The sequence below is a fragment of the Ylistrum balloti genome, unplaced genomic scaffold (assembly GCF_031769215.1).
Source record: "Ylistrum balloti isolate Yb309-2 unplaced genomic scaffold, AGI_CSIRO_Ybal_v1 Utg371394, whole genome shotgun sequence".
Classification (NCBI taxonomy): Eukaryota; Metazoa; Mollusca; class Bivalvia; order Pectinida; family Pectinidae; genus Ylistrum; species Ylistrum balloti.
Genome location: NW_026782734.1, coordinates 308,777 through 380,865, shown reverse-complemented (window position 1 = coordinate 380,865; position 72,089 = coordinate 308,777). Strand labels below are relative to the sequence as shown.

The 72,089-nt window shown below is 33.3% G+C and overlaps 1 protein-coding gene across 1 annotated transcript; it reads right to left on the bottom strand.

The window, feature by feature from the left end:
- Positions 1 to 38,410: 38,410 nt before the first annotated feature.
- Positions 38,411 to 48,588, bottom strand: LOC132562345 (homeobox protein goosecoid-like). The gene is made up of 3 exons (XM_060227083.1): positions 48,393 to 48,588; positions 41,116 to 41,321; positions 38,411 to 38,737 (listed from the first exon to the last, which is right to left on the bottom strand). Exons 1-3 carry the CDS (start codon positions 48,586 to 48,588, stop codon positions 38,411 to 38,413), a joined length of 729 nt encoding a protein of 242 aa, XP_060083066.1.
- Between the last annotated feature and the right edge of the window lie 23,501 nt (positions 48,589 to 72,089).

Genomic DNA, 72,089 nt, shown 5'->3' with positions numbered 1-72,089 from the left:
TATTTAGCCACATCTGCCTAGTGCCTTTACGTGCATTTTCGCAGATTTTATTTAACTCAATGGTGTATTCATCCGCGTGTAGACGTAGGTGGCACATGCACGCGTGTATTTCAACAAAAAACATCCGCTATGTCGTGGTAAAAATTCCAACGATAATCTATTTGATTGATGTTGTAAATAAAATAAGAAATCCACTGTAAAATGTATTGTATTTTTTGTGAGTGCAGCCTACATTGATCCAAATGTTGTTTAAAAGTGATGAGACTGTATGGGTAGTTTGAGGCTCCAACGGGATACGCCAAACTCTTATGAAATATTGAATAATTTTCAGAGTAGTAGGCGCGAGAAAAAAAATCATGGTACATGATCTTAGCCCGAGACCGAGATACCCCGATCTCGCTCAGTTACAGGAAAGAGATTTTATTAGTCCATATCCAAATGCATTCTGAGTCTCTCAGCATCCCTGTCATACTAAACCCATTCGTATCCAAGTGCATTCTGAGTCTCTCAACACCAAAGTCATACTTAGCTTGTCTATATCTTAGTGGGTTCTGAGTCTTTCAACACCCAAGTCCTACTTAACCTGTCTATATCTTAGTGCATTCTGAGTCTCTCAACACCCAAGTCCTACTTAACTTGTCTATATGTTAGTGCATTTTGAGTCTCTCAACACCCCAGCCAAACTAAGCCGTTTCATATCTTAGTGCATTCTGAGTCTCTCAACACCACAATCATACTAAACCTGAAGATATCTTAGTGCATTCTGAGTCTCTCAACACCCCAGCCATACTAAGCCGTTTCATATCTTAGTGCATTCTCAACATCCATGTCATAAGTAAACCCGTTCGTATCCAAATGCATTGAGTCTCTCAATGCTCTCCCATCCACATTTTATTTATTTTGTAAATCTGTCCATATATCTATATTCTGAGTATATAATTTTCACGCGTTACATACTGACATGAGGGTACATCTACTTTATTGAATCAACGTTATTAAAGACAAAACGGCTCCTAAACACATACATACCACCGGATGTTGTATAGTGTACCAGACAACGTGCCTGGCTGTCCAGTGTAATGCTTACCTGTACTGCCAGGTGCGAGAGATGGCCCCGATAGACAGCCTCTCGTTAATTAGTCATGTCGAGCCTTGATTACCAGTGCATATTTACAACTTATTCACAATATTAAGTTCTATTGCAAACTAATAACATGACTTGGGGGACTGGAAAGCAAGCCTGGCAACACAAGTTTTTTTGAAATCCATTTGTAATACTGTATTCCCAGTTCATCTAAGTTTAATGATGACACAGAAACAATTATTTGATATCAGGAAAGTGTCATGCATCTGTGTTGGTTCCGCTGGCACGAAATTGAACGTTTGTTTGGATACGTACTTACAGCGAAATGATCGGCGGTAATTACGTTTCCATGCACGGCGATCCCTATTGTATTATTGATCAGTCTTGGAAAAATAAACCTAAAGATGTCTGATATACAAATAGACAGATCTCTGTGTTATTCATGATTTTGTATTTGAACTAATTTATTTAAAAAAAGAAATCAAACAGAATTATGTGAATTGTTAAACGAGTGTATCCATGCAGTACATGTGTATGTATCTATATATATAGAACGCTCTAATAAAATCATTAATATGCATATGCAAAATCATGCGGCACGGAAAAGATGCGTAACGAATGCTTCCTTGTTTGTTTGTTTGTTACTCTGTTTCTTCACGACAAGTGACACGAACATGTTAACTTATGGAGGGGAACCACTCAATGGCTACTTTAAAATATGATGTAAATTATCCAAGACGGACACGGTAGTTCACATTTAACTAGCAAAACATTGACCCAAGGGAAAATTTAATAGAGTTAAGGGAAAAAGGGGAAAAAATGGCACGGGTTTATAAAAGAAATATTACTTGAATGATAGTGAAGGCTGGCTTAGATTCAACTTAAAAGCGACAACTTTGAAAACAATGAAAATACTGACATGTCAGCGGATTCTAAATTCAAATTCAAATTCCAAATAAAGCATAGTCGATTAAAAAATCAATTAAAAGAAACAGATAAACAGGAATTATACTCAGTGAACATAGGGTTTGATGTGATAGATTTTCAGGGGTAAGAGAAAGCAGTAGAAATTAAGATAGAGATAAAAAGGTCAGAAGTCCACAAACAAAATTAAAACATCCATTTTTGCGAACGTTTTGTTAAGTTTGTTGCCTATTTGGTGAATTAGAGGTGTTATGGAGTTAAGAATTAAGAGTTAGGGAATTCAAAAGCTGAATTTTGGGCAAGTCCAATAGGAATTAAATGAGTCGATGTTTTGTGAATTTGAATTGAGTGAGTTAATTTTTTGGTGAATTGGAATTCAATGAGTCGATTAAAAATGGAATTGAATAAGCCGATAACAGATGATTTAGCTTCGGATATGTCGATGTTTGGTAAATTGGATTTGGATGAGCCGATTTTTGGCGAATTGAAATTTGGTGAGTCGATGTTCAGCGAGTTGATTTAGGCGAGTCAAAGGTTGGCCAGTTTGATGTTTTAGGTGTAAATTATCTACGTATGACAATGTAAAATGATATTAGCAATTCAATTGTTTCTAGCCAAGAATGGCATAACTCTATCGTTTTCGTTCTGATATAAAAAAAAGTTTATTCTTTCAAATATTTTTCCTGCTTAAGCTTTAAAGGGTTTTGCTGCAAATCAGCGTACACTCTCCTTAACAATTACAAGCTATTATAGCGTGAGGTGATTGTAAGATACCAGCCATATCTCCACTGTAGTGTTCATCTGGCATGTATGGGTGGTCGGATGATGCAGTGGTAACGTTTTCGCCTTTCACCTAACCGTCCGTGGTTCGATTTTCGGAACGGACATGAAAAGTTATCTGACCGGCCACGTGGGTTTTTTACCCTGTACTCCGGTTTCCTCGAACGGTAAGAACCCCGCGCACCTCCATTCCGGTCAACTAGAGTGATGAATATAAGCTGATAGCTTGTTACGCAATTCTTGTAAAAATAATCATATGTTTTACCTTATAATATTTCAGGAAACTAAATGGAAGATGAGTTTTAAACAAACGCTGCAGCAGTACCTACCGAAAGGTATAGACACAATGCTGTGATCACAAACAACCTTTGCGTGAGTTGCTGTTTGGGTGAAATTGACTTTTTGGCAGACTAGCTTTGTTGAACAAAGGTGTTATTCGAGTGGGAGAAATTTTTTGTCCGTTTTGCCCTAAACAAAATTCTCCTTATTATATCAATGTTCCCGCGCATGTCCTAGCTTTGTTGAACAAAGGTGTTATTCAAGTGGGAGAAATTTTTGTCCGTTTTGCCATAGACAAAATTCTCCTTATTATACCAATGTTGCTGCGCATGTCCGAATAAGTTGCAATGGCTCTCTAGTAAAACCTTATCATTCTAGCGAGTTGATATTTTGGAGAATATTTTGTATTTATAATAATTGGTCAATACATGAGTTATTGGTTCGGTTAGTTATCAGATAATTAAACCACTTTCTATATGTTTGACTCTCCTGAAAATATCCGGTCTGGAGTATAATAACGCATTGCCGTAATGATGACAGACTCTTCACACACCAGATGTCAACAGTCTTTTGTGTGTTATCTTCTCAATCCCTGTTTTCATACCCCCAGACAAAATAATGTTTTGATTTATGAATATTTCATCCAGTATTTGTAAGGTAACTCACCTGACACCGAGTTCTGTATAAGCTCTCATAAATACTTATCAGATAAGCACACAATTCTTTTATCACTGGTTCATGTCACATCCGTATGAATTTTTCATTCATTTTTATCGAATGTATGACACAGCGATATTTAATTCTCTCCACGTTTTGTGAGTTCTCACACTACATCATTTACGCGTAATAAAACCGCTACACCCTTTCCCCTAAAATCACAACAAAACCAATCACTTAATTCTGAGAAGAAACATTGATTTTTGTTTTGATTTGAAGTGGAGAGGGAGATATGTGAAGTAGAAAATTAAATATGATTTACAACAACATTATATAGGGAAACAAATAAATAATGTAATAAATAAATAAATAAATAAATAAATAAATAAATAAATAATTTTAATAAAAATATCAACGTTATCCATTTAAAATATACTTTATTTATGTCGTAATTTCATCAACAGGTAAGTGATATGTTGAAGTGAAATTACTTAATTTCGTTGTCAACGTTTTTTTTATTAGTAGAATTATTACACGTGTGTAATGATTTCTGTAATACACCTTGTTATTATTGATATAATTACAGGGTCTGTCTGTTTTAACCATTGGTCTTCATAGGGAAACAATCTTATCCAATCATTATTCCATATAATGATCCATGCTTTTATTTCATCTTTTGTTAGTGTCGTTGGTCTTCTTGTTCCACATAAAGGTTGGAAGTTGTTAGTGTCGTTGCTCATCTTGTTCCACATAAAGGTTGAAAGATGTTCTTGTCGTTGCTAATCTTGTTCCACATAAAGGTTGAAAGTTGGTTTTTATACGTGTTTCTATTTTGTGAACCAATATCGTAGGGGATATAATATATATATATATATATATATATATACAATAAAAATAAGTGGCATTATTTGACAATTAGATAATTATTCAACATGTGAAGTTGCAACAATAAAATTCTACTCATAGTAATGTTGTCATTTCCCTTAAGGTATATTTGGAGTTTTATCACAATTGTGTAATTGTTCGCCCGTAAAAAAGCTCGAGAAGGCTCTTACTGTGACATTTTGCCGTTTCACGTCCGCTCGGGGAATCGAACATCGGTCCTGTGTGTGAATGGTTATTGGGTTACTCCTCTATCTCCTCCTCCTCCACTATTCATAAAATTTGCATATAAACATCAATTGAAGTTTCGTACGTGAAAATCAGACCTAAATAAAGTTTTTTTTGAAGGATAATATTGATGAACACAAGTATACTATACTATGTACTTTTTACAAGGTACAATAAACGCGTCGAGAAGGAAATAAATATTTTTTTCTTTTATCCTGAATGCGAAGACATTTTATCTAATAATACACAAACCCATTGTAGAGATTTCCTTTTACAATGAGAATTTAAGATGTTTCAATAAAAAACATGTGAGATTAATGTACTTGCTTGTTACATCATCTCACGAGTACCGATGCCATGCTTACCATAGCAAATAGCCACAATAATGTATACCGTAAAAAAAGACATACAGATATTAGATAAATAAATAATAATAAACTACTGACAACATATCACATGATGGTAAGACCCAGTTATATTCTAAGACGTGTATACACGTTTTTTTTTCATTCCTTGACAACGATATGGTGTTACGCGACCGAGTTTCCTCCTTATTCATTAGCGTGTATATCTTTCTATAACACGTTGGTTCTGTCACGTCTGCATAGGTTTCTTGTTGGCTAATTTTTCTATGCTTCTATTTCTGTTTAAAAATGACAGCTATGTAGTTATAATCATAAAAAAACTTTGCAAAAATTCCAAATATTTTGTCGAAGAGTACTTTTCACGAATATAACCGTATTATTAAAAGAGTTATAATTAGGTGACAGACGGTATTAACATGGTAATGAACTAAGCCGAATAGAAAGTGGAATTAGTGGCGCGCAAGGCTTATAAAGTATTACTCGCCACAGTCAGCATCCCCTTCATGCTTCTAATCCGGAAAGCAAATATACACAGGTGAGCCTTTCTGCTGTTATATCAGTAGGAGTTGTTCCCTTTATCAGGACAATCACGTCTAACAACAGAGCGGATTTCAGGTATTGCTTTAATTGGTTAAACTAACAAAACGGTTTAAGATGAAGACTTATCCTATTATCCGCAGACAATCTGTTTACACAAAACAATCAGTCATATAAATATTTCGGCATATTATCATCTACAAAGGAGCATGTCTTTATCGTATACTTAAAGTATAACTCAAGCCTATCCTTGGACTGATTAAATTAGCACGATTTTGTTCATATAATTGAAAATAGAATTTGGACTGTTGGAGTTTCTATAGAAAAAATCATGATATTATTACCCAATCACGTGCATTTCTAAATATACTTTATACATACTCGTTTCCCATTCAATAGTCCTTGACTTACATTGCAAAAATAAAAAGATGTAATTTTTGAAACCATTGGTAATGAATCTAAGATATTCATAAAAATATTTTACAAAAGAGTTAGGGTTAACGACAAACACTTCTTGAAAATCAGTCGCAGTTGATTAACGATGTTGACAAAGTATTTTACACCTTTTCAAATTCACAAACAACATCTAGAAATCACTCATAGAGATGGAAATGTACGTTAGGCAATCGGTCATATAACGTCTTTATCACATAAGGATATTTGAGAGTTTCTATAGCCATGCTAAATAGATGTCAAAGGGTGCCATGTACTAAAACATTTATCGCATGTTTAAGACTGTGATAACATAAAACATTTTTACTACAATGCCACATGTGTGTGTGTCATTTCCGTGCTTCATTGCGGGTTCATTGCTACAATAAAGTTTTTCTGAAATTCTGCAACATGTTTAGGGTGCATGTACAAAAATAGAACGGTCTTAACGTTTAACATAATGCACACACATTGATCTGCTGATAAAATCGTCTAATCAAGTTAGGTGTCTCGTTTTAATACAATAATATCAACATTTTAGACTGCTAGACACGTGTAACTTTCAGTTTTCCAATTAATTTTATTACAAGTCCTTTGTGATTGCTTTCTGAGGGGGAGAACCTCTGCGGGTAGTGCAATCCCGGTATCTCCCACATCGAATGGACACTGAATCGGTCGACTCGTCTGTTCCTCGACACCGAATCGTTTTACCGTCGTTTATTCCACACAATTCAACTTAAACCACGTGGTACCTAACGTCTGATTCACCTTAAAATAGCGCGATGTGATATTAAGTGTCACATAGAGGTAATAAAATAAATCGACATTTGCAAATCAAAAATATTTTATGCGAAGTTGAATAACTTTCACAATGCATTAACCTATTATATGTGTCTAATTACGAACGATAAATGAAAACGTCACTTGAACTCTGCATTGATGAAAATAAGGCGAAACGCTTCGTCATCTTAAATAGCCAACTTGACAAAACTATATGGGAAATACGATAACTTGTTCAAGAAGGGCAAGCATTTTCTGCTTCAACGACAACGTTACCGGACAAATCCAGGTCAGATAAAATGACATGCTTTTTAATTGAACCATGAGATGCTGGCATTGACATCAGACAAGCAGGAGGGTTTTGTCATATTAATGTTCTGTTATATGTTGAACGAATTTTGTGTATTAATTTATATTTAAAAAAGTGTAGGATAATTTCAGCGCCGTGTTAAATGGTTAAAGTAGTTTTTAATGTCATTTATATGAATTGTATTCTCCTTCAAACAGACCGTTTTTTCCTGGCATTTTCCCATGTTTTTATAGTTTCTAAATAAGCTGAAATTGACTTCATTACTGGATAACATACCTTGATATCAATACAGAATAAAATCAGACGTTTTCGTCTTTAATCAGTACAATCACATCGAAATGTCTTGGCGGTACCTCTCTTTTCATATCTATGACGAGATAATTCAAAATTACCCTTAATATTTGTTATTTTTCACTTTGAAATCTTAAACCAAGCAAATTAAATGCTCAGCATCCAGTCTAATTGAAAGTAAGAAATCACATTGGCATCAACTTAATTCATGACCATATATTTAAACATTTATTTTGGCGGTGTTTTTATAGCTGTAGATTTTTATCGATTTCCGTTGTGTGAAGCAGGGAAGCGGGGTATTGAACAATGCAGTAGGTTGTTGGTCACATAACAATAATTATGAAAACACAATGTTCTCGTGTGTAGTCTGATCGTGTTACATCGAATTCATATTGGAAGTCTATCACATTTTCCTATCAATGATTGAGAAGATTACATCATAATAGCAATATCCGTGAGTAAGCTCTCTAAAATAATACATGTTGCACTCTCTAGGGCTTGGAAAATTGCAATGTTTTAATCTAGTAAAATTCCCCCTAGTTTCTGTAGCGTGGTGAGCTAGCATGTCTGGCGACAATTTGTATTTTCGGCATGAGAGATCAGAAAAAAGTTGCCGTTACCGAGCCGTATGTCTTAGGCATTGAGTTGAAGCCCTCCGTCAGCTTCCATTAGCCGACGTGAAACGTTGAAGAGACACACATTGTCTAGTAAAAATCAAATCAACTAATAAGTAACAATGCTCCGAGACAAAATGATAAAATATGGACATAGTATGTTGTTGGTGCTGCCATTATGAAAACAATTCCATCTCCATAGCTAGTTTTGTTTAATTTGGCGATAGCTGAAGCCGACATCAGTAGCTGGCCTCTACGTATAAGGATCACTGCCTTTGGTCGCAGTTTCACGCTATATGCCGGTCCTGATGTGTTTAACTACGGGTTTGGCCTGGGTTATGTAGTCTGATAGGAACGTATCTGGTTGGAAACCTGGTCTTAGAGATCTGAGGCAGTAAAATGTCGGGGGCTGACACCAAACCCCTCGGGACATGTCATCGCCAGACCGGGGTGGGTAGTTGGAATAGATAATGTGTCTCTTGGAGCTCTACACGACGAATTTATTATTAAAGAAATAGGTTTGTATGTAACATGTAAAGGCGCGATAAGCATTAAAGCATCGCCGTTTTAAGTGATACCGAATATCCAAAAGTGAACACGCACACAGGGTACCATGTGTATCAATTTCTGTGTAGCTAAGCTATAAAATGTAATGTTGAATCCTTTCAAGCATTTCTTTACTGGGATTTTTTATATTGAATTTGCTAGTTATAAAAAAAAACCTTATGGTTCTCCCGATTCCGACGTCTTAGTCAAGGTCGGCCATTAAATTCCAATGTCTTTTATCTTTGTCTAAGATAGTATGTTTTCCCTCCAATTGTGAATTTTTAAGCGTCACTAAGAAAAGCAATCTCTATACTGAAACTAATATAATCTTCGTAGTATGTTTTTGTGGTCAGCTTTTAACATTTAACATGACACACACTTCTGTTTGGGATCTGAATATTTCATGATGCATTTCAGTTGTTCTGTGGCCATTTTTTTGACATGTCAATGATCACATTCAAACTTGCTTAGTTAATGACGGTTGGGTGTTACAGCCCTTGCCTTTACAGAGAGGACCGCAGTTCGATTACCTGATTAGGTCTAAAATGGTATTCAGACACCAGCTGATCGCTCAGATTTTCTCTGGGTAATCCGGTCATTCATGGAAAGGAAAAGCTTATACTTTTAGTTCTCCGTGTAAAAATCTTTTATTAAGATTTACCTCGATCTTTGGTCAAAGTTGCGGTTTGTTTACACTTCTGAGCTTTAATTTAGATTTTTTATATTCATACACCGTAGAAATCGTGAATGGAGACAAGTCGCGAAAATACGTTTTCCTAAAAATATATTAACTTGCAGTATTTCATTGGTCATGTTCCGGTCGCCAGTTATAGTCAATGATATCAGTTACGCATTAATGGCAATATATTGTGATAAAGCGTATCAGAACAGGGGAAATATTGTGACGATACGAGATCGCGTTTCTGATTTAGATGTAGCCGACGGGTACTGTTTAACAACAGTTCTATACATTGAAGCAATACTGAACCGCATTAACACTTATTGTAGCCAGGTCAGCAGAGATCGACTACAGAATTACTCTATTTGCATCTCAATCATTATGATACACTCGGAATTTTTGTTGAATGTAATCTGCAAATAGATCAAATAAACGAACAGTAAGGGAACCAATATGAATACATAAGAACGAATACATGCATGAGATACTGTACACAATAGGTTTTGATGTTTGGATGTATGTAAAAGTGAATATTAATTAGTCCGATTGTTCAATAACTGTAATTAAAAAACAAACGTATCTACACAGAGTACTGAACGGTTGAATAAGAAACGTTAAAATCGAAATCAATCACAAACGAATAATGTATATGACCAAATAAAATTTTTGTCAAAATTCTTTATTCTTATTTCAAAAGATTAATTCTAACCTTCTGTCATGGATTTTCCTTGGTACGGACAACACTATAATCTTATTCCAGCTAAAACATGGTTATTTAGATATGCACATGTGAACCATTGTATGCAGTGTGCACGATGCAAACGAGATTTCCATATAATTCCCATTTTGAGAGATGTCCCGCCCCGTTGCCCGTGATGGGACCTTTGTCGTGCCTGCATTCTGCTGCAGAGCGGATCAGATAAAATTTAACTGTATTAAAATTATCTGGTACAAGTTTTATCACTTCTCTATCACATGTTTTCCATAACAATCGTATTTTTACTGGCTAAATCGACCCAGAACAGGAAATACAAGATGCTGATTCTAGTGTCTGAGAGGTTTCTGTAGTCCAATTGTCCACAAGGGTACTGCCGATAAACGGTACACTCATGCCAGATAAACATAATTTCAATAAGGCTTATGCAATGACATAGAAACGAATCACTCTAAAGCATTCCTCGGAAAAAAAGAAAATAAAAAAATCTTGACTTATTTTACGATACTTATCAAATCATATTCTCTCCGTTTTATTATGTTATGGAATCATTTATTGGCAATTAAATGCACACTAAACTGATATCTTAACTAGAAATGACAGACTAATATCTGAATTTGTAGATAAACTCTAAAGCTATAGAAGATTCACAAGTAATTGGAATAAAATTTTATACAGCATGGACGATATTTGTGTTTTGTTGTTGTTGAACGCAATTATTTAGTTCCGGAACTTTTCTGTTATTTCGTTCCGGAAAAATCTGTTCTTTACTTAAACAGGAGAATGTTGATCACGGGTGACAGGTTCCGAGGAGAGCAGCTAACACAAGACATACTGGAGGATGATAAGACAATCCTACATTAGAACTAATGGGTTTAAACACAATCGTACAAGACTTTTTATGTGAAAAGTCCAATAAAGCCAGTTAGTGTATATAAACTTATTTTATTTCCTTTGTATTTCTAGCGTAATGAAATTCCCAGAGAAACATTTCTATTCATTACATACATTTGACTGGTCATTTATTACTCCACTCATTATGTTGTTTGTCTTATCGCAAGAAGGTCATGAGCATGTTTTATTATACTCTTCCCCGTCCCTCGTTATGGCCAGAAAATATGGAACCAGATCAGTTTGTCAAAATGTGTCTCTACCAACTCCGATGCGGTGTTCGGTTGAATCAGGATTCGAATGGAGTATGAAATCATTTGAAAGCCGTTGTTTGTTTTGGTATTGATAGAAGTTAAGAAGCTATTCACCGAATTTTTAAGTGCACACGAACTGCTGATGATTGATGCAGAGTTAGCGTAATGAAACCAATACAAAATTTACGAAAAATACTGGTTTAGGTTATGATAACTCGTGTTATTTCAAATAGCAATAAAAATAGTAAAGACTTGCTTAGGATTAATCTATTTTAACAGTGTGTAGTAACACCCACACTTTAAATTACGTTTACAGATGCTCGTGTATGCTGGTGCTTCTGCACTGCTGCGAATTAATGTTATAGCTTGATGTGCAAGCGTTGTCAAGTATTTCAAACAGTAATACAAGAATCTATAGATGGATTGGAATCACCGACTCATCAAGCAGTAAAACGATACCATTTCTGATGGATTTTCAAAATTCACATCCAGTAGAATATGGAAAATTCTACAGCGATAGTATAATGTGAGCGATATATCAAATTCTATTGACGTTAAACACACGAAGGCGTATAGCCATGATCAGATAGGTGTCCGCCAATCCTCACGGAGGTGGCATCAGATGGCTTAAAATATCATAAACTCAGCCTACAGCTCTTACGGGCATAGGAATATTAACAAGGTTTAAACACCATTATGACACTAGCAATATGATTCTAGCCATTTCTAAGAGGTTACAAACAATTGTAATCCTAGTTGCACCATATCGTTTACTTAAAACAATATTTGTTTATTAAACACCGGATCACCGCCATCAAAGAGAAAACATTGAGTATGAAATTAAGACATAACTTCGTAAAGCTGTTCGAGAATCAGAATACATTGATGAAAGCTTGTAAGCAGAAGTTAGTAGCATCCCGTGGGGACAAGGAAGAACGCGGTTCTGTGATCTCACCACCAGGGATTTCCTCAACACTAACCCCGCCTCGTGCTTCCGAAATAACGACACGGAGCGGATCGCATTCCTGATTCTCGGTACCGGATACATGCGCCAGGACTGGAATTAAACCGATGCTATCCACTATGTAACACAAACATGGCCTTATCTCAACGTCATTGATCAGGCACGACGTAACAGATTTGATGGTTTTTGGGATCACATGTGCAAATTCGTCACGCCATGCTTTTTTAAATACAATAAAGTGCATTGATTTGATTTCATGAGTCTGAAATATAAAAAATACATTTGAAGAGATAGTGAATAGGACCCTAAAACAAATGGCTATAGATTTGATACAAACCGCAATTGAAGTTAAGACAACACATGTGGTTTATGCTGCTGATTATATTTCATTATTATTTCCTTAAATTCAACGGACACGATAAGCACAATTAATGGTTTCAAGCAGTCGTATTCAAATAAAAGGAAAGATATAAAAGATTTATTTCTGTATGATGGAACCTATAAAAATAATCCACGAACGAGCTATGGTAAGATAACAAAACATTATGTAAATGAATTCAGAAGACTATTTAAGAAATCACTTTCCATTAATCTGTACCATCGCATTTTAAAATCCGGCTACCTCCCGATGAATGCAACACATAAAGAAGCGAGTGATGTAGACAAAGAGTGTAACGATATTAACCTTTAACTTGACAAGATGACGTCAGAACCAATCACAATATTACATAAGCATGACATCATTCCACAGTATGACATACGAAATGTCTATCAAAGTCATTCACAATTTCAAACATTTATGAGTTTCACTTATATATACGTCGTTAATTTCTGTCACTTTCATCGTAAATTCCATAACACGTTTTAATATATTGAAATGATCGTATCGGTTGCTTAAATGCACAAGTAGTTTGCCTATGTCTGGCGATTTTTGCAGGAATACTTCTGATCTGAATTCACTCCTTAATTGGCGTTGACGTTACAATGTGTTCGTGTACGTTGTTCTTGGTTTGCCTGTGTCAATAGAGGCTATAGTTTATATGTGTTTGTTGTCGCCGTTGTATAAATTATCCTTTTACATACGCTTTTTGTGCTGTCGGAGAGTTTTGTTTTTCTCCATAGTTATGGGTGCCGTGGTATACTTTATGTCTGTATGTGAGGATTCTTTACTATTCCTTAATAACTCGCCTTGAAGATGTTATTATTTCTTGACACAGATATTTTTTGTCTAAATGGGTTAATGTTATTTCATATTTTGTCTTGGTGATGTAGTTATACGTTTGTCCCGATGTGATAACACTGTGTTGTGTTTTGTCCTAGTGTAGTGACGCAGTAGTATGTTCTGTCCTGGTGTACTGATGCTGTGGTATGTTTTGTCCTGAGGTGCTGATGCTGTGGTATATTTTGTCCCGGTGTGGTTAGGCAGTGGTATGTTTTGTCCTGGCGAGTTGGCACAATGAAATGTTGTATCCTGGTGTGTTGACGATGTGGCGTATTTTGTCCTGTTGTGGTGACGCTGTGGTATGTTTTGACCCGGTGTGTTGACGATGTGGCGTGTTTTGTCCTGTTGTGGTGACGGTGTAGTATGTTTTGTCCTTGTCCTGGTAAGTTGACGCTGTGGTATGTTTTGTCCTGGTGTGTTGACGCTGTGGTATGTTTTGACCCGGTGTGTTGACTCTGTGGCGTGTTTTGTCCTGTTGTGGTGACGATGTAGTGTGTTTTGTCCTTGTCCTGGTAAGTTGACGCTGTGGTATGTTTTGTCCTGGTGTGTTGACTCTGTAGTATGTTTTGACCCGGTGTGTTGACGATGTGGCGTGTTTTGTCCTGGTAAGTTGACGCTGTGGTATGTTTTGTCCTGGTGTGTTGACGCTGTGGTATGTTTTGTCCTGGTGTGCTGACTCTGTGGTATGTTTTGTCCTAGTGTGTTGACGCTGTGGTATGTTTTGTCCTAATGTGTTGTCGCTGTGGTATGTTTTTTCCTAATGTGTTGACGCTATGGTATGTTTTGACCTGGTAAGTTGACGCTGTGACGTGTTTGATCTTGGCGTCCTCATTATGGCTTGTTTTGTCCTGGTGTATTGACGTTGAGGTTTGTTCTCCCTGTGTGTAGAACGATGTAGAATGTTTTATCTAGGCATGTTAACTCGCTGGTATTTTTGTCTAAGTACGATTACGGTGAAACTGTTATCCTCCCAATTTTACTTTGCTGAAATCAACTTTTAAAAATCACGGATGGTTTTTGTCACGGAGAGGAATTATCCCTGCAAAACGATACACTCTGGCTTTAAGGTAGTTAGTGTTGGATAGAGTGTGTATTTCTCATTTTTCACAAATAACACATTATATTTTGGAAACACGATTAATAATTGATTTAACAAAGTAGAAACCCCCCCCCCCCCCCCCCCAAAAAAAAAAAAAAAAAACAAAACAAAAAAACAAAAAAACAAAACAAAACAAAACAAAAAAGAAAAAAAGATACGATTACTATGTGATATCGAATAAATAAACCAGATTTCTTTATTGTTAAACATACAGAATGTCAGTATAGAATGTTGCTATATCGGTACTACGAGCCATCGTCAACACATACACTGTCAGACAGAAAGAGTTAGTAAATGGAGGATATCTAAGTGGCGATTCTTTAACAACATCAGGTGTCGGAATTATTTCAATTACATGGGTCAAGAACGTCAAACACACGCCTCGGTTACCTAATAGTACACTTCAAACCAATTTCTTATTCATGTAAGCTGTAATGACAGATCCCACAGGTAATATTTACATATACTGAAAAAGTTCTTAAGTAAAGTTTGCCAATAGTGTTCTGCTCGCCTGTAACTAGAAAGAAAAAAAATACAAAAATTAGCTTATTGTTGTAACGGAGGATACCCGTCTCGTGTTTGCATAAATTTGCATAAAGAACGCTGTCACAACTTAAATCTAAAATATTACGTAATATCGCTCTTGAATGAAACTGAATAAAAAAGAAACAGATAAAAAATGCGGTATCTAAAGGCAGTTTTTTAAATGTCGAAGTTGCGATGCCGAAGTGGCAGGAGAATGTCAACAGAGTAATGTTTGTTTAAAGGAGCATCTTTATTCTGAACCAAGAAAATGTTTTTCTATCCCTGGTGTTGGAAACATCACCAAAATAGTAACAATAAATATATAGGAAAAAATCTGATTTTTCAACATAGCCAACCATTCGCATTCAAAGAAAATGAAAATATCTGAAGATAAAATAAGATCAAATAAAAAAAAAAAAACACATTCAGAGTTAGGGATGGTGTACTATGTTAGAATTTCAATAATGAAGAATTAGCTTTCCAAATCGTGCAATATCGTTTAAATGAAATACAAATATGAAATTAAATATAATTGTTCTACCTTGTATTCAACAAAATACAATGAAATTTATAATCATTATTATTCATATAAATGTCGAAAGAAATCCAATTCACGAAATTCACAAACAAATTCACCTCCAAATATTTTACACTCTTGAGTGATGATAATCCAGGAAAACGTTCAGAAAAATAATTCCAGAAGATAAATTCCATGGGAAAAAGACCACAGTCACTGACTATCACACCCAAGTAAATTCTCTATACCAGTATTGCTGTTTTCAGTTCCAGGTTTGTTGCTCACTGAATCTCTCCTCCGGCAGATTAGACCCATTTATACAATAGGATTACAGGCTAAAGGTCCCCTATCAAAGCTCTCGGGACAGTCATATCCATGGTAACGAGTTTCAGCCAATGGCTGTTGTTTTCTCTTTCCATAAACCGATATGCCAAATCGCCTAATCCTCGATGTTATAGGCTTATGGGGATAATTCAATAAGTTGATATATGATCCCTGCCAGTTGCTGGAGCAATACACAATCTATTCGACGTTAACATGGTTGATAAAGAGTCTCAGAGTTAGTCAGATGAAATAAATGTACAAATCTAGATACGAATGTATATAGTAAATCTTTCTTATCATCAGATACAAACTATAAAGCACAGACACATACTCTTTCTTAAGATATCATGTCAGTTCAGATTATAAGATTTTATTTTCTAATAGCATACGATCAAAGCATTCAAACGAAAGAAAAACATATTGTTAAAAGGCCTATACTTAGTTATTCTGGATGAATTTAAATGGATGTTTGGGGAATTTTGAAAATGCAGAATTCTTGACAAGATGATTCATTATATTTAATATTTTCATTGAAGGTTCCCTGTGTCATGTGTCCATATGCTATCCATGTGTCCATATGATATATCTGGTATCTGTCTGTCCCTTTGTATCAGTAGTAGGGTTCGTGAGCTAATTATTTCCTTAAAATAAAGGATGCTGCTTGAAAGATCGTATTATATAAATCAAACAATTAAACGTGATATGCAATGCATAAAGTGTATTATCTATAATGGTGACATCGTTGAAGGCTTGGTGCTATCCTACTAATCAAGGAAAATGTACAAGTGTCACAATTTGAAATTGGACAGGTCAAGAAACATACCCGCTCACAGAGAACGTGGATAAGGTTATCAGATATATCCTTATATTACACTAATTGATATTTCACTCTGGCAGAAATTGTATAATTCTATAATGCAGTTACAATATACTTAGCTAGAAAATCTCCTTGTTTGAAATAGCGTCATTGGGTAATGTACGAATGAAGAATTTATAAGAAAGTAATAATACAAGAAATATTTAATGTCTTAGTTTAAATGATTTTATAATGAGAAAATGCATCAATGTAGTTTGGTAATATAAACAGCTGACAGATGGCCTTCCATAGAACATTATGTAACAAACACAAACACGATACTCGCAATAACTATCGTTATTCATAACTGATACCAAACCTTCCTATTAAATGTAATTACTTACAGGGCAACACGAATAAAATAAATATTATTGGTGCCATAAAACGAATTCAAAACGTCACACTATGTAGAATATGAACAGAAGTGTACCTTTTTGTATCCTTTATCGATCTCGGTTCAATTTGATCATTATTTTAGAGAATGGTATAAAGACACAGAGGTGAATAGCCTTCCGATACAATTGTAATAACAGGATATTTATAGACCACGTCCATTGTATATACACTCCAGAAATTTTAAATCAAGGAGCCGTCAGACTCTTCAACATCAGCCACTTGTCTCGATATTTTACTACAACGAAACCCAAATGTACGACTTTCCATCAAGTTGTATGATAAGCGTGATGATTTCAAATTCCCGAATGTGAATTTTCACTTCTGGATAGGAACATCCCTGTATTCCCAACCTATGGCGTTTACATGTCACAGCTGATTAGACATTCGCTTCCCATTATCATGATTTTTGTGTAAGACGTCGTCATCTGAAGGAAACTAGTAAAACAGGGCTTCAAAAGATGCAGGATGATGAAAATTATGACAGAGTTTCACTGTCGTCGTAGTCATCTCTATGGGAAATATTCAATTTCTTTGTGCGACTGGACTTTTTAATGCTTGCTAGTTTGCCTGTTGGTTGTGTACCTTGTTCTCATTTGAGAACGTGACATTACTTATCTGGATTGACCAATATTTACAATTTGTCTTTTGTAAATTTTTTGTTTGGCCTTGTCTTATTGAATTTGTGTTTGGATTATGAATAAATGACATGTTAGCATTTTCCCGTTGTTCTAATAACAACAGAAATATAGTATATCCCTTGCCATTTTCATAAAAATATATGCATTGACGCCAGGATGAGTCGAAATCCAAAAGAGGAAGTAGGGAAACCAAAACCATTCTAAGTATTTTAATTTATCTGCTTATTTACTTTGAATGGAAGTTAATGTATTTTTCAAGAAAGGATATGAAATTTATATCTATATTTATTACTTAGTTGTCTACCTTTACTCTCTTCCTTGACATTAATTTATGAATAATATTTTTACATGCGTTGTATACCTGTAACCTACTGAATCAGTAGATCCTTCAAAATTATTAATTCAGTGACGACAACTTTGATATACATGGAAGTAAACTAAATCTTTCTATGTTATAATTTCATACCTGATAAATATTTTTGTAACCTTACACAGCCTCCTCATAATAAATTACAGATGTAAGATTCATGTTCTGTCATATTTAGTGTACATATGGTAACTTTGTTTCTTGGGTACGATTTATTAGAATATCTCTTGTTTTACCAGAAGCACAACGATATGAGTCAATAGTCTGTAATTAGTTATAATGAACAATAATAACTTCCAATAAACTTTTATTGAACAGGATTCCATATATCACTGAGAGAATAAGATACATATGCTTACTGAAAAGTTCAAATTTACGCGGTTCTTAACAGAAACTTGCAGCAAAAAGGAATCGATATTTCACAAATTTTAGAAGAGAAATACAGTTTTCTTGATAAAATCATTTTTCAAAAAATATATATTTTTTATTTATTTCAATCCTCGAAATAATCCCTATCCCCCCCCCCTCCAAAAAAAAAAAAAAACTGCATTTAGAAGTCCTTATTTAATCAAAAGTAAAAAGGAATTGTATTTTTTTTTCAAAAAGTTTCTTTGCATTGATATGTGACACTAATTTAGAGCTGATTGATTTGAATCGAGGAAACTGGCGACTTTATCCGCCATCAGGTCGTAAATACTATGATTTTTCGCTGGATATGCTGTCCGTTTGTCAGACACTAAATCATTGTCTCTGTCTAATATCACAGGGTAAGATGCACTAATGTTCTGATGTGTTATGAGCATTCATATCTGATCTCTTTATAATATGTATTTTACGGATTGGTTTAGATAACACAAAAAAACAAATGAAACAGTTGACTGAAAGAAAAAAAATGTAATTAAGAGATTGTACGGAAATTATCTATAATGAACTTTTTCCTTTCGTTTTATTGTTCCCTCTAATGTAAAATTCATACGTACTAATTCCGTTTTATTTATTTCATCTTTCGATAACAGAATATTTTATGTGCTTAGCGGGATTAGTAAACACGGAAACGCCTAGCCTGTCTCCGCCATTGATGCGTCAATTGGAGATTAGACTCCTCTACTGATACAGTACTCCCCTGATTCTCACGTGCGCGCAGACATTAATTATCCTCCTATCAATCGTCGCATTATTGGATTTGTACAGAAACAATGGAAAGAAAACTATTCAAATACAGCTCTGATGACTATTTTTATTTCACTATGTTATCAAGGGACAGTGTTTTAGTACATCATGTTAGCTTTGATCAGCTCCAGGCCTAGTTTGAAATCGTTTTAGTCAGATTAAGGGATTACTACTAATCATCTTATGCACATACGCAATGATAGTCAAAGAACCATTAAGAGGAATTGGAAAGGTCCAATCGGTAATATAAACAATTGGTAATATCTGGCTTTCGTGATGCAAACTGTGCGATGCTGATGAAACTACAGGTAGATAGTATCTATTGTTTCAGCAGGTACATTAAGCCGCCATTAGTCGGTGTGGGTCTTGCTATCGTGCAAGCTTACACCAGATTATCACATTATCCTACAGTAATGCGCCTACCCACTGTGGAAAGCAGAACCAATTCAATTTGTATAATGGCGTTCTCGAGTCTTTGAAGTCTTAATTAAAGATTTCTTAATCGCGTTAATCTTCGCTGGCGTTTACATAATCAGAGACGGCGGTGATTTAAGCAGGTACCAGCATTTCCGTTGGGAATAAAATGCCCCCCAATGACATCCGGTGTCGTGTTGGTTTCCTGCAAGAATTTACATTATCTTTTAATTGTTTTTGATAAATAATTAAACAATTGAAAAAGGATTGTCTAGAATTGTTTCATCGCCATTGTTTAAGCATAACACTATATTGACTAAAAATATCCTTTAATCATAATTTGGCATGCGTGATTTGAGCAATATAGCCTGTGGTCATCCCGATCTTGTATGGAGGCCTAGATCTAAGCGGTTTCGGTGTTAATAATTAAATTTCTCTAGTTCGTGTCTTGTTTTACTATGTAAAGCCAATTTAGTACCATAAAGCTTAAGTCGGGCTGGTCTGTATGCAGATAAAGACGAACAGGACTAGACCCATTTAATAGTGAACAGCTCTCATGTCAGATAAAATTCATAACTTTCTGTAACGGATAAATGTCTACTTTTGGGGGAATTCGATAGATAAGTAGCAGTCCAGAACGAAGGTTAGTTGTACTTATAACCACGGCTGGTTTAGTGTATAACTGTTCGTGTCGTATTGGCGAGATTCGTACCAGTATTGTGGTGTTTTGTGAGACTGTACCCAAACTTAGGGTTGAGAATCTGGTATCTAAAACAACAATAAAAACATGAATATGATATATTTGGCTTATTTTTCAAATCCCCTACTAATGTTCCATAATAAGCCAACACAGACTATAACATAAGTGATTAAATAAAAATTTTCAGAATAACATTTTGTGTCATATTCTACATTCCACTTTGCCATAAACACGATCATCACCTATCGAAATGTGGACAGGCTCCTACTTTGTCTTTTTTATCAACAATTTTAAAATGAAGCAAAATCATTGAATTGTTGCGATGTGAAAAAGCATAAATGTCTTACAAAACGCACATTTATTTGCTTCTGATGAGAATTAAACAGGTACAAAAATGCTAAGAAAACGTTATATCCTTCTCTACTTCTCACATATATGCAAGTGCAATGCTTAACATTGATTATTTCATTTTTGAAGAGGAAAACAAACGTCCTTGAAATTTAAATGATACCATTTATCCCGCACCAAAACCATTTAAGAAAAGACGAATATTTACAACATGTATCTTACTTGGAGACTTTACTGAGGCCTCTTTAAAACCAGGTTGTGAATTGACTGTGTATAAATCTGCGATTGCAAACAGAATATCTTACTTTAGACGTTTTCTTAATTAAGTGAACAATTAATGTGTGTCTTTAACACTTTATTTGATACTGTATTTATGCGTATTTTGTATAAAACACGGATGTGAGATGTAAGATAGAATCAATCAGTCGAAGATGGATTTTCCTAGCAGGTTAAAACGTTTTTGTTGATGCGATTACAGAAGGTTTTGTTTGGGTTTTACGAAAACTTAGTGTGTACACAGATAAAGATAAGTTTATGTTGGTGCGGCTATATATGTTTTATGTTGAAGCCACTACAGGAAAGTTTGATGTTGACACGGCTATAGATAATTTTGATGTTGACGCTGCTAAAGATAAGTTTGATGTTGACGCTGCTGAAGATAAGTTTGATGTTGACGCTGCTAAAGATAAGTTTGATGTTGACATGGCTATAGATAAGTTTGATGTTGACACGGCTATAGATAAGTTTGATGTTGACGCTGCTAAAGATAAGTTTGATGTTGAAATGGCTATAGATAAGTTTGATGTTGACACGGCTATAGATAAGTTTGATGTTGACGCTGCTAAAGATAAGTTTGATGTTGACGCTGCTAAAGATAAGTTTGATGTTGACGCTGCTATAGATAAGCTTTATGTTGACGCTGCTAAAGATATGTTTTATGATGACGCTGCTAAAGATAAGTTTGATGTTGACGCTGCTAAAGATAAGTTTGATGTTGACACGGCTATAGATAAGCTTTATGTTGATACGGCTATAGATAAGTTTGATGTTGACACAGCTATAGATAAGTTTGATGTTGACGCTGCTAAAGATATGTTTTATGATGACACGGCTATAGATAAGCTTTAGGTTGACATGGCTATAGATAAGCTTTAGGTTGACACAGCTATAGATAAGCTTTATGTTGACACGGCTATAGATAAGCTTCATGTTGACACAGCTATAGATAAGCTTTAGGGTGACGCGGCTATAGATAAGTTTGATGTTGACACGGCTATAGATAAGTTTATGACATGGCTATAGATAAGCTTTAGGTTGACACAGCTATAGATAAGCTTTATGTTGACACGGCTATAGATAAGCTTCATGTTGACACAGCTATAGATAAGCTTTAGGGTGATGCGGCTATAGATAAGTTTGCTGTTGACACGGCTATAGATAAGCTTTAGGTTGACACAGCTATAGATAAGCTTTAGGGTGACGCGGCTATAGATAAGTTTGCTGTTGACACGGCTATAGATAAGTTTGCTGTTGACACGGCTATAGATAAGCTTTAGGTTGACACAGCTATAGATAAGCCTTAGGTTGACACGGCTATAGATAAGTTTGCTGTTGACACGGCTATAGATAAGTTTATGACACTGCTAAAGATAAGCTTTAGGTTGACATAAAAGAAAAATGATAAGCAAGATCTGAAGTAGTTTGAAAGAGTTTTCCAAATCCATATTAAATATTCAGATATGTGAAATACATCCAAAGATATCTTCTCAAAAATCTGAACCCGAAGAAATCATTACATACATTGTACAATATGTATAAAAAAAACTACCCCTTTCAAAATGTTAACTGAATGAAACAAGAAGTAACAATTAAGTCACTATATACTTGTCCTTTTTTTTATGTTAATGACTGTGGCATCTGTTCACTAACTGATGTGAGTTACGTCATGGCTAAAATTAGATGATCTGACAAAAACACCGGAGGAAACAGTCGATCAGTTCATGGCGCCGTAGCTGTATAGTTTTAAACAAGAAATCATGGTTCACAACTTGAAAACACCAGAACCTTATCGACTATTTGTTTCAGAAGAAGCAAGTATGCACCCGCATTACTTATAGGCTAACTGCTTATGTGAACTGTAGAGCGAGCAGACCATGGAATAACGTGTCGTATCTGAATAGTTTACAACAAGGAACAGTCCTCTCAATCTTGTCTATTCTGTTATGAAATTAGTAATATGATGAAATATATAGAATCTAAAACTGAAAGCAAATAATTACTGCAACACTACAAAAGAAACCGGTTCATCTGAACGTAGTTACTAACCGATATAAGCGGAATTTGTGTTTGGCAGTGTATAAAAAATGGTATTTTATCTGAATCCTGATGTTACGTAGAAGGCTTCAGCTAGCGCTTTAGTTTTATCTAATTAAGAATTCAATCAATAGACATTAAATTGATATCAATATATAAAAACTATTTACCGGTTTCTTTGTAATAATGAAAATGCCTGAAAAAAATCCAAACTAATGTGGAAACCACTGGTATAAACATTAAATATCAATTCAGCACTTAACATGGTCAAATAGTGTGGCTAAATGGAAATGAGACAATTTATATAAGTTGTAGACTTTTCCACGTGAAATCTACTTTGATGTGAAGCATTTTGGTAGTTTTCCATGCAGCACTTTTTCCTGATTCAGAGGGAAATGATTGATGACCGGTGATTATTCCAGACCTGGGATGACCTTTAAAATCATTAAATGACGTCGTAGTCTTTCATTTCCACTCTTTTTTTCACAAGTAATCACATTGGTTCCATCCAAATAGTCAAGTATGATCAAAATACTCATCTCCTTATTCAATGTCGCGCTCTTCCGAGTTTAACAGAGAGACGAAGCGAAGCGTGCAGAAGGATACAGACAACAATTGAAGCACGTGAGCACAAGAGACGATAATGCGACCTACGGACGTCAACTCGTAGGGTGCCGATGATGAAGCAGATAGCCACAGATGACAATCCGAAACTGATAATCACATGGAATCACCGAGATCTTTACAACAACTGAGAATTCGAGTTATTTTTTCACGATAAACTGACCGCTTCGTCATGCATACAACCGCTATCACAACATTCATATTAAGATCAATGACTGTATCTTGCGAATTAATCGGTACCTACCGGCTAAATAGGAGACTGGTAGTGTTTTGTTGCTGCTATTTGTGTAACTTTTACACTTAGATATGTGCATACGAACTCGGAAAATTCACAAAGATTCTGTGGAGATAGATCAGACGAGTGTGATTTCCTGACATGTTTGAAATTTTACCAACATGTTTGTCTCATGCCCTTTGCTAACCATATGCTATGTAAAGTTTGCAGTTACTTTACATTGCAATCAGTTTTGCTATTAATGCTTAAAACCTTTATTTGCAAAATCTAAAAAAAAAGCTTTATGGATTCCTATGTATTTTGCAAAGATGTAAGGCGCCTCGCCAGGACCACAGATCATCGTGTGTTTCTTAATTTGTATGCTTTTCAATGGAATAAAACTTACATTTATCTTGCAGTATCAAAAATGTATCATTCATAATACAATCAAAGATCAAGTCAGTCTCGTGTTTAATCACAAAAAGATGCAAATGCCTGTTTTACGAGTTATTGAATCCGGCACTTATTTCCACTAATGCGTTCTTCACTATAATGATACTTAGGGGCTTTAAACAACGCAAAAATAGTGGGTGATACCAGAAACGAATTGATAAAGTACATGATAAAAGGTATTCTACTTTAAAAGGGCAGGATTCAGAATGTGTGCAAATGAATATGTTTTGAGCGTTTTAATGCTTGTTAATATGAGTCACTGTTTAAAATGTAGCATACATATGATACGTTTGTGATGTTATTATATAGGCCATTCAGTTGAGATATAAATAAAAACAAGTTTTAAAAAAATCGGTTAGGACGATTTTTTAAAATAAATTTTAAGCTACAATTTACACGAGAATAATATATAGAAATAATAATTAAAATAACCTTTCTACGATTTGAGAAAATAATGCTCTAAAGGTCAACAACGTATAAACATGCATTAATGCATTCAGATATTTAAAAATCATGAATTTAGCGAATTCATTTTGTAGATGGCGTGACTATAACTTGTTACAATAGTATATATATATATGTATATACGATAATAATGATAAAATCTCTCCTGACCCGGAATATATGATTGAAAATCTATTATGATCCGATTTGATCCACAGTATTGATAGAACGTTTATTGATTTTTTTATCCGATATCATTGTACCGTTTCAATATTTCAAGTTTAGTAAACTAATTTCAAATTTCAACAATTATGAAAAAAGAGAATTTGATTAACTTCTAGTTTTCATTCTTGTTCGAAAAATCAACCAACAGTAGATGCAAGGAATGAGAAGGAGGTAGGAAGTATGCCGTCCCACATAAGTAGATGTACTATAAAATTTTGTTTCCTTTCTAGGATTATTGCTTTGCACGTTGCATTCTAAATTTACCATGCATTTTCATATTTCATGATCGGATCGACCTGAAAATAAGGATTTCTTAACTTTAGAATGATCTATTGAGGAAAAAGTTATACATGTGATTTTTGCTTATTTTAATCAATATGTCACTTGATGACACAATATTTTCATAAATTATTAAGTGTTTGAGCATGCTATATATGAATATTCTCATACATTGTTCATGTACTCGTACTCTAAAGAAGATTAAAGTCTATATCGATAAATAAAATATAAGTATATAAAAGTAATTTTTTACATAAAATGCTGAAGTGAAACAAAATCTTACCATTTTCGTTGGTAGCTTTGAGCATTAAATCATTTCAGAATATGATAATATTATATATCCTTTTTATCTTCAAATTCAAATATACTGCAATATTGTCATAATGCAAAGTGAAAGTGTTTATATCACATGACGCTGCATACTGTTTCCATAGTTATCCTCTTGATAACTTTTTTGTTTGAAATGTTTATCTATTTGAAATATAAGAAGAGATCGTATTTCAAATTAAGTATTTTTTCTATGAAGATAGGTAATTTAAATCAGGACGGTACTCTGATGAACTTTTATGAAACTTAGAAAAAAATTAAATATTATAATTATATTATCGTTTTATTATGTTTGATTAAAATTTATACTTTAACTTTGGTCATTGAAAGATGAGAAAAATGTACTTTAATATCGAAATATACATCTACCAACATTAACCACAAAAGCTGATGAATCGGATTTGACATAGATGAGCCTCATAAATGACAGGAATGATACTTCTGCCCTTTGAAGTTTCTTTCAGCCAATTTCCAGTTTTTGATTACAATATAATCGCTGGGTTATTTTAAATAAAAACCATTGGTAAAATTCAAATAATTCTTATACAAAATATTTTTTCTGAGTAGTTGTAAATATATAATGTGTATACTTATGATAATGATAGCAACAGTTTGATAAAAAAAAACCAAAACATCTATCATACATTAAGCATAATGACGATATTGAAAGTCATTTTTCAAACAGAAATCCTTTGAACGTTCGAACATAAAGACTTAACACCGAAAAGTCATTATTCGGTTTGGGTAAAATATCAACACGATCACAAACTAACAATACATCAGAAATGACTAGTCATATACTTACATAAATGTCAGCATTCTATATTTATAATTACACTACTTTCCTCAATTTATTTTATTTTTTTTTTCCTTTCTCATTGTGAAAGATTTCCTTTTTAGCATTTAAATGATGTAATTTGGCAGTATTAGTGTTTATAGAGACAAGGTGTAGATTTATACGAGATAGTTCACTCGTTATTGCTCTAAAAATATGTGTTTTACAGCTTTAGTCCTTTAAGCCAATATCAAATGTATTAATACTCCCAGAGTGATATTCACACGAAGCTGCATTTTAAACAAACTACCTGTGTGTGCTGTTCGTGATGTGTTCTGCAAATATGGCAGCTTGGGTGTGTCTCGTGCAATCACACTTTCATTCAAATGAATATAATAAATCTTTAAATATCATAGTTGTTGATATTATTTTTATACATGTCTTTTTCATCTAAATTTTTAATACCATAATTTGCTTAAGTGACTGCTTTATGCATGTTAATAGGCTAGTTTAAAACATCAAAGACACACATACCCCCACTTATCAGATTCCCAAGATTAGATACTCCGTATTTCCACTGATTTTCTTTATCAGATAGCCTGATTTGCTTGTTGGCAAGAAAGAAAAATGGATGTATTTTCATCAATTTTTCGTGATGAGCAAAGCCTTATGACAGTTTTACGATTTCTGAAAACAATTCTGTTATATTCGTTTGAGATTAAATCTAGAATAATTTACATATATACAAAGTACTGCAAGAATGTGATAAAGATATCATTAATAAAGAAGAATGATAGTTCTGAACTGAAGAATTGTTGTGAATACATGCATGGATTTTATATCTCTAAACGATCAAATCCGAAAATTCGCACTCTAACGAGTTTATAGTTTTAATAAACAATAGGAAATTAAATTTATTCTGCTTCAAAAGAAAACATGAGCATGCATGATACCACATTTGATAAACCTTTATGAATTTCTGCCTCCGGATACAAATTCAATTTCTGTTCAAAACACCTTAAGCTATAGTATGTAAATTGGCCAATATTTTAATTTCGTTGCTGTTAAAATCGTTTTATTTGCAATGAAATATTTTCTTTATTGAAATAAATTGTTGATTTGTTTCATAAAAAGTGACATCATCCTGATGTATTCAAACGTTCAGATTTGTTAATTGAAATAAAGTTTTTTTTTTCAATATTTTGACGTGAAAAGACTACCTTATGAGTTGATAACCAGGGTTCTGTAGTTTGTGGTTATCGGCAATGAATGTTATTTGAATATGATCTCATGGAAATCTTTGTAATTGATTTCATATCTATTTGAATATCGGTAATACTAAAATGTCTTTTGTTACTTTAGAAAACAGCGTGTACAATTTGAATAAATTTGATATCAGTCAATCATCAGAGGTATGACAAATATTCAATTAGCTACTTGGTGATAATCACTTCTGATTTGCATAATAAAATTTCTTTTCTTAAATTTACTAAACACGTGTTTATATTAAATGTCATAAAAACGTCCGATTTCCTGTCTAATTTTTGAAGATGTTGCTTGCCGATACACACAATTCTCCAGACAATTCTCCCTTTTTACTTATTTAAACGTTATTCCCTCATTGGTGTTTCTCTCTCTACTAACCAAGTATGAATCTCTCTGAACATTACCCAATCCCGACTCCTTGCTCATTTGATTCGTTTAGAATTTGATCCCTTCTTATCCAAAGTTGGCATGGCCTCAACCTATTTCATTCTGTTGCTTCCAATATGAACTCACCTTTGCAACTGCCTGTGTAAGCTCACCAAAATACACCACCTTCTACTCCTCATCTTTGCTATCCTCCATTCTTCTCTATTTTTATGCATTCCGTCTTTCTCTGCCATTGCCACAGTGGGGAAGTCCAAAACAACTGGAACAAAATGTGAATATAAATCCTACTTCAAGAAGTAATATAAGGTTTTTCTCACATTCTTTCTTTGTCGTATAAGTAGGATTTTCTGTGGCCAAGAAACATTTTGATAAATGTATATAACATGTTTCAATCATCTTTCCAAATGCTAATTGCGAGAATAAATACATTTAGGGAATGCGTCCAAAGCAGTGGTAGATTTACAACGGAGGTACCAAAAAATATTTTCAAAAGTTTGAAACGGTTTCTCAATGACCTTCAAAGAGTAGATGATTTAAAGGAATTTAGACTTAGTCCACTCCAGGGATGATCCCCTACCCTGGGATATTTTTCCCAAAACACTTTTTTCCATTATTCCTTACAGATATTTCCTATGTGTGGTGAAACGATTTTGAGTATACATGTAGTTCTGAAGTCAATTTATGTTCTGTGCTGTTGTCGCATTTACGTAATTTCGGCTTTATCGAAGCTTTCATGTAAAGCCTGTATTGACGATTGTGTGATTTACAGTGTAAGAGTTTGTATAAGAAACCTAATTCTTAATGTAATGCCAATACAGTTTTTATTTGATCATATCTGTTTGTTATAATTTGTGACGCTATTCAAGATTTCGTTATCTTGTATTTTGTAGATAATCATATCTTTTATCTTATTATAGCAAACTATTTTAACGAAAAATATCTTTATTACTTAATAACCTGCTGCTCTGCTATAAGTAGCAACAATATAACAAAGCTTACATTTAATTGAAATTAAAGAAATAAATTCTATTCTTTATTTATTACTTACTTTATCATTTTTTCTATTTATCATTTTTCTCCAGGACTGTTTCAAATGCTTTGATAAATAAATGTTAAAAAATGATATTTCGTTCTTATTTTTTGATTATTTCAAGCGATTTAATAAAGTTACGTATATTAACAATGTAACAATGTAGCCCCATAACGTTTTGTTAATTCATAAAAAAAATGGTCTCCTCCTAAACTTTATTGAAATAAGAAAACCCTTGAAGAAATTTGGTAACCTTGATTTCAATTTATCAAAAAAGAAAAATTAAAATTTATTCAACAGACGCTATTAAGCTTTAATATTATTGAATTTTGTCATGGAGGTTTGTGTTTGTATCATAATAAATGTATGAAACTGAAGTAATGAAGGAGACATTAAACCTGTGATCCATGTTGTCATATAATAGTCGTTTGATCAGTCAAATGAAAAGAAGCACGTTTATGAATGAACTGGTATGATTTTTTTTTATCTCGTATGAAAATATAAAACATGGAAAGGTATCAATTATATAACACGGAAAACAAAAGAAAACGGTTGCATACACAATGTGTAATTTCAACTCTAAAAACTGAGATTAATTTAATGAGAGTAGGATGAATAAAGTTTAAAAAATATTCCAGTTCCTTGTACAGTCTAAGAAGATTTAAGAATAAAGATCCGGAAAAATACGAAAAATACCTTGAATACAAAGTGTTATTCATGTAACGTTCTTAAAGAGATAAACGGGATAATTACAATGGAATCACAATGCCTTGAAAAGAGCACAAGCATAACCTACACCAATCGAAATATCATGATACAAGTTTCTCGCAAGCTTTCAACATAATATTACTTAAATCGTTTTAGTTAAAGCAGAATAAGATGCGAAAAACATCGCAAATGCTTGAGAGTTAATATCAAGAGATGGGAATGTCATTTTTTGAAATAAAAAATATTTTTTATACAGCTAAATAACAATTCATCCGTTAACTCTAGTCACGATGTAAGTTAAGATGTCTTGATCAGATCAGAAATGTTTTTGCATTCATTATGCTTGCTGTTGTTTCAATGGCATCACATTAACGGCATCTACCTCCACACAAAAAGAGTTCGAATCACCCAATTTTGACTGTATCTGCCTTTCATGGAAAAAGAAAATTGCATTATTTCTTTTATAAGATTCAGACTGGCCAATGAGGAACTTTTTCCTTTATAAGTTTAGACTTTCTCTGTCATTTGAATCCACAATGCCATAAACAACAATGAATATGTAGAATTGATTAATTCATATTACGATATAATGTATGGATAGATAAATGATTTCCAAACTTGGAACCAGTTCTATTGTATGCATATAAAAGGTGAAACATAGAGACATCACGTGATAGAACAATATATATCTGGACTATAAATATAGATATTTATGCTACGATTATACATATCCCAGTCAAATACTCAAAACATTTTGTCTTGACTACCTAAAATATCTTAATATTTCTGAAGATCATGATCTTAATCGCGTCAAAATTTCACCTACCTCTTTGGATCCTGCTATTATTTCGTATGTAATTTAAGACCATGTAGAATGAAGTACTTTATACCACTTGTAAATATCACATTTGTTACAAAATGTATGCATTTTGTAATTGCATCATTTCAATCAAGGAGGTTAACAATAATCCAAGAAAGAGTACAATTGTTCCGAAATTGATCATTGATTAAAACCCTTAATAATATGTAACAGCCAATGACTGGGGAAAAAACATGAAATGAGCACGGGAACATGTGCCTGTCGTACATGACAAACTTAAATACTATAACAAGACAAATGTAAACGCCATAATTAATCCTTGGATATTATCTAATGTGTAATGCCCGGATGAGTTTAAATATCGATGCTTAAACTTAAATATCTGTTATAATCCTCATTGGGAATAAAAACTTTAACGGACAATTAATTTCCGAATGGCCACAAAAGTTTCCTTCCGAATAAATCATTGCCGAATTAGTAGGATTTACTTTGAAGGTTGTTTTAATGATGGTCTTCCGGATGTTACTAAAAATCATTAAAACATGAGATAGGAACTATATAGCTAATCATCGGGGTATGAAACAAAATGTCTAACTTGCAAACTGTTTGAATCCTAATATCTGATTTCTCTTTCAAATTTCTTTTCATCGCTTAATGGTTAACAAAAATGATAACGCCCATGCTTACACATACTATTACGATTATTTCAAAAACACTGACAAGAATGGGTTGCAAGTGCGTGTTGACTGTCTTGAACATCATCAAACGGATAAGCTGCAACTGAACAAACAGCGGTTTCAAGGTACTTATGGAAGTTTATTTCAGCCTTTATTAGTATAGAATTATGAAGCTGTAACACAATATGCGTTGTCATTAATCCGTTTGATAAAACAAAATCGATTTTGATTGACAAGTTTGATCCTTAAAATTTTCAAATTATCCAATAAAAAGTAAAATAACCTTAGTGTATCAAATAATGTTTCATTTTTCAAGTTGTACACAGTTGTTTCTTCTAATTCAATTTAAATAATATACATTTGTATTTCCATTTTGTTACCAAATCACATTTTTCGATATGTACATTAATAGAAAATGCCTTTCCTGTTCTCTGAGCCATGCTGAAAATTGTTATTATTATCAGCATGGAATCATCGAACGTTTGAATTGAGAGCGAAATTTAGAAAGGCGTCTTTGTGATACAGACGTTATAGACATGGCCACCGCAAATAATTTGTTCAGTAGATATCCAAGCACAATATTGATGCTGTCCCAAATTCAGCTTATCATATATCAATGTTCATATATCTTCTTCAACTTAATATATGATTATAAATAACATATCAAATATAGACATATAAAATACAAATGATATATGCTATGTAATACAGTACCTTGAATTATTTCCTTTAGCCTTCTGCTGAAAACACAATAATTCAGAATTCGCAAAGTTAACAATAAAAAAACGATATGAAATGTAAATGTGATTTAACAATATTACATTCGATAGTAGAATGTAGAATCAATCCTAGATTAATTCGTGATCCACTGTTTTGTGTAAACAGTTGAATTTTAAACGTCGTGTGAAAAATGAAATATATCCCTTAATTCTGTAAAAATATCTCAGCTTCATGTTAGTCAATCAACTTATACTTCATAGTAAAATCCAACCTTATGTTGATTCAAGTAAAAACTACATAACAAAGGAACTATTGAGTAAACATTGAATTTAATGCTTAGTAGTATCCAGCATATAAACAGTCCACTTATTTATCTACTTGCCAGAAGTACTGAATGTTTCTGCCATTCATTGGAAATATGTGTTTCTTCAAGAAAACAATTGTAAACATTTTGATTTTGAAATTTTCTGAAATTCTGTTTCTTTATGGTTGGAAAAGTATTGTATTCCCTTGTCGTTAAATTGCATGACATTTTTAGAGTTAAATCTCCAGCAAGGTTGAAATATTTCGTTTTCATAAGATAAAATACCCTTATTTATATATATTTATACTTCTGAGTATTGTCTCATATTCAAAGCAATTCAATGCTAGACACAGTGTCGTACCAATATGAAGTGGATGCCGTTTCTTATACCATTAAAACAAATAATAATTCGAAATATACACTTGTATAATTGGTCCAAGCTAAATAAACTAATGAGTAACATTGTTCTTTAACCTTTATAGCCCTTCAACAAAGACTTAGTCTATAATGTTTTTAACAGAGAAAGTCCACGGCCAATAGACAACATGTTTAATTTCACTGCAAAGACTAAACTTGGATAAGATCTCGTTCGACACCAGATCGCTATCACAGAAATTAACACTAATGTAATTAGCCATTTATGAACCCCAATGAACTTAATAGAATAAACATTAATGTCACCTTCAATGCTTTCTCGGAAAATTAGTCGAAATATGACGATGGGAATTCTAGAGCATTACGATATTTGTACAGACCACTTTATGAAACTACACATTTCGTTGCACCATTAGATTAACATGTTTTATCTGGTGTTTATTTAAGTTGTTTTTGACTTCCTTGTAGACAAAATATATATAAAAAAGTTAAAAACTTCATTCACCACATTACTAAGTATCAATAAGGAAGGACTGAAACTCACAACTGATAGAATAATATAAATGAGGGCAAGTAACATTTATCTAAATATCAACAAAAAAGACGTAAACTGTTTCAAAAAATAAGTTGAGAATAAAATTGAATTCCTTAACAGCAATAAATGTTCATGGCACCAAGTGTTGTACCTTGAGACTCATATCAGCACCATAACATTACGTATGCCATTACTGATGTACGACACACAAAACAATATCTATTTGTGACTAATATTGATATTTAATAGGTATTTGATCTTACGTTTTCATGTACGAGCTTCAAATAACTAGAATATCAAAATGTTAATACTGTATAATTTTATCAGTTTGTCAATATGACGCAATTTGTCCAAGATCTGTGTATGGATATTAGATTGTGTTTCGTTCTGTAAAACTCATCACAATAAATCTTATGATTAATAATACGATATAGTTTATATCTAAATGAATAGATGAAAGGGAAAATTGTTTTGTATTCCCCGGTCATTGAACCAAAATGTAACAAAATGTAAAAAAAAATGTTTCACTGAACAAGCTGCAAATTTGAATCCGATACCTACAAGCTTCCTGAAGTATGAAGTCATGAAAGTATAGAATTATACGCAAAAACACACGTGTATAAGATATTAATGAAAAAATTAATAATAAGTAATAATGCGATAATATATGATAGAAAATTGAACACAAAAACGATTTCTTGTGCGAAAAGACGTTAAGAAGCTAATGAACTCGTGACTCAGTATGGATACTGAGTACTATAACGTGTAGAAGTACAAAAATTCAATTTATGTACTGGTTTTAAAATAGCTATCTGCTGCTTTTATTGTGGTAAATAAATCAATCAGGTTATACAACAACTAAAATGAAAAAAAAGTTGTTCTGTAGAAGAAATCCAGATTAAAATCTAAGATCTTCAAGTCAGGTCATTATCAATTACTTGTCGTATATCGAATTTCATTTTTTAACAGTTGTTGTTACTTGGATAAAAACTAACGATTTACTGTTACGTATTATGTACATGACATGATATCCTCGAACATGTCAGGGACAGGGGATAAGTATGCATGGACTATGTAATACATATACACTATGTGTCTGACTCAATATCAATACACTCTGTCTGTCACTTGTGATTTATACAATATGTCAGTAGTTATGCATTTTGTCGTTCATCTGATATCTAAACACTAAGTCAGTGTCTTAATATTTGTACACTAAGCCATTGTCTCGATATTTATACACTAAGTCAGTGTCTTAATATTTATACACTAAGCCATTGTCTCGATATTTATACACTAAGTCAGTGTCTTGATATTTATACGCTATGTCAGTGTCTTGGTATTTATACACTTAGTCAGTGTCTTGATAATTATACACTAAGTCAGTGTCTTGATAATTATACACTAAGTCAGTGTCTTGATAATCATACACTAAGTCAGTGTCTTGATCTTTATACACTAAGTCAGTGTCTTGATATTTATACGCTATGTCAGTGTCTTGGTATTTATACACTTAGTCAGTGTCTTGATAATTATACACTAAATCAGTGTCTTGATAATTATACACTAAGTCAGTGTCTTGGTATTTATACACTATGTCAGTGTCTTGGTATTTATACACTTAGTCAGTGTCTTGATAATTATACACTAAGTCAGTGTCTTGATAATTATACACTAAGTCAGTGTCTTGATATTTATACACTAAGTCAGTGTCTTGATATTTATACACTAAGTCAGTGTCTTGGTATTTATACACTAAGTCAGTGTCTTGATATTTATAGCTAAGTCAGTGTCTTGATATTTATACACGGAGTCAGTGTCTTGGTATTTATACACTATGTCAGTGTCTTGATATTTATACACGGAGTCAGTGCCTAGATATTTATACACTAAGTCAGTGTCTTGCTATTTATACACTAAGTCAGTGTCTTGGTATTTATACACTAAGTCAGTGTCTTGGTATGTATACACTAAGTCAGTGTCTAGATATTTATACACGGAATCAGTGCCTAGATATTTATACACTAAGTCAGTGTCTTGCTATTTATACACGAAGTCAGTGTCTTGGTATTTATACACGAAGGCAGTGTCTTGATATTTATACACTAAGTCAGTGATTTTATATCTATACACTAAGTCAGTGATCTTGGTATATCTATACACTATGTCAGTGTTTGATATCTATACACTAATTTTATATGTCTTGTCAGTATTTATATCTATATCAGTGTCTTGATTTTTATACACTATGTCAGTGATTTTATATCTATACACTATATCAGTGTTTTATATCTATACACTAAGTCAGTGATTTTATATCTATCATTATATAAGTGATTTCATATCGATATATTATATCAGTGATTTTATATCTACCCACCATATCAGTAATTTTATATCTATACATTATATCAGTGATTTCATATATATATAAGTGATTTTATATCTATATATTATATCAGTGATTTTATATCTATACACTCTATCAGTGATTTTATATCTATACATATATCAGTGATTTCATATCTATATCAGTGATTTTATATCTATACACTATGTCAGTGATTTCATATCTATATCAGTGATTTTATATCTGTAAACTATATCAGTAATTTTATATCTATACACTATATCAGTGATTTTATATCTATACACTATAACAGTGATTTTATATCTATACACTATATCAGTGATTTTATATCTATACACTATATCAGTGATTTTATATCTATACACTATATCAGTGATTTTATAGCTATACACTATATCAGTGATTTTATATCTATACATTATATCAGTGATTTTATATCTATACACTATATCAGTGATTTCATATCTATACACAATATCAGTGATTTCATATCCATACACCATATCAGTGATTTCATATCCATACACCATATCAGAGATTTCATATCTATACACTATATCAGTGATTTCATATATATATATCAGTGATTTCATATCTATACATTATATCAGAGATTTTATATCTATATAATATATCAGTGATTTTATATCTATACACTATGTCAGTGATTTTATATCTATACACTATGTCAGTGATTTTATATCTATACACTATATCAGTGATTTTATATCTATATAATATATATATATATATATATATATATATACTATGTCAGTGATTTTATATCTATACACTATATCAGTGATTTTATATCTATACACTATGTCAGTGATTTTATATCTATATAATATATCAGTGATTTTATATCTATACACTATGTCAGTGATTTTATATCTATACACTATATCAGTGATTTCATATCTATACATTATGTCAGTGATTTTATATCTATACATTATATCAGTGATTTTATATCTATACATTATATCCGAGATTTTATATCTACCCACCGTATCAGTAATTTTATATCTATACACTATGTTAGTGATTTTATATCTATACATTATATCAGTGATTTCATATCTATACATTATGTCTGTTTTCATATGTATGCATCTTGATACTTGATGTTTTATTCAACCCTTTTCATATTCAGATATTCTGAAGCGTAGCTAGACATTATGCTGCTGTCTTCACGATGTAGATTGTATGTATATATATCATCAGTATATTAACCTGCTTGATTCAATGGTTCGTGTTCAGTTGACCCCCTACACCTGTTGTACAGGTAAAGGTGTCTTACTTACTACAAAATAAAAAAAAGTATTTCTAAGAATTGAATATTTTTTTCAGAAAAAGGCCGACCGCTTCAGTAAGTCTGATATACACCTTTATTGCCGTCTAAACCAGACATGGTGGATCGGTAAGTGTTTTTTTTTATCAAGTCTCATCGACTAGTCACGTACATGCTAATCAAACGTATACATCTCGTTTTATTGACACCATTGTGTTTATATAGACCTAGTCGGAGTCGCCATGTCGGTCAACATTTTTGGGTCGACAAATGTCATCAAAATAACAAAGTTATATATTTCAATCCCGTGTGTTATCCGTGGAAAACTTTGCCAAAAGAAGGCTGAACACGATGGAAATGCCCTATAATATTTACCACATAAATTTACTATCCCTATAAATTTTGGTTTAGTTCCTTATTACTTTAACAAGGATTATAGGGCAGCTGAAATGCTTTCTAGATGTTTTATTCAAAATGCTTGGATATAATTGAAAAACCAATCCCTCAGAGATTTTAATAAATATGAATTCAGAAATTATAAATAATTGATTGAATGTGTGTACAATAGGTATGAAGTTTAGGCATTTCTAGTGAAATCAGTCAATTATTGGTCGATGATACTACTAGACAATAAAACAAAAAGACATGCATATGTTTGTACTTTTTGTATTTTTATTAGACCACTTTTATGTTACGATTTTCTGACATACATTAGTTTATAAATACCTTTATACACACGCAATATACAACACTTAGACATGCACAAGTTCTCCTGAAAACCTCATAACCAACGGCGTCGTGTGCCGTAAATTGTACATTTCTCTAGTATTAGATAGGATTTCATACAATAATAAAAATGTATAGTATAAGAAAGGGAAAAAAGTCTAATAGGCTTATCGTATTTTACATAATAAATTCTTGTGATAATTGAAAAGAAAAAAAAATGAATACAAAACATCATGGTTCTTTATAAAGCTTTCTTTCACACATCCGCGCTTTTTTTCATTTCATACAAAAAATTGAGTATTCCATGACGTCATGCATTGACTTTGAGATTCATTACCAACACCCAGCCAATCACATTTGCGTTTATAGATACAAAGAGATATGGCCACAACACTCGTTCTTTCATACATTGCACAGCCTCACTGGAATTCACCAATAAAAGGATTATGATTTAATAATGCTCAAAATTGACAAAAGACAACACTCAACGTTGATGCCATCATCTTCGTCTCCGTAATGCTTGAATTTGTGCCACTGACCAGATAACACGTCTTGGTTAAATGAACGTTTGTATCACAGATAAACTGTTGCACCGTCAGGATTTACAGCAAAACATTAAAGCTCAAGTGTGTGAGCTCACTGAGGTGCTTACGATCAATCCTTCGTTACCAAATATGTAGCGTAGTACATTGAAAGCACTACGATGTTTAAAAACATTCAAAGTCAAATGAAAGTTTGTAACAAATATAGACATCTCATGACGTTGGTGAATGACTAGAACACGGAACCGGACTGGAGGAAAGGCGGGCATCGGATGTAGTGTTTGCTTCGTCGTCGTCAGACTCCAGTATCTCATTTTCAATGTCTATTTTTGGTGAGTCTGTACTCCTGTGAGAAAAACAATCACTATCTGAGTCAGTACTCTTGTTGATTTGTGAACCACATGAGGCTTCTGTCTCGTTTTCACTTTTGTCTGATTTAGGATCCAGATCGCCGTTTTTCGCTGCCTCAGAGAGTCTCCTAGCGGCTTCTTCCTCTCTCTTGACTTTCCTCCATTTTGCACGCCTGTTCTTGAACCAAACCTATAAAATACAGAAACGGAAAAATATTTGAAAAATAAATTATCATAATTTTTTTTTTCGTCAATACGAAAAAATGTATCTGACAGAGATTCCTTCCTAAAATGATTATTCTACTCAATGTCACGTTGAATCTTGTGGACATAGACAGGAAAGCATGTCTCAGATATGGTAATCATGTATTCTCTTGTTATTTAACGGATAAACAGCGTCATCAGATAACTACTTGTCTTAAATTAGTTAAATACGAGACCTTACACGATATTACAACTCTTTGTGATAGTCTATCGTGTTATCGTGTTTTACGTCGCCATCATTGAACACCGTCTGGGCAGAAAACAGATTATTTCCAGGATGGCGTGCATGCCTCGATGCCCTCAAGGATTGGCCGCCATTTTGTTATAACAGCGCTGCTGTTAGCGTGCCTGATCTCAATTAATTCCAAACATTTTATAGATATTTGTGGCTTGTTTAGACTCCTTAATCTAAATCTACTATATTATGCAGATTTTTCATGTAGCTCCACCATCCAAAATCATATTTGAGTCGTGTCAGTGCGCCAGCGACCGTCAACAGAAACACGCGACTTGCGCGAGCGTTTGTGTACGTGCTTTCCCAGATTTTTATCTTGACGAAATTAAAGTTAACACTTCTTCCGGCTAGTGTTTATATCACTTGTTTGACAGATAGATAGATCAATCCTTTGTGATTCACACTAAAACGATATTGATAAATGGTCGTGTTATTGTCTGCATACATACCTCTATCAACAACTACCCTTTCAAAATGTCCCATGTAGAGTGCGATACAAACGGCATATTCAGTGTCACTATTTTGATAAAACTGACAATTCTTTTATAAAAGAGGCTTAATGTGTGGAAATTGCCGTGTCCGTTTCTTCAGTTTCAATATTAATATCAATTGGTGTCAATACATAAAAATCAACAGAACCATGCAAAGCACTAGCCGTCAGTACCATGTAACGTCACACTTCCCTTATAATCACATCACGGCGTCATCAACTTGGGCAGCCCTTCCATCGATCTTGTACTCAAATGTGTTTTATGATATCGGTGTTATGCCATCTAGAAGACATTATCTGCGGGTGTTCGATATTACCCATTTTATTGTCTGTCTGTAAACTCCCGATGTTAAGACCATGATGCCGATTGCTATTAGAACTACTTCCAACAAAACAGAGACATATCGTTAGAAGTCAATTTTATGACCAACTATTCTTTACTTGAGGAAAATCTGGATTTCCTGCAATAAAACCAGTAAGTCTTTAGTGTTTATTTGTAAATCTTTATATGCTTTCAATTGGTTGTTTGATGTTAGCGATTGCGATGCCATCATCGTTGGAAGAGTTAGTCGATATCTGAGACTGGGCCAATCCAGGGGAGATGCCATCAGCCATGTATATACAAACCACTAGGATCTCCATGGTAGTACTACTCCGTGCTGAGCTTTACCACACGTTTGAAATTCCCTTCTTATGACCCTGTATGGCTGTTTATCGCAATTGTGATATTATTCATAGCCCAAAAATTATTATTAGCCAGCAGTAAAGTGAATACCCAACAAAGGATGGTTTTAGATTTCAAACGACGGTTACATGTCCCATAAATGTTGTTGTAGAGAAGAGGCTTCAGAAAACCAGTAAATCAGAAAATATATTAACGCTCACAAGACCTTGATAATTCTAATTTCTCCGTAATAAAACGGGAAAGTCCTTTTGAAGATAATACATAGATTATAGACCCTCAATAGGGTCCTAAATTGCTGATAACACGATGACAGAAATAACATCGAGATAACACTGGATATCACAGGCAGCTATTCACTTCTTGATTTACTCCTATTATCTGATGCGGTGCTGGTAGCCGCGTTCTTTTGATCTCGCTGCATTCGGCCTGTGATGTGGCTACAGTATGCGCCATTTTGGATTTATATATTGTTGTCGTTATGTTGATTTGGGTTAAATTGAAAAGTGTCTAGCTCGGCGATAGGGCAAGATGGATTGAGCTAAAGCACGGCTTGGAACATTGACTTTGAATAAATCCGTCCTGCTTGAAATGGTACGAACAATGTTATCGATATGTCGACGATGTCCGAGGATATTTGAATGTCCCGGACCGGGAGAATGTTTCGTGGGGCGGGTACCATTGCCAAGCCCCGTATGTACCCAGGCCTATTGAGCTATGAATCACAGTAACACGCTGACATTTCAGCGACGCAATAAAAATCAGTGAAAGTGTTCGATTTGATGATATATTTAATAATGTATGCTAATGTTATTTTTTGGATATAGCAACCAGGTGGTTAGTGTTTGTTCGAAAGGGTACATAACCGGAAGTAGACTGATATTTATGAATAATTACCTCAACTCTCTCCTCTTTTAAGTCTATTTTCATCGCAAGTTCTTCTCTCAGTAATACATCGGGGTAATGTGTCTTGTTGAAGGTGGCCTCTAGGTCCTCTAACTGTTCTTCTGTAAAGATTGTTCTGTGACGTCGTTTCCGTTTCTGGCCAGCACGTGCCAGATCAGCTGGGTTCATCAGACCGGGAAAAGGGTTGTATGTAGCAGCTGCGAACACATACAAAACAATCGTTCAATAAAACTCAAAATGTGATTGTAATGCTGATTAAAAAATACATGGTTGAAACACCAAACAGATTGTACAGGTATTCAAAGAAGCTGAATTTATTTTGTAATATTCAGTCCGTTTATAACCCCTTGTATCAACCGTATGGTGTTATAAGAGAAGCTTCAGGCGAACAGTTGGATTCGTCTCATCTAACACTCATGAAATCTAACTTATATCCGGAATTTCAAGCGATGGCAGGGACTGTCATGTATTTCTTTGAATGCAAAAGGAAGTTGTTGGTGTCAAAATGGTGAGTTATTGGGCTTTGAACTTACCCTTACTCATAATAATTTTAGTTCTATAATAACGTTTTCAATTTCCCGACATATTGTCTAGTCTTAGATATAAAAGATCTTAAATTATTGTCGATGTACTATAGAATTGTTTAAACGAGTTGAATGATAATAATAAGATTCCATTTATCACAAAATACATATTTCTTATTTATAAAGCAAAAATTGTATAATCAATTTTCCTTAATGCTTTATTTCGACGCGGACGGTTCGTGGTTCATTATCAAGATAATTATGTGACGTCAATAAGACGTGTCTTATCTATGACGTCATAATAGTGTTTTACGTATTTTATAATTTGACACAACAGGCTAGGTTTTTTATACAATATATGTAAATAAATTAGTGTTATACAATGTTTAAATAAATTAGTTTTAATAAATGTTTGATAATTATTTGCTATGAAATCAAAAATGTTTTAAGCTAGTTGATTTATTTAATATTTTTGATAGAAAAGTCTGTATGATATGGCTCGGTATAGTAAAATATACACGTATTAGATACTATCAGTGGAGGAGAGCAGGTGTATTCTGTAGCAAAGCATCTGCGGCTAGGCTACCCTGATACTGAACACATCACTGATTTTAACATAAAATATCTCAGCTATGTGTAAAAAATCGGGCTGATTTGTATACTAGAGTTTACACCTGTGTACGTATTTCGGTTCGGTATTACTTAACACGAGGTGTGTCTGTCACGGTATGATTAATGTATGTTTTCATGGTAATTAACACGTTTAATAAACTGTGTCTCCTGCTATGAGTGATATTTAAAAATTGAAACCTTGTTGTTATATTTTACTGCCTTCAGATTGATCGTAGCGCAACGGGCAGATATAACTTTGACACATGTAACAGATACGACAGTTCTATATATAGTATTATCTCCTTGAAATATAACGTGACTCGGAGAACGAGTGTACCAAGCATTCTAGTTAAAAAAATTCAGTAATGGATGTTTTTGTTTTGATAAATAATCACGTGATAATTGTGATGCTGCACCTTTTAGCCTGACCCTGGAAGGTATGTGTCCCCATTGCCGGGGGTTAAGGGGATATGGACAAAGCGTGTGGCCGTTGGACTGAAATTCGTTCTAGTTATTTCATATACAAAAGTACCCTTATCAGTTCACATGTTCTGTATCCGTGGAGGTATACATATTTTATGTTCGTCATCATCGGTGAACGACTTCACGTAATGCTATGCATTACCTATAGGGTATATGATTACTCTTTCATGAGTTTAAATACGGTTATATACTTTCCGGTGCATAAGTTATTCGCGTTAGCCGACGTTATGGGTAATTTTCATTATATAACCGTTTTTACGAGTGACAACTTGTATCCTTTGATCTTTACCCGTAAGTCAGAGATATAGGTACTACAATGTGTATCAATACCGTTTATCGATATCATAACCAAGTTTGATTGGTTAATACAAATTTCGAGATAATTCAAAATTTCGATAGAAATTCTACTTATTGCCCGAGGGTAATGTTTTTTCTATGCAAGGGGAAGCAACTCTATTTATAGATGAAACAATGTCTCAATTGTCCCATTGTTGATTCTGAGGTGACAATAATTTTACATGAAACTAAAGTATTACAAACACAGGAATGAATCGGTGATTAAAATATGTTAAAGTGATTGCTCTTTAAAGAGTTGTCGATATACTATTTAACAGATAGACTGTTATGTACTATATATCTTCACCTTTATATTTTTGTGTTTCAGTGATGCGAATCAAACTTGCTCATGCATAACTACAATCACATCGGTGCTAAATAATCCACCTTCATATTTTTGATATCTTTTTAATGAAAACTTACACCTGAAATCTTGCTTTGATCTTCCCCGTGTTAGAGAAATGGGATAATTTTGATAAAACGATATAGATATACAATAACAGTATTTTTTTTTCTGTACATAATTTCATCTAAAACCTGCATTCTTTTTCACACATATTTGTTCCGTTAAACGTCTGTAAAACGATATTCTGGTGGTATGCTGGCCATTGTTGCGGTATAACCGTGCTTTCCTGATAAACTCCCTCTTACAAATCGGAACATAATACGCTCGTGTTTCACCATTGTTTGAAAGTTGTGTGGAAACTCTATCGCGTTGAAACAGGAATCCTCGTTAGCTGTTCTACACGACGACACAGTGTATGTCGTCATGTTTGAGATCTAGGGATATTGTCGCATGGAGATCGAGTTTCAGACAAACGCAAACGGCAGTCTATACCCAATCAGATTGAGATCATGTGGATACCAGCGTTGTAGAATTTTATTAAGAAATCAAGCGACCTTTTTCTACTTTTTCGTAAAACCCATTTTTTATGGTTTATTCTCTTTAAATTTTTTTTTCTAAATTTTATGTAGTAGAGCGATTTTTCTTACCTAGAGCCACGTAACATTATTATGATACGCATAAGCCGACGGGCAGATTTAGCTTAATAAAAGCAAGCTGATATTGGCCTATGTTCTGTAGGTCTCACATTTACAATAATCGCACCTTCATAATTATTGTCTGATTGAGCTTCATTCATTTTTAACGCTTAACAACACTAAGTACACGCGAAGTGCTCGTTCTCAGATTCACAAGTTAATCGGGAAGGGCCGAATATTTCCAGTCAATTTAAGCTATACGAGTATCAACTTTATCGCTTAAAAAGCCAGGAAAATATTTCCTTTATTTAATATGTCTGTTAATTTAAAGTTATTCAATTTTAAATGGTTTAGTTTTTGTTCAGCAGATTAATCGTACCAAGACTGAGTAAACTATCCGGAATTCTCCCTAGTTGTTTTTCTAATTATTGCCTAATCAGGCTATAATCTAAGGGATTAAACGGTTAGCGTTGACTGCTTCCCGGATTAACCTAATGCGCTACCGTGTACGCCGTTTTAGCTGTAACAACAAACTTTCACTCGACTAGGAGCTACGTGTCCCTTACATCAAAACGAACAAAACATCTTTGAAAAATACGTGTACGAAATCTTGACTAAATGGATTTGATATTCATGCGTGATTTTGCTTACGTGTGTTGAAAATATAGAGCAGCCTTTTTATATTCTAAAGTGAAATATGGCCGTGATATTTTATCCATATTATTCCAGTTGAATTGAAAGCATCTGAAAACTTATGAAACAGACAAGTATGTGTACCCGTAACGTTTACAATCATAAAGGAAATTAAAAAGAAAAAAAATTGTTATAGAAAAATCTATAAAGACTGAATTGACCTTTAAAATAAAAAAATTATATCTTCACAATGACATATGCAAAATAAATAACACTAACGGTACCGGGCTATCGAATCATAATCATGGTAGTGTAAGTGTTTGTTCCTAAACTGTTTTACACATGCATAACTTAGCAATCAATTTTAGTATTTAAACATTGTTCAGAGAGTAAAACGCGTCAAAATATTTAAATAAATATTTGGGATGAAATCCGGATAAAACATTATATCCGATTTCATCATTGTAAGATATCGTACAATTGAAATCCTTCTTAATTCCTTTCCTTTATCCAACTGTAAGTTGTTTACGTTGAAATTAAATCATATCAGAAAAAAAATTCTTCAAATGAGAACCTGCTAATTGCCAGACATATAAGCATATATCATCACAAAAAAGGATTATCATCACAAAAATTAAGATACTGATTATGCAAACGTGTGACAGAGACGGACTAAATTATATTTATCCGCTAGAGGGCGTTATAATCTGGTTACCGGATTAAGACCCGATATGAAGATTAAATCGTTTCTGATATATCTAAATGATCTTTCCAGGAAAGTATATAAAAGGTCACATCGAGATAAAAGACACCGCGGAATCAATATTAATGGAGACTGCTATATCTACATGTGTTTATTTAAATTGAAGCATTAACCAGGCACTTTGATATGTTGGATTAGGGTAAATATGTTATCAAGTTGATATCTTCATACAAGTAAGCAAATGTTTGTGAAAACATTGAACAACATAATATGATGGATGAAACGAATAGTGCTAATGAAGATCATGGAAGAGTTTAAAAGTAAATATTATAGAAAAACGTTTATTCAATTTAAGACAGATATCACATTTTTCTACTCTGCTTTCGGTATCATTGAAATTTTATTTCTTGTAAAATTTATACCAGATGTTTTTTTTTATTCACAGAAAGACAAATAGTCAGAAAAATATTAAACCGAAAGAAATAAACAGATTAAAAAACTCCAACGTCACCATTGGAGATGCTAACCAGATCTCTCGTATTGTGTGATTTGTCATCACTATTTAGAAGTGAAATTATAATTGAAAGTATATCAGATTGCTCTCATTTAGTACATAAAAATCATGAACATGATGTATTATTTAAAAAGCATATATGTTAATGCTTAAAGTATGTAAAATATACATTGAATGTGTTAATTACTCTCTCAGTGAAATAAACAAAAAAATCTGTCAATTTATTAAATATTTCATTACAGGTATATTAAGAAAATGTTTTGAATTATTTAATTTATCTTTTAAAATTCTTACTTATAAGGATTTCAATACTTGAAGTAATCTTTGAGAAACCTCTCGAAGAAAAGAGATAAAAAAAAAAATATTCATCAAGTTTTATATTTATAAATATAACCTGGCATTTGCCACAGTAATCTATATAAGGAATTACTGTTCCATTTCAAACCAGCAATTCTTTTGTCGTCAATTTTCTTTTAGCAACTTTCCTGAAAATATTTGTTGAGTGCCATATGTCCGAAGAGTATTACGTGAACAACCTCAGGTATATATAAATATATAATATCATGATAGTGATTCTAAAAAAAAAGGAATAATAATTTAAAAATTCAATATGATCTGTATTTGTTTATTTAAAACTTTTGACGAATATTTTTCAAATTATCCCGTATCCAGGCAATTCCCAACCGATTTCTCTCGATCTTATCATATGGCGTAACGCATACATAACGTTAATGATTTTGCAAAGATTTAACGCAAAATCATTATTTTGTTAAAGAATTAAATATCTGAAATATAATTTTCAAAAAGGGGATGAAAGAAATCTTATAATTTTCCATTTTAAAATCTTTTACCCTGTGTACTAATATTATTATTTTGTCGTTTAAAGGGAACTACACTATTTTGCTAACTTTCACTCCGTTCGCCGAAGAAAACATCGACAAAATCTCCGTTTTTGATAGAAGACGACGTGAGATGGGTAGATAGAGGATGTTCGGGCCCTCAGTGATAAGATTCATTTTGTTAGCAACACGTCACAATACGTCGTGTGTCTACCTGTATAGCTCACCTGTCAGTTCAATTCAAGGAGTCATCTGTCTACCCGTCGTCATATTCACTCTAGCACAATGCTAGCTACCTAAGGTCATCTGGTCATTGTTCGCCATGTTAATCTAATTTGTAAATTAGATACTTAAGGCTACAAGATCAGTATCATGTTAACAAAGACTGGCGTGTGAGGTAATGATATTAGAAGTCCCTTTATCATATACTCCTTTACACCTTTCTACATCTTATCCATTCCAATGTAATCTTAATCAAAAGCGGAAATCTTATTTTTGGTAAAAACTTTATCATTAATTTTTAAAAAATGGAAAACGAAATATTTAGTTTCCCCACAAAATCACCTCATAATTACAAACATTTTTTTTGAAGAATGCAATCATAAAAAATTCTCAACACCGGCTATTTTATATGATAGAATCCAAATGCTGAAATGAAGCCCACATCTCTGTCATTTCAAAGGAATCTTGAGTTAAAGGCAATAAGAAAAACTGAGCGCTACGAAGCTCGACTGGAACCGACCAAAAAGGCCAAGGAATCCTTAGAAAAACTGGTGGAATTGGAGGAAATATTGGCTCGAAAAACCCATTAATTTCTCAATATATGATTCTACATTATTCTTCTAACTCCGATCATACCGTCTTAAGGCAGAAACTTAATACAGCTAAAACGAATTTATATGTCTTCGGGTAAAACAATACGTAAAATCGCGGAAAATACCATTAGTCCGCCATGATGAACTTTTCATAGACATGCAAGCAATTACTCGACGGAGAGAAATCAACCTACGGATTTAAAAAAAAAAAGCTTATACAAAATCCATGTAATATGAAATTTTGTTGTAAATAGGCAAGTTGACACTTAATTATAAACCATGTGTCAATTATTATCAATTTTCGTTTTTTTTAAGTTTTACAATTATCATTTCTAGCAGTTTAACAATTTTGATTCACCAATCCTTTTTTGGTAATTGCTTCTCAAAATTAGTACTTTTTTGATAAACTTGACTCAAATTAACAATTTTATTATTTTTGCTTAAGGCCTTTTCATTTTTAATTCTGAAACATGTGGCAGACTGGTAACACTTTTAATGGGGAATGTTATCATGTTCAGAACACTCAAAATGAAAACATATTTACGTTTTTTATTTGAATTTTCATGAAATATTTATATCATTATGTATAGAACCTGGCGTTAAACTTAAACATTCATCAGAGTGATCATTACCTTGAAAATGTTTAGCAGGATTATACTTAGAATAATTAAACACATCTTTTTAAGTTTATTAATTTTGAAATAAAACCCATTCTAATGAAAATAAAACTTAAAATAGAATTTAATATCAATGAGAAATAAATAGCAAAATTCTGTTTCTGGGTGGCCATGCACAAAAGACAATAAAAATTCTGACAAAAGTACTCACCGAACAAGTCCTGGGCCGAATGATGAAGACTAGGATAAGGGAAATAAGGAGATGGTCTGTGAGTAAGAAGGGGTCGTGGGGCCAAGATACTCTCAATAGTGAAGAGAGACTGATTCCCGGACGCAGCGGCTGCTAACATACTGTTCTGATAGGACTTGATTTGTTCCGACGTGTAATAATACGGCAAGTGATGCATAATTGCGGTTTTTATAGTCAAAGTCTTATCGTCCAGGAAACTTGTTCAAAATGAAGAAATCCAAACGTAATTGTCTCCAATTTGTAAAACTTTTGAACTCTGGCGAAGTAAGAATGACACAAACTGTTGGCTTTGCTGCACAAGATATAACTGTTGATGGTGTATGTCTCCCAGCTCTATGTTTATCGGGTACTAATTGAAGTCAGTGTACACCCGTTAAAGTAAGTCAGATTCAACACCTTCGCCCGTGTAAAGACAAGGATAGCGTGTCGAAGGTAACGAAGCGTCTTTTCAACCAATGCCGAGAAACAGCGACACCACCGCTTTTATTGTCATTTAATAATATCATCACGGCCCTATCCATTAGCTAAAAAAATACCCCAACATCCAAATAAAGGATTATCCAAAGGCTTGTCAAAATTCTCCTTTCGCTTTTGTCCGCCATGTTAGATTGATGTATCGTGACGACCAATAGGAAAGCAGTACGGTAAACATCAATAGTAAAGTGGACACGCCCCTAAGATTATAAGCAAATATGAAGGTGTAGACTTTCGCTTTCATTGCCAGCGGCAGTGACAAATTTCCTAACACTTTCTCTACATAGAGATGCCGTAAATTTTATGAAGCATGACAAGATTCCCCGTCGGGGAAATTTGCATATCTATAGTACCATACCAACAAACAAGATGGCGGTAGTTCTTTTCTAAACAACATCAAATACTGACAGAGAAAATGGAGGCGACCATGTATGGTACAACAGAACAGACGTTCTTATCAGGTTTGAGAAATCACATTTAAAAATTATAAAAGATTTTTGTGAAAAGACGGACAGAAGGCAACGTTGACGTACAGACAATTTAGTCTTAAAGACAACGTGAGTGTTGCAACGTGCTTGAATTATCTCTTACTAGACCGCTGCACTTTGGTTTGGACCGATGTCAAGTAATTTACTGATACAATGCCTAATTGTTTTCTACTGTTGAACTTAAAAACGTCTCCGAATAGAACTAATGTTATTACAGTTGATATATCAGGTAAAATTGAATTTTTATAGCTTTCACACCATGCTGATGTTGAATGGTGTACTGACATAACGTCTTGGTGCAGAGGCGACCCAAAGAAACTCACATTGACAAAACGGGGATTGAAATTGAGAAAAAAATTGTTATCAAAGAAATCTGTTTTGTTTCTTCTTATTCATTACAACATTGATTCTATCTGTCTTTATCGTTGTTCTGTTTAAACAATACACTGTTTGTAATTACTAAAAGTATTTTCTTGTAAAGGATTTTTTTCTTTCGTGGGAATACAGCCAGAGATAAATTACTTTTGACCTCACCAAACAAGTATTCCTAGAAGTAAATTTGGAGTGTTAACGAGCAAGGTGATACAATCAGGTTCTTATCATTATTTCAAATTAATTAGTTAATTGATTTCCAGTTATTTGAACATTTAGGGAAGAATTAATTTTCGTAGTAAGTCTGAAATCGAATGTTTATAATAACTCATATATACATTTTTTAAATGTAGTGAAAATTCGGTTTTTCTGTAGATCACTGAAAACAAGAATGACGTTTCATGGAAACTGTTTCATATGTTATACTTATTTAAAGGACCATCCCTTTTGTAGATGTTATACAAAGTATAACAATTAATAAAAGCACCATCCCTTTTGTAGATGTTATACAAATTATAACAATTAATAAAAGCACCATCCCTTTTGTAGATTTTATACAAAGTACAACAATTAATAAAAGCACCATCCCTTTTGTAGATGTTTTACCAAGTACAACTATTCAAGCACCATCCCTTTTGTAGAATTTGAACAAAGTTAAACATTTGTCAAAACATCATCTCATTTGAAGATGTTGTACACAGCAACTTATAAAAACATAATTACTATTGTAGTTGTTATACACAACAATATATCAAGGCATCTTCCCTTTTATAGATGATATATGCATCGATTTATCAAAACACCATCCATCTTATATCCTCATTTCAAAACGGTGGACCTCGGTCTATTTGTCTCGATTATTCGACAGAAAAATCTAGCTGGTGACGCTGCTGAAAGAAAAATGATTAGAAGGGATGTGACATTATATTGACAAAGACTATGAAATTTCAGCGGGATAGCACTATAAAACTGTCCGTGAATGATTCGTTATCTCTGGATATCGTCCTTGAATAACCTTAACGGTTGCTACTACGCCAAGCACCACGTAAGAAAATATCAACAGTGTGAAATTTTAGCCGGATAACACTATAAAATCGTCCACGAAGGACTTGTAATACCTAAATATCCTCTTTACATAACCTTAATAGTTGCTACAACGTCAGTAACTATGTAAAACAATATGAGTGCTGCAACCATACCTTTATTTGGATTTTTGATACTTTGTTTATTATTTTTTCTGACATTATATAAAATAATGATATTTATAAGCTAAAATTGAAGGAATAAGGATTTTCTTATCGCAATCGCAAATTGGAAACATCATATGTAAAGTGTGATAACGAAGTTTATGTAAAGCTAAGTTTAATATGTAAACAGCATTTAAAGACAAATTCGCTGTTTTATCAGACGTGCAATGTATTGTCTGTGTACGGAGAGACAATGATGATGAGCGGATAGATAACACGATTATTTATGTGAAAGTATGGATGTACATATAATTCTTTATAAAGATATATACTTCTAAAATACGGTATGAATTCGCTTTAACAGTATTTATATAATATTGATAAATATGTTTTCAAAACTGTGTATTTCTATATCTACGTTTCCGGTTTATATTTACATACAAATGTATGTACTTACGTTAAAGTAACGGTATGTATTTCTTTTTATCGATTGCTGTCATATCTTTTAACAGATACCAATCTGACGTATGAATCATGACACTGATATGTTGTTACACATACATATATCTATTGTTTACGTAAAGGAGCGAGATCAGGCGATGTGCTTCAAACAGACACGGACTTCAGGAATATATGCCCACACACTTTCCGTCTCTATTTTCTATGAAAGCCGCGCTTATACCACAGTTAACTGAATGTGCTGCACAGGTGCTCGACTGAAAATTTTGCTATTTAATACAAACATTTATTAAAGGTATACCAAGTTTAAGGTTTATACAGGTGTTAAGTTACACAAAAAACATGACTTGGACCGTTATCGCCAGAAGCGGTTTCAACGTACACCTACATCCACATAGTTTTTTTACCCATTACATATAAAACCTATGGGCAATTTGCATAATGTATGTAAACAATTTGTTCATAAACAAAATATTGGCGTGTCAGTATATTGAAAGGTTTCATATGAATTTTGTGTTACACCTCTGAACCAACTGATTATCATATTAAGATGAACTGTACCACAGGGGATATTTTAGAATAACTGAATATTGAATACTAAAACATTTTAGTATAACAACGCTTCGATCAAAGTTACGACTCAATCTGATTAAAACATGTTTTAAAAACGAAGTCACACACATTACACATCCTTCCTTTTAAATAATAACAATTAATAATTAAAAAATGTCGTTTTATGGTACTTTCATGTAATAGCACTTAAGACCGTTTTTTATTCTTTGAAATTGTAAGCTCTTCATCAACACAGCATCTTAGAAATCACGGTTCACTTTCGAAATTCCAAACTCACTCATTTCATTACCTTCTTACGCTTTTCGTATTTTAAAAGTCATTTTAACTGCTTCATTGCATTTGTTGGCTTACGCCGATAATTATGATAAATGAATAAATTTGCATATTCCTATGCAATAACAAGGTGTGCTGACACCTGCTGGGATCATTAGGCCAACCAAAGTACATTCTAACTCACAAAGCAGACACGGAGATATTTCCGATATACAGGCATGTTACGTTATGAGTGAGATTGGGCCGATTATGAACCACAATAAAAATACTGTCAAATATGATTTTTACCTGTGTGGTAGCATGAAGAGTTCGCTTCAAAGAAAAAAACACAAAATAAAAGCCTTGTTAATCATTATCTTGATGAAATGTGTTATTTCTGTATTAAATTCCAAATTATCAAAATTTTCCACGTTTACTCCAAAACAGTTACTTGCCTGGCTTTGATCTGTCATGCATACACGTGGTCCGTAACATTTTATATACTTATTGAAAAGTCGTTAAGTATTCATATTTATTTATTGTAAGTTAAACTCTCAGCAATATTTCAAAATATGTCATGAACCTTTTGAACGATTTGTTATATTGAAACCTCCCCACCCACACTCCTTAAAAATAAACAACAACAACAAAAATCAAAAAACAAAAATTAATGAAATAAAAAACACATACTAACAATGATCAAGTATATTGTGGATTGACATTTTTGAGAGAACAATACTTTCGTGTAGTGTATAAGTACACTGTATCACTTCTGACAGCATCACCGGATTTTTATCAGTGCTCTGTTCCGGTATAATATGAATAGCCACAAGGAAGATTTGGAAAATAGCAAGTCAGCTGAACATCTGTTGGTGGAAATGGCGAAATCTCTTCATATATACGAAGTATTCATTAAAATCTGACAACCTGGATGGTACAAATACAGCTTATTACACACAACTTCGTATGGAAAGGTTAGACGGGAAATTAGTCTTATATGTAACGCTTTTTTCCATAAAGAAAAGGGTCTAGGAGTAACGACAAAGACAAAACCAACAACATACTGCACGGCTCCATCCACTATGATTGCAAGAGAAGTGGCATTTGCTGAAATATGCCACACGTACTGCTGGTTATTCAGGCATATCTGTTACTCTGATTCATTGTGTAAATCGGAATAGTTTTGTAGCCTTTTGGAACGACTATGTATACTGTAATTAGAGATCACAGTTATCACCAAGTCTTGTTCTGTTTACACATTTAAATGTCAACGATGATTTGGATGATGTAATATACTCTATACAGATTTATAAAGTACTCTACAAAGACCTGTTAGGACGGCTATTTACAACAAACCTCATACGTAACGGGATGTCGGCTTAGAAGTCTGGCAATGCTCGTTCTAGTAGTCAAGTGCTTAACGCAAGGAACAGAAAACAGAGACGTCACGCTTGCTTGATTTGTTACAGCCAATACAACAGAACGAACTCGTTGCTTCTCAGAAATCGCCCAATTTTCAGTGACAGAAAAAAATCTTTAATCAGAAATTAAACATAAGAGAATGATAATGTAAAGACGACACCTGCTTTCGAATAATTGTTCATAAATTTTCAAATGAATGGTTTTATAATCCCATTATGTCGCTCCTGATGATATACTCAGAGAAAAAGTTAATCGTAATTAAAACTTCACTGATATAGATCATTATACAATACTTCATGTAACGAACATATAAGGCATTGATTTTAGACCAAACTAACTCGATGTTATGAGTTTTTAAATTAAAAATGTAGAGGTTACGGTCTTAACAAATATCTATTTTCTAACAATCTGATACCGCTTCGATGCAACACCCGACCTGTTTTTTATCTGATAGTTGAAAAGGTGATCAGTGTCAGTAGTGTCAGACGAAATTACGATAGTTGAATACACAAACTGCCCAATTATTGGCAAATTATCATATTATTTTCAATTTAAAGTTAAACAAAGCATTGAATCATAAACATACTGATTTACTGTCATCCATTTTATGGAACAAACCAATGTTACAGCCATCATTTTTTGGAACACAAAACTGTTATGTCAACCAATGGATTAAAAAAGCAAAATCTCTCGATCAATAAATAAAACGCCAATTTAGCAACATCCAATTCATGGAAGACACCCATTTAAGGTCAATCAGTTACTGGTACACACTAATTCAACGTCAATCAGTTACTGGTACACACCAATTTAACGTCAATCAGTTACTGGTACACACCAATTTAAGGTCAATCAGTTACTGGTACACACCAATTTAAGGTCAATCTGTTACTGGTACACACCAATTTAAGGTCAATCTGTTACTGGTACACACCAATTTAAGGTCAATCAGTTACTGGTACACACCAATTTAAGGTCAATCAGTTACTGGTACACACCAATTTAACGTCAATCTGTTACTGGTACACACCAATTTAAGGTCAATCAGTTACTGGTACACACCAATTTAAGGTTAATCAGTTACTGGTACACACCAATTTAAGGTTAATCAGTTACTGGTACACACCAATTTAAGGTCAATCAGTTACTGGTACACACCGATTAAGGTCAAGCAGTTACTGGTACACACCAATTAAGGTCAATCAGTCACTGGTAAACACTAATTTAACGTCAACCAAGGAATCGAGCACACCAATGAAATGCCTATCAATTTATCGAAGTTTGAAAGTCGTCAAGTGAACTGACACATTGATTCAATTTGTTCTAATAAATAGACAGTGTAATATGTTTTACCGCCAAATCAATAGTTCAACGACGTTACATTGACTAGTTTGACCAACATGATTTGGACAGCGAAACCGAATAGCGATGAGAGGAAAGGGACTTAAAAACCGGATAGCTGGATGCTCTCTGACAATGGTGACTATAGAGACTTCTTGGCGTTTTTGGGCCTTGGTTGTGGGTAATGCTGTGGTTCGAATCTGCTGTTTGATGGTGCGGTGGTGTCCAGTCCTGTCCTTACTGCAGCATGTCAATGAGAAAGTGTGATCTGGTCCCAGTTGCTCCAAGTTTGGTTAGAGTTAACTGGTGATTAGTAAAACTTTTCAAATATGACTTAAACAATATTGGAAACCGTTTTTAATCACCGCACGGCTGTAGACATGTTGATAATGATAAGGTATGTTTGGTGTGTCAATTTTTTCAGAAGTCCTTGTTTTTTTCAGTGGCAAACAGTGTAGTCTTTCATTAATCACTCTAACGAAATTTTGAGTAACTGGGTTATTGTGTTCTTCGAGTTGCTGACGTAGGATATTGTTAGATAATGTTAACCTAGCAATTCTTTAATATGATAAGATATCAGTTTCATCTGACACATAATTTTAGGACTGTCATTAAAGTGATTGAGGCAAACAAGGTCAGAGTTTCTAATTCAGTATCCGAGGTGTCGCATCTGTTGAGGGACGACAACTATAAAATTATCAGATATTATCAATAAAAAAAAAACTTTGCTTCCACAGGATTATCGTAACTTAAGTTGTATACAATTCATATGTGCATTATATTTGGTTAAAGTAAATTACCGCACAATCGATAATCACACTTTTCCAGTAATCAACAATCGAATTAAACAACACTATAAGTGATAGAAATCTGCTGCCTACATTACTGCTCATGTACAGAAACAGTCGGTGGCAACCGAAAAAAAGGCGGTGTAACAGTTATTTATGAATATTTAAAATATATGATGTAGCAGTTCATGATTCAGGTCATGGTTTTGTCCTAATTATTTTAATTAAACAATTAATTTCATTGCAAAGAATCGAGAAAAATAATTTTAGTCATCGTAAAACATGAACTGCTTAATTAAATAACGGACTACGTCGAAATTAAACATACATAGTTTGTGTTGGTTTGTACATATATATATGTACGTCAAGTCTACCTCCCACACGATATAAGAATTGTACAGTCAAACTTTGTGTATGGCAACAAGTAGTCCAAAGAATATATTTAAACAACACCACGTATAGTACACTGATCATTTCAATTGAAATGGTCAACGTTTGCAAACAAAAATATTGACCAATTGATTTGAATTATAAATCTGAAAATCAAACTGAGCTTACCTATCCTAAAATCCCTAAAGAATAGCCGATTTTGTGGTGTTCCATAGGTAAACCTTAACATGTCTAGCAGTCTTAATATTCCATTTCAAACATCTAAAAGTAAACAGTTTTATTGAGCAAAATTGATTTAGGTAAAGTAGCTTTTCTGTTTGCATTGCTGTCCATTAAACCTAGTCCGCTACTACAAAAGAACACAACGGACGATTGTCACCTTGAGCAATACTTATAGATGTAATCAAGGTCACGACACAGATCACGTCACAATGGCGAGCTAATCCCTCGCACTATAGTGGCAAGTGTGTAGGATTAAGTAACGCCGCCATTGTCATAGGAACCGGAAGTAGCGCCATGATCCTAGATTTGTCAACATTGAATTTCAAGAGAGCACACTGGCGGTGGCATATTTGTTTACCCTTTGTTGACTAACCATCATTAACTCTAGCGTTTAGAGACCGGAGTGTTATTTTTGTGACCATTATACTCAGTTAATTACGATAATGTCTAAAGCTTCACGCCTCGACTCAATCCAACACCACTGTATAGACATCGTTGTACAACAGGGGCAGACAATCACAAATATACATTTTTCTTGATGATCTGTTAATCTATGCAATAAACACTAGCAAATAAGATGTCAAGATAAGAACCATTTAAAAAACAGGATTGGAACTCTTTGACGTCTGAATAACATTTCGACAGGTTTTTAAACAGAATAATTTTTGTCTTTGACTACAAATGACTAAATCACATACAAAATGTATTTTTTAAAAAAATATGAAATAATAAACACTCTCAAATTGGAATAATGTAGAAATGTTAAACTTAATGAATATAAACAATAAAAATAAATCTAATCGTCAAACCAAAATTTACACCCAAGAAACACAAAATACAAGTACAAGGTAAATAATATAGGATTTGAAATGGACAGGCAGCAGTACAACTTTTGTGGGACAGAAGGACCGAAAATTACATATATTATGTACGGTATGTGTAACATAAGACCTACTGAATAGTGTCTTTGTTGAAAAGTGGCGTTCTCGTGTGTGTTAATCCTGCACAATCCTGCACATGTGAAACGTATAGTTTTCACAAGGTCAGAATCAGCTTACCAACTATCGAAGTTCAAAAGATAAATGGCAATAAACATGAATTTATTTAAAGAGTTACGAACACAACTGCAATACACAGCTGTTCTAAATCTCTCAACTGCAACTTGGGCCAATACCATGAACATCATCACTGGGATTTGGGGAAATCAAGAGGCCGAAACAGAAGTAAAAGCCTCCTCGACAGGTATATTTTTCATTTAAAATAAATATAGAATTTTACCTGAGTTTACATTTAATTTGTTATTTATGAAACTTATTATCATTTAAGGGTGTTTCATAAATCACATATCAAATTGAAATAATTTTAATATATATTTATCACTTGATCAATTTTACAGGATTTTTCGCAGTCAGACTTAACCAGATTTCGGCTCTATATCGATGGCCTTTATTACTACGTCATGATGCAAATTGTGAGTGTGTGACGTCATTATCTAAACCTAAATCTGATGTCACAATAGGTACTGAGTTATATTAAAGATGTGTAATACGCCAAAAATATATAATCATGAGTGAAAATTGTCTAAATAAAGTAAAATTGGGAGGTACAGCACGTGCTTTGAATGGTGTCACGTGCTATTGGATATCGTCCATGCTATTTCAAACCTACAGATATAAATCATAATTCTTAATGTTTTACTTTACAGGAAACGCCTAAAAGGTTTTTAAGCCTCTCGTTTATAATGATGAACATTGATATCAGACTCTACTCCCTGTCTGGTAACCTAGGGACGGTTTATCCATAGATAACTCGACCACATTTAATATGTATGAATAATTCAATTTTATACAATATAGAAATGGATTAGTTTATCTTCATATTATTTATCAGGACGGTTTTAAGGGTTATTGTGCCTTGAATATTTCTTTCCGATTAACGACATATAAATAGCTTTTCCCACGATGATCATCGTCTTAAATTTGATTTTCATATTAGATATGAGGGTTTTAAGTGTGTTACTTATTTCAATTGTTGCACACGTGGTTTAGAGGAGTTTGTCTATTTTTATCATTTATCTTATTTTTAAATTAATCACGTTAGAAACTGGTTATATTTGTTTTACCTTCCAGAAATATCATCATTGATCATATTATACCTAAGTGGAATGTCAAGTTTCACTTTTCCTCAATGAAGGTTTATCAAGCCCTAAAAGTCAACCGGAAACGAGGTTAGCATTACATCAATAAGCTTGAAAAAAACGCTGTCTTAATTTAGTACCAACAATAACATATGTTAAAAAAAAAGAAGAAAAAGAAGGGAAAAATCGGCTTTATAAAAATACAATCGTAAAGTTTATATTTAGATGTGTCATTTTTATGATAAAGAGACAATCATCAGGAGGTAACAACATATTTGTCCTCAAAAACGTGCATCAAATCAGGAAAGATTTATACCACATAAATGTATTGACAATTTGTCATTAAACTCCTCAGTGTTATGTTTTGATACATTAAAACCAATCAGAACCCTTTACTTAACAGAAAAAATTTACTATGGTACTCACATGTCAGCAAAACTTCAATACTTAAAACAGAAATTTTTAACTTACTTAATGCATCTTCACTTCATTACTTAACCTTAACATCTCTGAAAGGCATTACATTTGTATCGGTAAATAGATAATTCTATGGACAAGCCTTAACTTAAGATAATACTTACTCTTAGACAATGGTAGTGCGGAATTCCACCAAGACAATTTGTGTTATGTAGATACTGGTAGTGAGGAATTCCACCCAGAAAATTTGTGTTATGTAGATACTGGTAGTGAGGAATTCCACCCAGAAAATTTGTGTTATGTAGATACTGGTAGTGAGGAATTCCACCCAGAAAATTTGTGCTACAGGTATTTAGATGCTGACCTCTTGGTTTACGTAGAAGATATTCACCCATACATCTTATATACATTTGAAAAAGTCTCAGCTTCGCACTGTTAAATCCTAAATTGAAAAGTTTTAACAAAACTCGTGAACCACTACGTCATGTTTTTTGACAAATTATCTCTCATTATTTTCCATCTAAGCACGACTAAACAGTAAGACATTACGTTTGTGGATTAGATTTAAATAATATAATTCGTTGTAGATAACACCAATTTATGAATAAGTAGCAAACAAGATAAAACTATAAAAAATTAAAGAGAAGAAGGTATGTTTAATTTTGATAAAATTGCGTCTGACAGAGGCAAAACATAATTGGTTTGGAATACGTCAATATTGTATCAAATATAATAGACACATACTGAAGAAATGGACCCAAAGCTTTGTATAAAATTGGTTTTAAATCCCAAATAAAGAAAATAAACGAAATATCACCGTTAGTTGAGCCCATAGAATATCGTCATATGGTCACGGTAGACGGGTCCTTCATACAGGAAAATTTATTTTAAACGTTCAATGAAGGTCGGGAAGTTTATTTTGTCGTCATCATTATCTTACAGGAAATGATTACTTGTGCAATATAATATCGTTAGTATGCGTGATTGTTCAGTTGTTTTGTACCCTGTTCCCATTTGGAAACGTGACATAACTTGCTTGGTGTCATCGCTGAAGCAGAAGACGTTTACACTTCCGGAACACATGGTCGTATTCTTTTTTCGGGGATTTCTTTGTATGTCTTTCTTTTGTGTATATTTCGCCCTATTTGTGTTTTTTAAAATGACAAACATAAGCATTAAGATAATACGTTTCATAATGTCTAAAGTATAAATACGGGAATAATTAATAGGTATGTGCAATCAAACTTCGTTGGAAAACTTTAAGTCACCCAAGTATTCCATTTAAGTGCGACCGAATGTTTAGTGAAAATTTGGTCGGGACAGACGAAATACTTCGAAATAAACGGAGTCTTCGAGCTATACAAGTTCGAGATAATGAACTTCGACAAAACTTTGAACTGTCATCGACTTGAACAAATCTCTGTAGGATTATGAACGTCCAGTCAAAATGGGTATTTTTCAAGAACAAATCCGTTCTCATTTATTCTGTCGTTTATGATGAACTTACATACAGCAGAACGGGTAGTGTCATATGCAAGGTACGAAGTGAAACTTCTCGGCATACCTTTCTAACAAAAACATTTCTCTAGACAATGTGAACTAGCATATCGAAGTGCCGTTTATTATATAACGACTTTCGTTTACTGTATTGTTTCAGTAAGACCATCTTTTCATACGTGTCATACTAGTCTCAAGTGCTCCTGTATGATTTTCCGTTTACTTAGTACTTAGTGGAGACAATGTAGACTATAAAAAATCCAGGTATGAACTGTTCTAAAAAACACACACACACACCCACAATACATAAAAATACAATTCATTGTGTTTAAAGCATTCTTTTAAAACATACAAAGTTGTAATAATGCTTGACTCTAATTGATTGTTAATATTATATACTAACAGCATATTATGTGAAACTAGAGTGTATGAAAATAGACATTTGATGTATTTGATAAACCCCGAGACTATCCTAATTCTAATTTCCTTAAAAAAATAATGTAATCGTGCTGTCACAATTCCCTTTGTGTAAAACAGACAGGATGTATCTAGGGAAATATATCTTATAAAAGACATTAATTAATTCCACAATCTTCCGTGTTTTTGTTTCCATATTGAGCTAGGTATGTATAGTTAATATCAGGCAGGGTGTTTGTGTTCAAAGTAATAATAACTTTTTTAATAGTGACAAATGTTTCCAACATTAATATTTACAACTGATCGTGTCCTATGATGACAGCGGTGACTATTGTCAAGCCTGCGAATTTTACATATAAATTGGATGAGAGCTAGGAATACCAGACAATATATAAATCTATATATATATATATATATATATATATATATATATATATATATAAACTGTTTCCTCATTATATATGAATAATTTATAGGTAGATTCCTGGTACTAGTTTTTTTTCACCAATTCACTGCTGTTTAAAAAAAATAGAGCGATCAGACATCCCTTTAAGGGAGTGTTAATAATAGATTTGTACAATTAACATGAGATGCGTGGTTGTTGCTGTGTAATTCATTATACATCAAATTCGATTAAAAATAGTCAACATTTATCACACATTTATATGATGTTATATGTTATACCGAGTATAAGTCAACATTTATCATACATTTATATACTGAGTATAAGTCAACATTTATCATACATTTGTATACTGAGTATAAGTCAACATTTATCATACATTTATATATTGTTATATGTTATACTGAGTATAAGTCACCATTTATCATACATTTATATAATGCTATATGTTATACTGAGTAGAAGTCAACATTTATCATACATTTATATACTGAGTATAAGTCAACATTTATCATACATTTCTATAATTTTATATGTTATACCGAATATAAGTCAACATTTATAATACATATGTATACTGAGTATAAGTCAACATTTATCATACATTTATATATTGTTATATGTTATATTGAGTATAAGTCAACATTTATCATACATTTATATATTGTTATACGTTATACTGAGTATAAGTCAACATTTATCATACATTTATATATTGTTATATGTTATACCGAGTATAAGTCAACATTTATCATACATTTATATAATGTTATACCGAGTATAAGTCAACATTTATCATACATTTATATAATGTTTTATGTTATACCGAGTATATGTCAACATTAATCATACATTTGTATATTTTACTCGAAGAAATATAATTCATAATACACAAACTTTCAAAAACTTTCGTTTTCTTCACACACTAAAACATGTACTTTAAATTGCTATTTCACGTGCTATTTATAGTTAACCTACACGGTATACCTTAACGACCTCGTGGAGGTAAAAATATCTTCGATACCCTCACTTTACGAATTCATTTTCATCAAATTGTCATGAAACTTCACACACTTGTACGGTGTCCTCTGCTAAAAATGGAGGTCAATGTTACTATTAATAGATTTCTAATAACCTCGTTCTACCGACTTGTTATCTTATCCGATGAAATTTCTTCTATCGTCACAGCCATCAACGTATGTACAAGTGTGAACTTTTTACCAGATGGGGTCAAAATTTAGGTCACTGGTTTAACAAATAAACTGTTTCGTCCTTGACCTCTTGTACAAGTTACAGTCTCGATCTACTTGAGTGGAAAACGGCATCTTTTCCATTCTCTGAGCATTTGACATCAACAACATTTTATAGAGAATATAAAACAAGTTATTAAATCATTTAGCAGCAATCAATGTCATTATCAATCAGGCAGTGCCATAATACAAAGTAAAGGACAGACCTGTTGCGCATGTCGATAGGTTCATAATACAAAGTAAAGAACAAAAGTGTTGCGTCTGTCGATAGGTTCATAATACAAAGTAAAGAACAGACTTGTTGCGCATGTCGATAGGTTCATAATACAAAGTAAAGAACAAACCTGTTGCGCATGTCGATGTGTTCATAATACAAAGTAAAGAACAAACCTGTTGCGCATGTCGATAGGTTCATAATACAAAGTAAAGAACAAACCTGTTGCGCATGTCGATTATTACTTGGTAAGATATATAAAGATAGAAATGTTGCGCCTCTCGCTTGGTATAATATATAAAGGTAGAAATTGTGTGCCTGTCGCCTGGTATGATATAGAGGGCATATGACATGATGCACTGTTAGACAATGAACAATGATATATAAAGGAAAGGAGAGATTCGAACTCCTGTCGCTTTGTATGACATGTAAAAAGGCTGCGGACAGATATGTTGCGCATGCCGCTCTCTATCATATAGAACAAAAGCCAGATTGACTAGGTCGTATCGTACCAGGTCTCATAAGTGGCGCCTCCAGCGACTTAACGAGTTTACCTCATTTTATGGCCCTTGTAAGTGGTTTTGCGTTGAAGCTTGATTTCCGATACAACACGGGTAGGGGTTGCGACTTAATGAATTAATTAACAGCATCCATCAATAATTAGGGTTTGAACTACGTAATTTGTACCTTGTTTTAATTAAGGTTGATACCGTCTCTTACAAGAAATATATAGAACAAACGTCGATTTTTCTCTTTCTATCTGCTTTACAATACCTATACTATCAATAAATAATATAATTAAGAAGTTTTGCACACTTTTAATGCATCGATCGTCCACAATTAAATACTTTGAAAAGCTTCCACATTTTTGTATACTTTAATAGATAATTATCATTCAAACCGATTTTCGTTCCAATGAATAGACACCGAATGCAATGCATAATTTGATCGCCATTTCGACTTGGATTGGGAACAGAATCAGATTAGAAAAGTAGAACAAATTTTGCTAGTTGTTATTCTTTTAAGAAGATGTTGATTATCCGTGTATATTTTTTTATGCATGTTATACGAGAACGAGTAAGACAGATAGCCCCAGACGCGCTGTAAATTATACATCAAAGATACCGCGCCGTAACGAGCATAAAGGGAAGTAACTGGCTTTTCATTCGAGACAAGGAGATAACAATGGAACTCTTTTGTATCAACAGGCTTTATTACCAAATTACGAAATGCACGCAAAAGATGATTAAAAAGTAAGGTGGATACCCCCATAATAAGCCTTTGATGAGAAACCGTTTTAATTTTTCAAACTTGAGGATGCCAACAAAACGGTTGCATCTGTGATCATTGAGGAAGGTTCAATACACTGTAAAGTGATTTCCAAGGCGATCGTGATGTATATGTGCTTTGCGATGAGAAATGATACATTTTAAACATTAGAAAAGATAGCTTGAAAACAGGTTCAAAAATTGCATTATTGGCAGATGTAACTGTATCTTTAGTAGATAAACCGTCCTTGTCATCCTTTGTCAAATATACAGAACAGTGCTCAATTCCAAACTATTTGAACAGGCCCAATCTACCCCACACATTGTAACCAGACATATCAGATTCAAGTATGACATAAAAATAAAATGATAGAATTGTGAAGGAAGATCTTTCTTACACAGTAAATCAAACTTATAGATCTAAATAACACTCTTTGAATAGACTAAGTACTGTTGAAATTCAAAACAGATAAATATCCGATAAAGATCGAGTGACAATGCGTCACCTTGCACAGGAAAGAAATCATCACGTTATCTTACAAGCACTGGCTTGATTTAAGGTTAATATTAAAAGTACATTTAAGAATAGAAAAATTGTGTAAATGTACTTTAAAGTTTCGGAACAAGTTCATATGGACCACATAACGGTCTTTTAATTCTTTGGTTTAGAAAGGTATTTGAATATCATTAATTAAATATGTAAAGTTGGAAGAACACTTTTATAGAATGAATATCATGATTCCATAGTAAACACAGTAAAACAAGTCTTTAGAGAACTTATAGCATTGAAAACTTTTAAGTTAACAAGAATGCGTCGACAACATGTAAAACATTGTGTTACCATGGAACGATATATCATACTGTGGGATCTTGACCAATATATAGATACATTCATCAATCTTTTCTGAATATAACAAGAAATTGAAATTATAACATAGGTTCTAAAGCAAATTTTCCCACAGAGGTAGATGTTGATACTAAAGTTCAGTACAACGAATCATATTCCAGTTTATCCTCATAGCTGGAAGATTTAAAGTTGCTTTAGAATTTTCTGTGTTTTTATTCATAAAACCCTAACTAACTAAAACATGTTATTTAAGCCACGTATGAAATACCATGGCAAAATTATATCACATGTGGGGTTGTGCAGTGGACAGCAAACTTACTTCTATAGTAGTATCCAAAACGTGCATATTTAGTCAGAAATGAAAAACTCTTGGATTAAACAGATTGAACTTGAAATGTTTCCGGGTACCTCGTTTTGATCAATTTGTGCTTGCTAGAATAATTCATTCAAGCTGAAAGATATTTTTCCAAAATATCAATAAAATTAACATAAATGATTTATTTTGCATTCCTAATACCAGGTATCACCAGATAAATTAACAGATAGGATATATTTTTCATTCCTAATAACTGGTTTAACTAGATTAAATTAACATATACGATATACTATTCATTCCTGATACCTGGTTTAACCAGATAAAATCCTTTAAGATAGAATCGTTGAATCGATTCATTATATTAACAATGATGCTTTAAAATGATGACAAATATAATATCTACCCCATTGATATGAAAGATATCAGATTTGTTTACAGAAAAAGCATAACGGAAAAACAATAAATTTCGATGAAGTCAAGAAACTACAACTAAAGTTTATTGTTATTGTTTATATGACCACTGTTTCAGCTAGATACCAAAACGTGACAGATCTGGACAAAGAATTGCTTAAAGATTAAAGGCAGCGTAAAGAACTAGTGTTAGCAAGCCACTTACTCGACAGACCACATTCCCTAAGTGCTATAAACATAACATTGGTGTAAACAATATTAACGGGTTTTAATATTTACTGATAAGTAAAATTATCACCACACATTAAGCCAATGTAGATTATTCTAACAACCAGTAGTGGATATAACCTGTAATCACACAATGGCCTTGGTCGTCGTCACGCGCACAATCTGCGGGTTGACCTCGTTGTCATTTGTGGTGCCAGGTTTTCAAAAAATGTTGCGCAATCGATTCCATCTTAAAAGGATAGACATGGCTTTATCCCCAAAAAGGATTCCTATCTTTCACAGGATGGGGATGTCTATCAGGATATTGACGGGCACACAAATGGTCCCTTGTTAGTTGGGGAGACGAGAGTGTCATGATGTTTCAATGGCGACCCGGATCAGCATATGTCTCCAGATTTAGGACGCATATTCTACAGATAAGATGAAATTAACGTGTAGATTTTGTTAAGATTTTCCAATGCTCAATAACCATAAAAGTAATGTGCAGGGTGTGAATTATCCTGAATGAAGATTGCCGAACAAGGCCGTGTTCGGGCAAAAGTGACAGGATGAACGCATAAAAATCAGTTGCAAAAGATTCTTTGAGAAGCTTGAAGAGTGATTTCCCTGCAATCAACATAGAAAGATATTTGTAATGATTCATACAATGATATAGATGATGATTTGAGGAGGAGGAGAGAAGGAGGAGGAGAAGGAGAAGGAGGAGGAGGAAGAGAGGAAGGAGGAAGAGGAGGAATGGAAGGAGGAGCGGATGGGGCGGATAGAAAGATACTAAATGAAAAACGGCAGAGAAAAAAGCAGGAGGAAGAAGGAAGATAGAAAAGATGACGGAGGTAGCTACAAATTTTAGATGCAAACCGATAGGATTAATCACTGACATTAACAGTTACAGATGCCATCAGATTGAGCAATAAAATCACCTCCCCAAAACAAGTTAGGATATCGCAAACAAAAGCCCCATTGTGATGTTTCATACGTGCACTTACAGACTTACACTTAAAACGTTAATGTCACTTCACCAAAAATATCAGCATATATTACTTATCAGATATATACACTTTTATTAGCTGATATTATCAGATAAAACCAATTCATCACATGCTGTTCATATTATATATTTCAGAATTATCATTTGTATACAAAAGTTTTTTTTACACTTGTAACGATATTTTCCCGCGTCGTGTAGCGTAAGGTATTCCGAGAGAGGCTAGATACATCTTTACCATTATCGTTATCAGTAAATTATATGCGGATTACTATAAAAGCGTGTAAAGGGTAGCTATACCCCGTGTATGTTTAGGTTCGCGATAAAATCCGTATCCGACACATACCGCATACAAATTATATGTACTGTGACTTATCCGGGAAACTCTAACTGCTCGGCTGATGAAGTGAAGAGATATTTGAAATAACCGAAAAAAAGAAAACCCATTTGAAATGTTCATGTCTGTGAAAGGCTTTTAAGATTAACAGATAAATTAAAAGCTTAACCATTAGAGGGTTTGATCAAAGTAAGTGAGCGAATCGGGTTACGGACGGTGAGTGTCAGGGTTTGGGTGTTATTGTATCCCCGTAAAACATACATAAGACCTGATTGTTATCTCGATCTACCTGGTTCCACTTGTACAGATATAATATTTACTAACACGTAATTTGTAATTTATATATATAACTGATCTTTAAAATCCGGTGTACACATTCAAATAAAAGTGTCAAATCTGAGCATTAGAAGATTGCTTTACTAACAGGTGATGGAGTGAAGCTGGTTTTATAATTTACGTTCAGTTCTATACCTACCCTTAGAACGCACATACATTTTTCCATAAAAGTGGGGACAATATATCTAAATAATATCTTTCTTTCTCAATGCTTCAGACGCTAAGTACTGCCGAATACCGATAAGATTTTTTAGTGGTATATAGAAAGTCACCTGGTGTTGATGGTTGTATAATTTTTTTTTAACAAATGCTAATCAGTATTTTTTCAGGAGAATGAAATCTTCTTGATCTAAGGAAAAGTAATTATATGGGCAACTACAAATCAAAAGTGGATCTAGAAATACTTTTACGAGACGACGCGTCAATATGGACATCTTGCATCAGATTATTAATATGAATAATTCTGTGGAAACCATTAACGGTTTGACTGTGACATATGCTGCTTAACGTATCATCCACTCACACCCGCTTTTTGTTTGGGAAATATGATATAATCTCTATGCACTCTTCATTTGATACACTGTTTATACATAGTAGAAAAAAATTTATCGCAACGTTGTAAGAAATTCAAAATCCTCAACAACTGGATCGATAAAACACACACAGTCAGGTAGAAATTTATATTGTAAAAACATCTAATAATATATAGTTTGATACAAGACGTATTATTAATATAATTTCATTAATTAAAAAAAAAAAAAAAAAAACGTCAATGGCCATTATTCTATTAGGATACACGGATTATAAATTTTGTAATATAATAATGTTTTGTTCGTATATGATATATATATTATTTACATAATATATTATTTATATTACATATTGAAATACTTATAAAAGTAACGTAAAACATATGAAGGTAGGAATCGAGAATTAAATCATTACAGTTCCTCCAGTCCTTTGTGATTTCAATGGTCCCTCCAACGAAACATCAGTTAATGTTAAAATATGGTACCATCTAAATATAAGTTTATTTAAAGAGGAAATTATTGAAAAATACTGTTTGCAAAATTACTGTTTTTTTTTAAGAGCTCTACTCTTTGTTAACTATTGTATATTGTAAAAGACGAAGAATGTTATTTATCATATTTGCCATATTGACATTGTGTGGAATTAGGAAAATAAGAATATGTTATAAAAAAAAGACTCGACACTTCCTTCGAAGACGCCGTAAGAGCTTATTTTTGTAGTTTTGAAAGCTTCTTTATTTTGACCTGCCAACTTGAAATAAGAGCTGTTATTGAAATACCGGTTTACATTTCATATTTCACAGCTGCCTAAATGACAATTCCCTTTGTTGACTACCTGGCTATTTGTAAATCTGTGTTTTCGTAGTTAATCTGCGAATGTTGACGAAATATGTTGGGTTAGGGAGTTCCAGCGGTTACAACAACCTTCGGAGATCATTCTCAATTTCACATTTCGTGGCTTAAGGCATTAGTTATACATCGTAACAATGCTATGTAAAGAATTTCACTGTATTTTGGGTGGGATAGTTGTACTTTTCATCTGAAATGGATAAGTCTTATTTACAAACGCGACCGCAGTAAAAACAGCCGAGGGGAAAGCGGCAAGCGTACCATCTGATCAAGACAACCATTACTGTTGAACAGCGTTAGACAGGTAACGTGTTAACAGATTCTTACATCCGTGGGCGATCATTACAAAGCTTACTCGACTTTTCATTTAATATTACAGTTATGCAAAGTGTTTACGATTTTTTCTCATTCTGTGAAGCTGGAAATGAACAACTCTTACCTTGGTTTAATCAATTTCATGAAATATTTCTTTTGAAATAATTTTGTCATGCTTAAACTCATGTGAAATAGTAAACTATTTATTTCTTCTTTTGTGACGTAACAATCTTGTTGACGCAATGGAGTTATGTTCTAACAATACATCAGTGTCCATTAATGTCGCCGCTAAGTGTTACTTAACGAGTGTCCATAAATTTATATGTGATTGAAGCTATGACACTGATGACAAGGTAGTCATCGAAAAAAAAAATCTTTAGGTACTACATTCTTAAATGTATTGGCCTTGGTGTAGCAAAGAATACTTGGTAAAAGCATTTCATTATGCGTGGAGAATATATTATTTCATCAACATTTTTTCGGCGCTCTCTAATTCTTTTTATTACAGGTTTGGTTTTTATGTGAATTTGTGAATTGTGTACATTTCAAAAACTAAAGGCAAGTACTTGTGCACTGTTTAATTTGGCCAACGATAAAGTAAATCACCATTGCAAATATCGATCGAGAAAAATTTGCAAAAGAAACACACATGGAAATGTGAACATTACTTGGAAATTAAACCTGAACTAATTGCAAATTTTCTACGATTTTACTGATTAAAAATTCAACATAATACAGAACCACTCTGATCAATCATTATGACTTCACATGCGTCCACCACCAGCGTAAAGTCCCTACAGACGCCTCATTAGTATCGCCCTCAAAGGTGTCCGACACGTAAAACGTCTATATAACCCACACCGGGCCATTTTAAATCCTTTTGTGTTTATTTAAGACACAGGGCTAACTAGTGTATTTGCTACACCTTGGACAAAAGACTTGTCATATTCGAACATCTATTATTGATATATAATGCTAGCTCACGCACTATCGAGCGGTTACTCCAATCTGGGGTAGAATTATTCATTATAAAAGTAGTGTCATCTTAGTAACGGAACAAAGGACTTAACAAATCAAAATCTCATCATTGAAAAAAAGCATTTTCAGTCGAAATCTATTTTAAAAATTGGTCAAAAAATTAATACATTATCATCAGAGGAAAACTAGCATTATCACAAAACAGTAAATAAACATAAACACACACCTGCAACAGGTTTTTATGTGTCACGGTAAGCTTTCAAACTCGCATTTTGACAGCAACAGATTACTAGCTTATTTTTTCTAAATCAACAGAGTAGAAAAGACTTAACTTCCCCAATCGTAGGGTTTATTAGTACTCTGACGGGATAATGATGTTTTAGCACGTGCAAAGTCATTATATAATGACAACATGACAGTGAGGTAACTCTCTTTATGAACTGCAGTAAAACTATTAATTTCTTTTCACTTTCACATACACAACTGATTAGACTTTCTTTCCGTTTCATTCACATTCCCTTTAATCATTTCAAAAAACAAAGGTGCTGTCATAATCTGTTATTGACGTGTACTACATGACGACATTTCCATAGGAGTTCACGGTATTTCCTGCAATAAAAACTGTCATAAAACAATTTTCCTTGATATCCAGGTTTTGTAATTTCGCTCAAGCGTATGCTTACTGCACTTTCCAGTAATAAGGTATTCATTTGGGTACCGTTTATAGCGTTATCAAATTGAAATTACCTTTAACTTCAAACGCAAAACATATTTTAAAAAGAAATTACAACATGGTTGTAATAAGGTTCAATACACTGCGTGTGATGTCATGAGAACTGATCCGCGCGATTAAAAGATAGGAAATGTTTCATTTATCAAATCATTGTCATATACTGGTATTAGGAGTATATATTAAGCGAAATTTAACATTTCACCTTGTAAGTATTTAATATGTCTTTGCCGTTTAACTTTTTTTTTGTATGCGGACATCAGCAATAATTTTGGGATACTTTTTTAATCACTAGTTTTGCTGATTGCAAATTCAAACACAATCTAAAACCAATCTGTTAATTGAAAAAAGTCAAAATGTAAAAGTGCGATTATAAAATGCCTGAAGCATTGTACTCTTACAGTCGATCACTCGAACTTGAAATTAATAACAAAGTGATCGCGGTACTCTTGATAGTCATTTGACTCGACGACTTTAGGACCACCTCGTTAATGATCATGTACGTGATAAAGACAAACCTTCCGTTGTTACACGACTTACATTTGTTCCCTTCTTTAACTGGTTCTTGAAGATGATATAATTGTTGTAACTGACTATTAACTACACGATGAAGGTTGAAGATGACAGTTTGATTATTTCGCGTTTATGCGATATCATACTGGTTCTACAGTTGCTAAAGATTTATCAATTTCGCGTTTATGTGATGATATACTGGTTCTATAGTTGATAAAGATTTATCAATTTCACGTTTATGTGATGATATCATACTGGTTCTACAGTTGATAAAGAGTTATCAATATCGCGTTTATGTGATGAAGTCATGCTGGCTCTATAGTTGATAAAGAGTTATCAATTTCGCGTTTATGTGATGATATACTGGTTCTATAGTTGATAAAGATTTATCAATTTCGCGTTTATGTGATGAAGTCATGCTGGTTCTATAGTTGATAAAGAGCTATCAATTTCGCGTTTATGTGATGATATACTGGTTCTATAGTTGATAAAGATTTATCAATTTCGCGATTTTGCGATATCATGCCGGTTCTATAGTTGATACAATTTGACCTTTTATGAAACGGGAACTCCGATGATTCACTGCAAATATACCGTTTGCTTGATCATGAAAATAATAGCGAAATGTTAATATTGTATTCTTTAAGGAAAGAGTGACCAGTTGGCCATAAGGTCAATGCTTAATATCTTATTTCAGTTCCCTTTTAACAAT

Coding starts and splice junctions, on each gene's coding strand:
- LOC132562345 (XM_060227083.1), bottom strand. CDS start 48,588: ATGCATCACTTGCCGTATTATTACACGTCGGAACAAATCAAGTCCTAT. Junction 41,322..48,392: donor TTCGGCCCAGGACTTGTTCG/GTGAGTACTTTT, acceptor ATGTGTTCGCAG/CTGCTACATACAACCCTTTT. Junction 38,738..41,115: donor TAAAAGAGGAGAGAGTTGAG/GTAATTATTCAT, acceptor TGTATTTTATAG/GTTTGGTTCAAGAACAGGCG.